General features: G+C 39.7%; 1 protein-coding gene across 1 annotated transcript; it reads left to right on the top strand.

The window, feature by feature from the left end:
- Nucleotides 1-26,472: 26,472 nt before the first annotated feature.
- Nucleotides 26,473-49,490, top strand: MTNR1B (melatonin receptor 1B). The gene is made up of 2 exons (XM_085216385.1): nucleotides 26,473-26,759; nucleotides 47,758-49,490. Exons 1-2 carry the CDS (start codon nucleotides 26,543-26,545, stop codon nucleotides 48,624-48,626), a joined length of 1,086 nt encoding a protein of 361 aa, XP_085072511.1. The 5' UTR covers nucleotides 26,473-26,542; the 3' UTR covers nucleotides 48,627-49,490.
- The last annotated feature ends 22,599 nt before the right edge of the window (nucleotides 49,491-72,089 follow it).

The following is a 72,089-nucleotide window of genomic DNA, read 5'->3' as shown; positions in this document are numbered from 1 at the left end:
CAAAAATGTCATTATGACGTCAAAGCCCTTAGAAAGCCTAATTAAATCAACATTAAAAACAATTTACTAATTCTGGTAAGCATCCAATGAATTCCATTGATTTTAACTGGCATCAGAATATTTTAGAAGTTAGGAGTTTCAAAAGTAAGGCAGTATTTTTAACTCACTTATCTTACTGACCTTTGAACAGTGCATTATTAGACAAACATTAGGCATATTAGAGAAAAAAAATAATAAAAGACTGCATTGAAAAAGTTAAAATTCTGGTTTGTTTTCCTTGTATGAACAGATTTAATGATTAGCCAAACGTCCAACACTGCTGCATTGGAGAGGCAAGACTAAGGCATGTTAGACCAGGCAAAGCTGATGAACAGTATTTCTGTGTGGAGTGGGGCTGAATTCCTAATGATGTGTGAGATAGAAGAGGGTATTCAAAACTGTTATGCAATGTTCAGAACTCACAAACCAATCCAGCAGTTTCATCACTGTCTTGAGAGATGTGAGGCATGTTTCCAGCTACCTGTCTGGCTGTCTGGTCTCTCTGTGCCCCCAACATGGGGGTACTCACACAGCCCCCCTTCTTCTCTTGATACCATTGAAGGATTTCAGGATTGACAAATGCTGTGGCTGTCTCCAGGATCTGGTTTGACACTCCTGGTATGTCCAGGAGCTGCACCCAGACCTGTCCTCCACTGTCAACTGGCAGTCAGCTTGTTAGAAGAGATCGCATTTGATTGCCTCAGCTGGGTGGAGTTCATCCTTAGGATAATGGATTGGTCCTGCTCTCTCAACCATCCCATGGTAATAGCCTGTTTGGAGGGGTCCCTCTCCTTGGGTAGGCTGCTAGGTTTCCTCTGCTTGTCATTGATCCTCCTAGGAAACTCATGTCTATTGTGATAAGACAAGGGGAAATGGTTTCCAACTAAAACAGGGGAGGTTTAGACTGGATATAAGGAAATAGTTTTTCACAATAAGCATGGTGAGGCACTGGTTATCCAGAGAGGTGATGACTGTCCTGTCCTTGAAGACACTCAAGTTCAGACTGGACAGGGCTTGAGCATCTGATAGAGCTGTAGGTGTCCCTGTTCACTGCAGGGGAGTTGGACTAGATGGCCTTTAAGGGTCCCTTCCTTGGGAACTTCATGGTCACACTCTTAGTAAGAGTCTGAGCAAGACAGTGAGAAATAAACCCAGTGAACTAGTGATCTTGCATTAAGAGTCATGTCTCACTCATTATTAACACCTGTATGAGTCATTATACCTTAGTGAAGACAGTTTGTGAGCTTTTATTCACTAGCTGAGGCAAATTGTATTGTTTAGCTCTTGTTCTGTCTAGAAAACTCATTTCTACTAAAAAATATGAAAATGGAAAGGAAAAAAAAGAAACAGCAAGAAGTGAAAAATATTTCTATTTGACAAAAATAAACTGCGAGTCAGACACCCTCTTCACTATGGTACATATCTGTCAGCTTAGTTAATTAGTAAGTCATGAAAGAAACTGTGCCACTCACGCAAAGCTTGAATTATAATTAGCATTTGACAGGATGGACTTCAGTTCATGCACGTTTCTGATAAAGCAAGTTACGTTGTGTGAGAAGTTTTTCTCATCACATTTTCAAGGTGTAAATATTACTGAAGCTCTAGTTGCCAAATCACATGGAGCATGGTGAAAAAGCCTACTGACTTGTGCCAGATGTGTATTGGCAAACTTCTGCTCTGGTGAACCATCCTGGACACGCAGTATTCATTATGGGCATTTTATCTACTGTAGGATTTTTGCACAGAGAGAGAGGAATACACAGAGAGACAGGAATGTTGTGGACTAAATGGATGTTGTGGTTTCTTTTGTGTTTGACTTCTGTTATACTGCCCTAGGTTACAGAGAATGGATTTGATGACCTTAGTTCTGTGCTCCTTTAGGATGATGGTAGAGCCTCAGCATAGGTACTGATCAATGTTTGGGCACTAGCCATAATTTCTTTTAAAGCTTCTGCTCTGTATCTATAAGGTAGAGCACAAAAAAAGAGAGTTGGAAAATATAAGCAGCACTGTGTGAGCATTCCTGAAGGCAAGAGCACACGCCATCAGGCTGACTAAAATACTTCAGGTTGAGAACTAGCTACCTCCAGAGCATGGCTGTAGCCTTTAAAGAAATATGGTTGCTCTAATTTTTAGCTTTAAATTACCTGGAAGGCAACTGGTGTTTGTCACCATGCACAACACTTCTACTTAGGATTTTAAAGATAAGCAGAAACTGGGCAGGAAGTCTTTTTTGAGATCTGCTTTGAGGAGCTGACCACTGCAAAAGGTGATAATACTTGTTCACTGACAACTGAGGCACCATTCTCTGCTGGCTTATCTGGAGGACCAGGTGTGTCATGCTAAGAGTGAAAAGAAGAAGAAAAAAGAAACTGAGAAGTGGAGGATAAAAGCCCCTACTTAACTAAGTACTTGGGAAGGAATTCCCTTAGAGAAGAATCCTGTTAGGAAAGAACTCACCTGGGGCCTGTTTGCTGCGAAGTTTCCTGGCTTTCTCCCATCTCTTGTGGAGTCCGGCCAAATTCCTCAGACCAACGGATGAACTACGATCAATGCTGGATCCTCAGTGTTGACTATCTCTCTTGCTTTCTACAAAGACTCCTTGCTTTTATTTCCTATCTCTTTTCTATCACCTGTCTCCTTTCTCCATCTCCTTAAGCAACTAAGATTTGTAATAAACTGATTAGGCAAACGTTTGTCCCGTTATGTCTTAATCTCACCGTCAGGTATACATATGTCAAAGAATCTCTTCTCCCTCCTACAATTGGAACAGGATACCACCCTTCAAGTAGTTGCAAAGAGTGATAAATTCTCCTGAGTTTCTTCTTCTTTGGGAGGAGAGTCTCAGTTCCCTCATCCTCTCCTCATAAGACATGCTCCAGATCCTTCTCAGTTTCATTGCCCTTCTCAGAACACACTCCAGGGCCTCAAAGTCTTTCTTGTAGTGAGTGGCCCAAAACTGAACACAGATCTCAAGGTGCAGCTTCACCAGCACTGAGTACAGAGAGATGATCACCTCCCTGCTCTTGCTAGTGGCACCATTTCTGATACAAGACAGGATACCATTGGCCTTCTTAACTACCTGGGCACACCGCTGGCTCATGTTCAGCCAAGTGTCAACCAACACCCCCAGGTCTGTTTCTTCCACACAGTCTTCCAGCCAGTGTGTCCCAAGTTGGTAGCACTGCCTGCGGTTGTTGTGGCCTTTTGGTCTTTTTGAACTTCCACTGGCTTTGGTCCAGCTATCCAGCCAGTCCATATCCCCCTATAACGCCCTTCTACCCACAGGCAAACTTCCTCCCAACTTGGTGTCATCTGCAGACTTTCCAAGGGTGCTCAATGTCCTCATCCAGGTCATCAACAACAATACTGAACAGGACAGGCCCTAATACTGACCCCTGGGGAACACCACTCGTGACTGGTCACCAGCTGGATTTAACTCCAGTCACCACCATTCTATGGGTCAGGGCCTCCAGACAGTTCTTTACCCAGCAAAGAGTGTATCTGTCCAAGCCATGGGCTGCTACCTTCTCCAGGAGAATATTGTGGGAGACAGTATCAAAGGCTTTGCTGAAGTTTAGGTAAACTACATCAACCACCTTTCACTCATCCACCAGGCAGGTCTCTCAGTCATAGGAGGAGATCAGATCGGTCAAGCAGGATCTGCCTTTTGTGAATCCATGTAGGCTGGGCCTTATCCCCTGGCTATTCCTCACATGCCATGTGATTTCACTCAAGCCAATCTGCTTTGCTCAAGGCCAATCCATAGCCTTTCCTGGCATTGAGGTCAGGCTGTTGGGCCTGTACTTCCCCAGATTCGTCTTACAACCCTTCTTGTAGATGGGGAAGGATTTCAGTAAGATTTCAAGAAGGAATTAATTTTACCAAAGAAATGCCTACTTCATTAATTTGCAGTTAATGGAATTATGAACAAGTAGTTGAAAATATCCACACTCAGTCAAATGAATCAGACCTATGTTTCTCTGACACTTGGTTTTCATTGTGGAAGACACTTACCTGTCATGCTGAAGAAAAATTGTAAAATAAAAATGTAAATAAATGGAATTATACAATTCTGTTCAGCTTTATCCCAGCTTCATTCTATTTCTCCTCAATGCCCTCAAGAGAAGGGTCAATAAAAACCGTAACATGCAGAATTAAAAATTGTGATAATTTTCAGAGTTTCAAAGTGAAATATTGCATATTACATATCAAGTTCCTATAGAATTTTAACTTGTAAGAGGAGAAACTTTGTTTCACGTCTTTAAAATGAAGCATTAAATATTATCAATGCTCCACAAAGACTGCGTTACACTGACAGCCTTTGGAAGATAATGAGACAGCAAAGAAAGTGGAAAGTCCTCTTCAGAGTAATAGTTGAGTGACTCACTATCACAGTGATGATACTGCAGACTAATCTTCTTTTCTCCACTGTTTAATGCCCAAATAATTACAAAGAGTAAGATACTTTTTGCAAATATTCATGAATACTCCATATCACCTTACAGATATTCTGGAAGAACTGCCACTCAGTGCATCAAAGAATTTGCTTGAGCTAAAGTGCTGAATTAACAGAAATACCTCCTGGCTTATTTTCTGTGTTTATATACAGCATGCCATGTACAACCAGTTATCTGTATTTAGGTTAAAGTGGGGAAAGAGAAGAAAAAGAAAGAAGTTTTACTCACCTTTAATGTAATAGAAGAATCATCCTACTCCTCAGCTTAACTCCAAGTTCATCATCTTAAAGTTCCTAAAGGGAAGAGATTACTTATGTTGGCCTCAGACTAACCAGTTATTCATTCTGGATGCATGGACATTCATGCAAGTTGACACTGGAAGATGAGCTTTGGGACATACAGACTTACAAACACACTGATCTATATCACACTCTGTAAACCTATATAGAGATCGCAAGACCTTATTTTCAGAGGACAATAAACCCACTTTTCTTAGCATTTCTCAACTATAAAATAATGAGAAATAATCCATGAACTATCACCCTCTGGATAACTGATACAAAAAAGAGTGGAAAAAAAAATCTTTTAAAAGCATTATTTAATTTAGCAGCATAAATTGTTTAAAGAAGTCACTGATAGGATTGTTTCATTATAGAACAGATTGTGTGCATGAAGATATACTATAGTCTACCGTCTTTAAATAAGGAACTTAGACAATTCATTATCTTGGAAAACGTAAAGAGATGTTAAATGAAACACTGTCTACTCTTCAACAATTTTTAATGCAGTCTCTAATCAAACAAAATGAACTCTGTTCTTGACTAAACATAATTCTTTTAGACCTTTCTTTTAGGTCTAGGAATTTGTATACATCTTACTTGAGAGGCCAAGTGCAGGGTATTGCACTTGGGTCAGGGCAATCCCAGGTATTTATACAAACTGGGGGAAGATCTTCTTGAGAGCACTCCTGCGGAGAAGGACTTGGGGTCCTGGTGGACAAGAAGCTGGACATGAGCCAGCAGTGCCTGCAGCCCCGAAGGCCAACTGCGTTCTGGACTGCATTAAAAAAGGGGTGGCCAGCAGGGAGAGGGAGGTGATTGTCTCCCTCTACTCGGCTCTTGTGAGGCCCCATCTGCAGTACTGCATCCAGGCCTGGGGCCCCCAGTACAGGAAGGACATGGAGCTCTCGGAGCGGGTCCAGAGGAGGGCACTAAAATGATCAGAGGGCTGGAGCACCTCTCCTATGAGGAAAGGTTGAGGGAACCAGGATTGTTTAGCTTGGAGAAGAGAAGGCTCCGGGGAGACCTCATTGTGGTCTTCCAATAGTTGAAGTGAGCGTACAAACAGGAGGGGGAATGGCTGTTTACAAGGGTGGATAGTGATAGGACAAGGGGGAATGGTCTTAAACTAAGACGGGAGGTTTAGGTTAGATATTAGGAGGAAGTTTTTCACACAGAGAGTGGTGACACACTGGAACAGGTTGCCCAAGGAGGCTGTGGATGCCCCATCCCTGGAGGCGTTCAAGGCCAGGCTGGATGTGGCTCTGGGCAGCCTGATCTGGTGGTTGGCAACCCTGCACATAGCAGGGGGGTTGAAACTAGGTGAGCATTGTGGGCCTTTTCAACCCAAGCCATTCTATGATTCTATGATTCTATTTTACTTAAAAAACACAGTGCTCAGACTGGACACAGTAGTTCAGTAAGGCTTAGCTAAGTATTTACTAGACCATAGAAATTGTGTAATACTTTCTGCTTCTGTTTATAGAATCATAGAATAGTTTGGGTTGGAAGAGACTTTAAAGCTCATTTAGTTCCAACCCCTCTGTCATTGACAAGGGAGTCCTCTCCTGTTATATTGCTTAAATCCTGTGCTGGTTTCAGCTGCAATAGAGTTATTTTTCTTCCCAGTAGCCAGTATGGTGCTATGTTTTGGATTTAAGATGAGAATAACATTGATAACGTGCTAGTGATTTAGTTGTTGCTGAGCAGTGCTTGCACAGAGCCAAGGATATTTCATTTTCTCACACACCCTGTCAGCGAGGAACTGGGGGTTCACAAAGAGATGGCAGGGGACAGAATGAGGAAAGCTAATCTAAACTGGCCAAAGGAATATTCCATACCATATGGCATCAAGCTGAATAATAAAAACTATGGGAAGTTGGCAAGCAGGATGCCACTGTTTGGGCATCAGTCAGTGGTTGCTGAGCTACTGAGTTGTGCATCACTTGTTTTGTTTTTACATTATTTTTCCATTTCTTTTCTGCCCTATTAAACTGTCTTTATCTCACGGCACAAGTTTTACCTTTTTTCTGACTCTCTCCCCTATCCCACTGGGGCAAAGTGAATGAGTGAACAGCTGTGTGTGCTAAGTTGCCTGACAGGTTAAAGTAAAACAAAGGGTCTTTCAACCTGACCTTGCTAATGCATCACAGAACTTACATTTCTGGAAACAACACTGCCCTGTGACTCAGTTTCCCTGATAACTTGCCTATTTTCTGCAGTTCTTTTTTTTATATATTTGTACCTTTGATTTTTTCTTCATAATGGTCATTCTCCACACTTGTCTCTATTGAATTTCATCTTGTTGATTTAAAATTTTGCTCTGTACAGTCTGCTCAGATCTCTTCACTTATGGAAATTCTCAGAGGTAATTTTTAATGGTTAAGTTCATAATGACTTCAGAATGAATATCAGCAGATCTCAACAAGCTGAATCCATCTAACTTATCTAAATGGTCTTTAATGTCTATGTGCTCTACTTCTTCTGTATCTCTATTTTGTCATTAAAATTCATCTAAGTGTCTAGTCACAGACGATGTTCCTTTTCTTTATTTTGCATTGAGTCAAAGCACTGCATACTTAAGTCATTTTTGCAGTGTCCATCACACATGTGCCTCTTCAATGGTTCTTTATTATTATCTTATCTGTGATTCTGTGATTCTGTGATCTTTTTATTGGTTCTTCACTATTTCTCCATTGAAAATACCAACACGGGTAAAATGGAAACACTCAGAGAATTATTCCAAGACTTTTAAATCTAGCTCTGATACCACAATGAGACACCAGCTAAAACATATTTCTCATCTCTAGTATGCTTTAAACGTAACCAAGGTCAGGTGTACAGATATATAATTATGTCTCTTTGTTTCTCAGCAGAGCTGTTCCCTATGCATTTCTGAGATGGCAGAGTACTTACTGGGCAAAACAAGTTCCTTTTCTAATTGTTACATTGGTTCTGGTGTACTAAGGAACAGGGAGCCACACTCAACTCTCAGATGCCCAGCTGATCACTGTAATCTTCTGTTCATAGAAAAATGTTATCCTCTAATACTTCCATCACTTTATTACATAAGGTGTCTTTCTTTTATTAAGGATGATTCACTCTTCCCAATCAGCCTATGTGTATTACAGTGATCAGCAGTGGGCTCTCAATTTCTGCCTTACAGTACCTGCATTTGCACTTGTCTCCAGCTATGCATTCCTTTCTGCAATTATATTGAGCTCTTGCCAAATGCTGGCATTGGAGGTAAAGACACGGCATGAAAGTTGTACTGTAGGCAAGGTATAATACTGCATGGAGGCAAAGAGATGAGGGGCAACAAATACTGTTGAAATAAGACAAACTGGAAGGTTCAAGTGGATTAACACACTGACACAAACACAAATTCAGCTGGTATTAGTAGTGTGGAAGATAATGAGCTACAGGTGAAGAAACAGGTGACTATGAATAACCAAAATAGTATAAGTATGGAATGGTACTGAATAAAACTCTAGGGACCTATCAACTAATGAGAATTTTAATTGAAAGCTGATAGGCTATCTACTGGAAGCTAATGAAGGAGATGAAGCTCTATAAACATAGAGGATAAACATAAGCCACCAAAGTGGAGGAGGTTATCCTACAGTAAATCAGTCTATGATTTTCCCATGTATACCATGAAGCCTTGCATGAGGCATGGCTCACTTTGAATGCTTTACACACTTGCTATTCATGTTCAAGTACAAATCTACATTTAAAGAGTTGTAGTGAAAACTAGGATAACTGGGGAAATATCAGGTCTCTCAAAATAAAGTACAGCATGTAATATAAGATATTGAAATGTAATTGCAGTGATATAAAAATGAGATTATTTATGTTTCTTCATCTTTTTCCTACTTTTTTTCACTATTAAGATATTCCCAGTGTTATCAGTTATTAGCATGTTTAATTTTCTGACAGCCTCTTGACAATTATTTAGGAAGGACATCTCTGGAAAGAGTTAATAGTGACTACTATGCTAAAGAGACAAAAGCACGACAGTAAGAAAAGAGGAAGGACTGTATATTCTGGGAGAAAAATTGCCTACACAATTTCTAGCTCATTCAAATATTTTTGTTATGAGAGTGACTCTTGTGTGTCCACCACTCACTGTAAGTTAGCAGGTTTTCTGTAAGAATGAGGATATCTTTCAGAGAAGTATTTGAATGAGAACAGACTATAGATCAATGGATAATTTCAGAAAAGCATTCATAAGGCAGGAGAAGTAAAACTTTCCAACTTGTTCTTCTGTGTTAACAAAAAAGATAAAGCTTTACAAATGAGAAGAGGAAATACAGACTGACATTATGATGCAAGATGCTGGTATAAATAGGAAAGGCTTTCATGCAATAAAAAAGAAGATAAAACAGGATTTTACAGATAATAATTTTAGAAGTAAGAATATTTCTCATATATCAGCAACTACATATCTGGAATCTGAAAATTATGCATGCTTTTTATTCTTCTTCTCTTATGAAGATTCAACAATAAAAATCCCACTGTTTCTTCATTGACAAAGAAGCTGACGAGAGTCCATCTCAGTCATATAAAGCACCAATGAGCCAATACAAATTAACTGGAGGGATTTGCTTTCAGTTAAGAAGAAAATTGACCAAAAAAGTATATACAATGGGTGATGAAAAGAACACCTATAAAGTCATTTGTTGTGTCTTGTTGCGGTTTTGAATTATTTTGTTTATACTTTCTTATTGGTTAATTTTCCTGCTTTAAAAACCTCTCATTATTCTTGCTTTGATTTATTGATTTATCAACTTATTGTATTCCAGTTCTCTGGCATATAAAAAAGCTCACTACACTGCATAACATCTCTGAATCTAGCTCTGTCTCAGACAGTGTCAAAGGCATATCACTCATGTTGGATCTGATAAAAATATACAGCTGTAACTGTGTGATATATCACAGCTAACAGTTGCTCAAACTCTTCACAATGAAAACAGAGCTATAACCTACCAATCTTCATTATGATTTCAGGAGCAGTTTTATAGTCCAAAATCTGTAATCCTACAGAGAATTTCCTATCAATTTGGATTCTCCCATTTCTTTTAAAACCTTGAAGCTGTAGTGTGTAGTCTAAGCAAACCTGCAAAACTGTGTTAAATAGTACATTTTATGGACCTGCTGTATGCTGGGAACTCACAAGAAAGTCTGACATGAGGTAGGAGCATCACAACCATGGCTGCAGGATACTTTAACAGGTCACTCTAATGGAATCTACACACCATCTTCACAACATAACAGTTTCTGTGATCTTTGTTTGATGCACATAAATTGATTGATTAAAAGTTTCTTTCTTTTTTTAAATGTTTTTATTGGATGAGGAAGAATTTTAAAAATCCTGAAAAAGTGCTGCTCATGGCACTTAATGACTTAACTATTGTCTGGTGAAATTACTGCAATAAGAAAATGTTTTATCAAAGTGAGCTGGCTGCATACAATAACAATGAATCTGTAGTTTGAGAACATCTCGGTGGAGCAATTTTTTCTGTATCATAACTACATGCAGATTAGAAAATTCTAATAACAGGACCACAAAAAAATAAGACTTATTCCCCTGCTCACAGAGAATTAACACAATCCTTACCAGAGTTTTGTGATCTTTCTGCTCTATTCAGGGAAAATGAAAACTGGAAAAGAATCCACACGCAGTAGAAAATTCTACCACTCCTTAGTGCCCTATCCAAGCCTTTCTTTCTTTTAATCATTGCCTTTTAGAATCCAGCCTCCTAACTCTTTTGTGGAAAGGAAGCTTCTGAAGCAGTGGTAACTGAAAAGATATTTTCCTCTGATCCAGCTGTTATTCAGCTACTATCTAATCTCTGTAGCTAGTAGATGGGGAATATGTTTCACTAAACAACCTGTACATAGTTGCTTCCTTGTGTGAAAAATAGGATTAAGTAGAGATGTTGAAAGCATTCTGCTTTTAACAATACTGATCTTTCGCCTAAAAGTAATTAGCCATCATTTTAACTTATTGAAGTATATGAAAGAGATCAATTCCAGATATGTGATTTGGAGCTCAGCATGAAACAAGCTCAGGAATTGAGAGCTCACTGGAGTTTCTGCTCCAAGGCATTCAGTAAGATTACTGCTTGCCTCAAGGTAGTCAGTCACAGACAAACTAAAGCACTTTCAAACTCAGAATGCTTTTCTGGATCAGAATTGGGGCAAAAATGAAAGTATTCTACAAATACACAAAGTGATTGGAGTTATCCATTTAGTTTTTCTCTGATTTCAGTACTTAAAGGAGTTAGTTACAAGTTTTAAAAGGTGTAATTTTTTGTTTGCTTGCTTTTAACTGCAAATCCTGTTTATCCTGGGTTCTGGGTTTCTGGGGTCTGGAAATAAAGGTGAAGCTTGTCCCTCCTCATTGTCAGGAGGCACAATCAGATCAGAATATCTTCACAGAAAAGACAGGAGGCTGTCTGAACAGATTCATAGGTGACAAAAAGAAAAAAAAAACATTCAAAACTTCAAAAAGTTTTCTTTATTAATGGTGGAGACATCAGGAAACTCAAAAATCCATTTGACCATCAGAATCAAAATTGACATTTCAAGAATAAAAAATTAGATTTTTTTTTTTTTTTTAACTCAGTACATTCACTGCTGAGTCACTGAGACATATAAGTATGGCACCTCTTTATTTTTTTTCTGATTAAGTCAGTTTTTTAACCCATCCACTGTAAACTTGATTTCATGTAATGGCACTGAAAAGGGAATAAAGAACACAATTGTATTGTGACTGATCATAATGTTACCAAAATAAGTTTTGCTGCCTTTAAAATTATAAAGAAGTAAAACATTAGAGTAATGGTAGCATGCAACAAGACAGGTGAGACTATTATTAGCACAGTCAAAAATGAAGCTAAAGCATTTTTGGTGACGTGGCTCAATAGCCCATTAGGGCTAATATGGTCTCATTTAATAATTAATAGTACAGTAACCAATTTCACTAAAATCTGTCTGCAGAAGGCTGTGAAACTGATGAAGGAATGTACCTTCAGCCATTCAGGAAAACCTATTGACAGAATAAAACTGGTCAGACAAAAAAAAAAATTCAATTTTTCCTATGTGTTGTGCTGCTGAAGCCACACCACAACTCTTCAGATTTGCATTCCACTGAAGTGAGACTTAAAGTCATCTAAAATTAACCTTCCTTTGCCATTTGCAGGCACACTGCATAAATATTAATGTGTGAAAGCATTCCATTTATAATCACTTGCCAAAACTTGGCACTTGCACCCCCACTCATATCCTCTCTTGACAGTCCACTGCTTATCTCACCGGCAGGAAAGAAGCAAATCAGAAACCTGAAGAAGACAGAAATGGTGCTTTGCTCACATCCACATCACTTTTCTTAATTCAGATGCTCTCTTTGCGCATCTTCTGCTACTCAGTGCGGCCGATTCTGTTGGGATGTGTATTCCAGAGGCTAAAGTCTAAATGTCTTTGAGGACACAAGTGTGAAAAAGCAGCATATGGTGGTTTTGAATGTGAAACAAAATGCAGACAAGACTGAATGGCTGCCGGAAGCTTATCAACATCTCAGTGTTGGACATTTGTCTTTGCTTCTAGGATCAAGAATGCTTATGTAATACTGTGTGGTGGTCTCGTACCAATGGACAGCTAAGAGTCATCACACTACTTTCTCACTCACCATTCTCAAAACAACAGGGGGATGAAAATATGATGAAAAAAACTCACTGGCTGAGATAATGACTGGGAGATAGCTTGCTAATTATCATTGCAAGCAAAACACACTCAGCATTGGGAGATTAATATATTTTATTGCCTACTGCTAAAAGACAAAAGCAGTGAGAACTAAAAGCAAACTACAAACACCTTTGCCTCCAACCATCCTCTCTTTCCTTCTCCCCACAGCTGCATTCAGTCCATAACACTTTGTTTCTGCCACTCCTCCATGGTCACACTCTGCTCCATGTGGATGTCGACCTTTCCCAGATGATCTTGCATGGCCTTCTGACAGCCTGCAGCTCTCCCAGCACTGCTCCAACATGGCTGCACCATGGGGCCCACCCTTCAGGCACTGCTCCAGCACAGCCCCACAAATGGCAGCTCCCTCAGCCCTCCTGCTCCACCGTGGGCTACTCTCCATGTACTGCAGCTCCAGCCGGGCTGCTCCTGCAGGGGTATCCATGGGCTGTGCTTCCATCAGCCCTCACCCACTGCTGAGCTGTGGGCTCCTCCATGGCTGCACATGGAGATGTGTTCTGTGTAGTGCCCATGGGCTGCAGGGGACAGCCTGCTCCTCCAAGGGCCTCTCTTGGGCTGCAAGGAACTGCTGCTCCATGCCTGGAGCACCTCCGGCCCTCCTCCTGTACTGACCTTGGGGCTGCAGGGACACTTCTCCCCCACCTCTCATCTCTCTCTCCCAGCTGCAGTTGCACAGCACTGTTTCCCTCCCTTCAATTTGCTCTCCCAGAGCCCAGTGTCACTCACAGCTCAGCTCTGCCCAGCAGCAGGTCCCTGTTGGAGCAGCTGGAGCTGCTCTACTCTGCCATGGGGCACTGCTGGGCGCTGCACACCTGGGCCCTGCAGCTCCTCTGCTAACACAGCCTTGCCACATGAACCTAATACATACTGATGGATTACTAAATGCAGTCAGGTAACTGAGTAAATTTTCTAGAATTTCAATGAGAAGGAGCAAAATGAAAGAAAAGGGAAAAAATATTTTCACAGAATCAGACTGTCATAAAACACAGTAAGCAATTACTGAGCACCAAAGGAATGCAGCCTTGTGAGTGAGGAAAAAAATGAAAATGCCTTAAGGTATGGGGAAAAAAAAAAAAAGAAAAAAAAAAAAAAAAAGAAGTTGATTTGGTAATTTGGTAACAAATAAGGGAAATAGGGAAATGTCACAGGCTGAATGGATGTATTGCACTGGGAAAGTGGGCCCTGTATCCTCTCCATCCCCGTCATAATTTTGTGAATCCTGTCCCTCTCGTTCCCATAGCTCATGGTTAAATCATGCATACAACTGAGCCACTGGAGAATGCCCACCATTCCAGTAGAGTTAACAAACGTTCAGGAAACTGCTGGAAACTAGTACATCCAAAAATGTAATATAGAAACCTTCAATAACCGGAGCAAGCTGTGCACAGTGCAATCAAGAAAGCTATGCTGATGGAGTAAATGCAATAATTAAATTAAGTTTCTTGGCTTGTTTACTTGTTTGTTTATAAGTTTTAAAAAGAAGGAGCATACAGAAGAGAGGTTGAATATTCCATCAGAATGAGCCAGGAGTTTGGAGTTAAACACAGGATGAGAGAAACACACAATGGGCTTGAAAGGATAGTTCCAAAGTCATAAAGGGATGACTACAACTCTTCAATAAAGAGACCTGGGAAAAGGGGATAGAAAGATACAGACCATCCAGGCTGGAGGCTGATAATGATGATTATGCTGGGGAATCAGGAGCAAAGCAGTTACTCATCACAATATGCAATATTGCAAAACCAGCTCTGTAATATAGACAGCCATGCAGAGAAAACCAATAGCTTGGCCAAACATTTAATTGTAAGACTGTAGTAAAAATGGAAGGGCAAGGATGTAAATGCAAATTGTCATCACAAAGAACTGAAGTCCCAGACAGATAGAAGCAATAACAAAAATGACAGTGCTCTTAAACAGCGATATCTCCATCAAGTCAAAAGTAACTAGAAAGAAAAAAGATAATAACGAACACCAATGAAGTGATACTTGTATTTAAGTAAGAGTTGGTGTTTGTACATATGTATTTGCATGTAAGAGTTGACAGAGCAGTGGTTTAGATGTGATCCTATGAAGGAAGAGAGAGAAGGGGGACGAGAGGAAGTTGAAATAATCGGATGTTTTGCTGAACTCAGAGTCACCTAACCAAGTCATCCACATTGCTACCACAATTCAAAATGGCAAAAAATCCCTTGTGGTGACCTGCCACAACTGCAAGAACCTGAAAATTCCATTTACATCCTATAGTTACCATTTTAATCATCTGAGAGACCAGTGATTGTACAAATTGTACAGGCTAGAAAAATTCAAAGCTTAGCAGGTTAATATGTAACCAATACTTAAAGATATCAACAGGCCGTCCTCCAACCTTCACAAGTTATCACATCCCAAGAACAGCTAGGAAAAAGTGAATGCCTCATAGAAAACCCATTGCTCTGTCTGGATCTCATGTACTGTAGTTCAGAGTCTTAATATTAAAAGCTATTAGTGTAAATATCTCCTCAATTAAATATTTGTTTTATATTACATGATTTTTAGAAAGGCTTTGCTGACACAAACATCTATTTTAGACATACACATATTCAGTCTAACATTTTATTTTTTCCAGATAAGAAAAGCTTGTTACAATCCAATTTTAACTGTTATGTGATGTGGGATAGAAATACCAAATGTACAAGTAGGCAGCACACATTAATATTCAAGTTAAGGTTTATAGGCACTATTACTACGTGCTGAAAACTCATTGCAACAAAGTAGTAAGGATGAACTGAACTTACAAAACACTCATATTTAAAAGAGTCAAGAAAAGGTTGTAGGGAATTGTATATCCATCAAATTCACTTATGTACCTAATAAGATCAAAGAGAAGACTCTCATGGAAACCGTGTTAAAGCATGTGAAAACTAGGAGATGACTGAGGACAGCCAACATGGCTTCACTGAGAGCAAATCATGGCTGACTGACTTGGTGGCCTGCTACAACAAAGGGACAGCATTGGTGGATGTACCAAGGTCATATATCTTGATTTGTGCAAAATCACAGTCACAGTCTCATATAACATCCTTTTTACTAAATCTGAGAAACATGGATTTGATTGATGGACTGTTCAGTGGACAAGGAATTGGCTGGATGACCAAGAGTTGTAGTCAGTGACTCATTGCCCAGGTAGAGACCAGTGATGAGTGATGTCAGGGATATGTATTTAGGTGTGACAGTTTAATATCTTCATTGGTTACACGGACAGTAGGACTGACTGTATCCTCAGGAAGTTTGAAGATTACCCTAAGCTGAGTGGTGCAGCTGATACTCTATAGAGGGAAGGGATATCATTCAGAGGGACCTTCAAGGCTTGAGAGGTGGGCCTGTGCAAACCTCATGAAATTCAACAAGCCCCACTGCAAGGTCATGTACCTGATTCAAGGCAATCTCAAACATCAGTACAGCCTGGAGAATTAATGTATTAAGAGCAGCCTTGCAGAGAAAGCCCTGGGGGTACTAGTGGGTAAAAACCTCAACATGAGCCAGCAATCTGAACTTCCAGTCCCAAAAGGCTACCATATCCTGGGCTACATCAAAAGAAGCATGGCCAGCAGGTGAAGGGAGATGATTATCCTACCTGAGACCCTGCATGGAGCACTCCACAGCCCTGGGGCCCTCAGTATAAGAATGACATAGACCTGTTGCAGTGGCTCCAGAGAAGGTCCACAAAAATTCTTAGAGAACTGAAGTATCTATCCTTTGAAAAGAGGCTATGAGAATTGGAGTTGTTCGGTCTGGAGAATAGAAGAGTCAGGGGACAATTTAATGTGGCCTTCCAATACTTAAAGGGAGCTCACAAGAAAGATGAGGAGAAAATCTTTATCAAGGATTGTAAGGATAAGGGGCATTTTAAACTAAAAGATTTAAATTAGATACCAAGAAGAAATTATTTCCTGTAAGAGTGGTTAGATGTTGTAACATGTTGCCCAGAGTAGCTGTGACGCCCCATCCCCAGAAGTGTTCAAGGCCAGATTGGATGAGACTCTGGGCAACCTCGTCTAGTGGAGGGTGGGGCTGGAATTCGATGGTCTTCAAGGTCTCTGCCAACCCATACCATTTTATGATTCAATGTTTTTTTCAAGTGCCCTGTTTTCAGTAATGTACTAGTCAAATTTTAAACTGGAAGTAGTTCTTTCATTTGTTCTCTTCCTAACATTCATCCATATCTTGTGCCACTTCTCTGTAATGTATGCAGTCCTCACCTACTGCCAGCCATGTTTCCCTTTATATGGCTAACTGTTTTGACCTTTTCCTTTTTTGCTAGCTTTAAACATAGTGCTACTACAGCACATTCCAAATTGGCTCCTTAGTGCTTCATTTGATGTTCTGCTTTCAGTCATATCCTCCGTGTCAGCAATACAAGTCTGGAAGTACTTCATTTCTTATTGAATTAATAATCATACTGAGTTAAAAAACAATTTTGAACGACTTCCACAAACATACCTCCAGGCCTTTTGTCCAGTTAATGAATTCCAGTCAATGCATGAATAGTTAGCATCTACCATAAGGATAACTTTGTCCTCTAATGTGATTTTGTCCTTTGTGCTATGAGAGTGCCAGAAGAAAAGCATGATTATTATTAAATCCTAGATGAAAAAAGTGTGAGATTTCATTCAAAACTTTCTGAAACTGACACACTAAAATACTAAACTAGATGAATAATTTCAAATTATATAGAAGAATTATGGTGCAGATGATTTAATAAACCACATTCCAATTCAAAGTTTTTCACAGATGAAACTCACCTAGAATAAAGACCATCACAAGATCATTACACCACTTCAGGAATTATAATCGTGTATTTCACTCTTGAACATTATTGTAGTAACTGAAATGGTATTTAGACCATTGGAGAGTCATTGGAGAGTGTCACATGGCTCTAAATGCATTTTCCCTAAACAGCAACTGTATTTAAAATGGCAGATAATTTAATGGGTCAGATATTGTTACTCAAGCAAGGCAATTTATCAGTGACATTGTTAGTGGGATTGAGTGCACCCTCAGCAAGTGTGCAGATCACTCCAAGCGGTGTGTTGTGGTCGACATGTTTGAGGGGCAGGATGCCATTCAGAGGGACCTAGACAGGCTTAAGCAATGGCTCAGGTGAACCTCATGACGTTCAATAAATCCAAGTGCAACATCTTGCACTTGGCTTGTGGCAAATCCTGCTATCAGGATATGTTGGGGGATATAAGGACAGAGCACAGCCCTGCTGAAAAGGACTTGGGAGTACTGGAGGATGAACATGAGACAGCAATGTGACCTTGCAGTACAGAAAGTCAACCGTATCTGGGGCTGCATCAAAAGATGTGGTCAGTAGGTCGAGGGAGATGATCCTGCTCCTCTACTCAGCACTGATGAGACCACACCTGGAGTACTGTGTCCAGATGTGGAGTCCTCAGAACAGGAGAGACGTGGATTTGTTGGAGCACATCCAGAGGATGGCCACAAAAATGACCACAGGGATGGAACACCTCCCTTGCGAGGACAGGCTGAGAGAGCTGGGGCTGTTCAGCCTGGAGAAGAGAAGGCTTCAGGGAGATCTGTGAGTGGCTTTTCAGCATTTAAAGGCAGGCTATAAAAAGGAAAGGGACAGACTCTTTAGCAGAGTCTGCTGTGGCAGGACAAGGAAAAATGGTTTTCAACTTAAAAAACAGGAGATTTAGACTGGATATAAGGAAGTAAGGAAGTTTTTTACAATAAGAGTGGTGAGGCACTGGAACATATTGCCCAGAGAGGTGGTGGATGCCATCCTCAGAGGCACTCAAGGACTTGCTGGCTCAGGCTCTGGGCACCTGACCTAGCTCTAGCTGTAGATGGCCCTGTTCACTGCAGGGAAGTTGGACTAGATGATCTTTAAGGGTCTCTTCCAACTCAAAAGATTCTATGATTCTATTAATTAATCCAAACAGTAGTTTTCAGTTTACATAATAATCTGTTGTTCTGTCTCTAAAACCTGAGAGATGTGATCCATCTTATGCTGCAACTGAACAGTACCACACCAGCATCTATTACTGACTGTGAAAGAGCAGACTGTTGCCTCTGAATCATACGGTAATTGTGAAAAAACAAATCCAGTTAAGTATATTATTTGAACAATGTGAAGCTGGTTGTCAGATAATGATCGGTTCTAGTCCATCAGTAAGTCTGGCTTGGTTTGTATTCCTACCAGTCCATCATGTTCCCATTCCAATTCCAGTCTTTCTTTCCCTGGCTGGAGGAACAAAATGGATACAGCACCTGGTAGCCTAGATGGAATAACCCTAATGTGTAACCTGAGCTCCCTAAGCAAATGGTTTTTATGATAATCAAGCCTCCTATTAACACACATGTCCTTTTGTTAGTATTTCTCAATCACTTTCAAACCTTTGCTAAATTACACTAGATTTGAGCTGTGGTTTAAAGTCTCAAGGTTACTGTACTCAAAGAGGTTTTGTGAATATCTGTAAATGGTTAGAAGAGTCAGAATTCCACTCCTTTGAGGAAGAAGCAGTTATAACTCAGTGCCTTGTACATGTTGTGTCAGCCACCTGCTCAGTCTGCACACACACTGCCAAACCAACCTGAATGTCTGAAAGCCATGGGAAGTCCTGTTTGCCATGACAAATGGAAAGAGACCAGGAAAAGGATCTGCTGACATAAGAGCTATCCTCGGAAGTTCATGGGATATGAAACAGTTAACTACAGGAAAGATAGTAGAAAAGCAGAGTTAGAAACAGCCTTGGAGTTTTGCATTAAAATTTAGGAGAGGGATTGGTAATCCCATTCTTGTATCTCACCATTTCTTTTTATCTGTAATTTTAACAACATAAAATGTGACATGGATGATTTTCTCAATGGAAACAGCAGTTAATCTCCTTCTGATGCTTCACCCTCAATAGCAGTTCCACTTAAAAATACTGGTGGATGATATTAAAGGTATTGACAAGAAAATTAACAGGATGTGAGTTCCATAGAAACTCCCCATATTCTTCAAATGGTGGAAATTTGCACCCATTGCTTTCTGACAAAGATAAAAACCCAACGTCATGGTTGTTTTTTTTCTAATGTGTGTGGCTTTTTTTTTTTTTTTAACATTTTATCCTTGAGAATGAAGATAAAACTTTCAGCTGGCATGTTAAAAAATCAATGAGGAATTATGGACAGGGTATTTCCTAGGGATAAAAAAGTCTTTGAAATCAATGGCCCTAATCTGCAACTGAGATCCTTAATCCTCAGGAAATATCCTGCACCTCAGTATGCATTTCTGACATCAGCATACAATTCAAATTCTTACTCTTTGTTCTAAACAATAAATCTTTATTGTTAAATAAAATCTTAAATACAAATACTGTTGCTTTCCCTAATTCTGTACCTGATTAAAATGTTGCAGGAAATTTATCTTATTATTTATTCTTGTAGACTGGGAGATCTGGATCAAACAACTGACTAAAATTTCATCCAGCTGGATTACAGCATAGGTTGAAGGGGTAAACTCGTTGCCCAATAGCCAAAAAGGAGTTTCTCACACACCAAGAAACACCAGTGTTATATTCCATTCTCTCAGCTGATATCTTGACATGACAGATCTTAAAGCAGCACAATTCATCCTGCATTTGGGATAACACTGGGGGAAAGAGGTTGTGAAAAATGAAACTTGTCCTTTTTCCTTACATGCACACACAAACACACACACACACCAAAAAAAAAGTTGTGTTTAAGTTGTGATCTAGTTTGATTCACCAAACACAGTTCTGCCTTCATTGGAAATTTCAGTTCTTCTCATGGCCAACCTTGTGAAGCAAATCATCTGTTACTGCTTGTATTGGCAGAGAACTACGGCCTATTTTTAAAGCAGCTCTGGTCATCCATGAGTGCTCTGCGTTAACTTATACAGAATACAATAAGCTGCATAGCAAAATTAAATACATTTTAAATCATTAACCAAGTAATTCTTAATTCCCTCCTGAGACATACATAACAGTGTTTTCTTAGCCCCTATTCAATGTGAAAAAAGCGGAGAAATAATGAAATTAGTAAGCCCCAGCACTGTGGCAAATCTGTGGAATACTCACCACTAAGACTTCAGAATCTCCTGATTGCCAAGGCAAAGCTCTCTTCCCAGCCCATGTTGGTCTTCAAGCCAACAAAACTAGCAGCTGCTTGCAAAACAAGCTGAAGGATAGAGATAACAACTTCTGAATGTTACATGAGCAAGGGATTGTGGTAGTTCCTTCAGTAATATAAACCAATTGTTCTCTTCTGGCTCTGTTTGTCACCTTAAATGGGATTAGTCAAAGGGTTATGTGGGATTGTGGAATTAGTCTTTCACCCCCAAAAGATATAAGTTCAAATACAGGAATGGGTCAGGAATGAAAATCAGTTTCTTCCATGCCAGCCTAGTACGTTCATGTTAGAAGAGCACCACACAAATTGGCAGAAGACTCCCAGAAGTGGAATAGTAAGAGTGGCTTGTATGGAAGTATACAGAAAAAGTATATACATGCTTACACTAAACAATATGGAAAGTGGAATAGGTGGCATGTTTAGAGATCAGATGGCTTTGAAATGTTGACACTGAATCAGAATCAAGAGAACAAGGTTTTGTTTCAGCTCTGCTAAAGCTAAAGCTCCTCGGAGTAGTCTTCAGCAAGAAAGACTTAAATCTTTAAACACCTTGCAGTGAAGTATCTAGTCTAAGATAGTCATAAAAGCTTGTCTACAGTTTCTGCAGAAAGTCAGGTACAAGGTAATGCATTCCAGATATTCAATGATGACAGAACATCCACCGTTCCCTTGGAAGCACATTTCTTTCTCTCCAACTCTCTCTCCTTCTCTCTCCCCACTCTGCTACAGCTCTCTCTACAACTCTCTCAACTGACATAGAGACAAGACAAGATGACAACCTTACTACTGAATAGTTAAAGAGAAATGAGATGTATCCTTCACTCTCCGCTTCTTTGTTTTGCCCAATTTATTTAGATTGAAGTTTTGAAACCAGAAAACTCTTTCTACTGACAGCTCATGACATAAGGATTCTGTAATGGGCCATGGAAGATCTATCTGAAAGAAATATCAATAAATTATTGAAAATTAGATGACATCTCATTTTATGAGCTATTTCTGGCAGGTATAAAAAAATGGGTTGGAAAGTTATGGACAACAAAATGAACCTTTCCCCACTATTAGATTTGTGTCTAAAAATATTAACATCGTGCATTGAAAAAATGAATGAAATTTGCACTGGAAATACAAGTAAATCTCTGTTTCTGCAAAGACAGACTCTCCTTTCTTAAAGAGATACAAACTTTTCTGTATGGGCTCACAGTAAATCAGCAGTGAAAGAAAACAGGGATTCATTTAACCAGTGGTATTGAGACTTGAAGTAGTTCAAACATGTATAGACAAATATTTAAATAAAAAAAAAAAAAATTTGGATAGTAATGGATTTGGAGCCCAAACTCCAATATCAGCCATGGTGTACACTGTGAAAATGGTCAATTCAAGCTGATATAATTAATAGTAGGAACTAGGCATTTTAGTTCTAAGTGCCCTTCGGTCTTGCTGAAACGTGTGATAACATAACAAGCATAGCAGAGACAATTTCTTCTGCTTCTCAAAATTCAAGAGATGTTGCCCGCAGGAACGTCTGTCTTCTGAAATTTCATTCCTGTTCATGAAGAGTTTTTATTTCTGCAACCAATTAGAGATAAGTCCCTTCAAAAAATCAAATCAACAAAACACAGAAAACAAAGAGCACAAACGTATCTCTAGGAAGCAGCCACTTGTCTTCAGAAAGGGGAAAAAAAGGCAAACAAGAGAACACAGTCTCTGGCTGCAGAATGATTCATGGAATATTTTGACTGTTCCACCATCCAGGCAATTCCCGGTCTTAGCCTGCAGCTCAAATACAGTTTGATTTAGGAAATTTTTAGGATTGCTTTCAGAAATAAACACAAAACATAATTACTTTTCCTAGACTAAGAATTAGAAGAGAAAATCCCCAAACTTACTTTGACATGGAGTGCTTTCTTCCATTAGTCTTTCCTTATTAACTGTAACAATCAATATGTTTAAAGATGTATTACATGTTAGGAGACAATTTAGTTAATTTGAAATGAGGTTACTAAAATGCTACATAGGAATATCCACTGTATATTTAAGGCAGTGTAAGCAACCATTCAAAAAAGCAAATCAGACTTGTTATAACTTATCCTTGTATAGGTAACCCTAAATAAGAATTCCAACTTATGCTGCTGATAAAAACGAAGAGAGTGAGAGTTCAGATCAGATGAAGAACCTGCTTTCTGAGACTGCTGAGGCATTTGATTCCTACCTACCTGTTTTCACACTGTAAAATGCCAGGGCAACCACAAAGGACAGACTGTTGTTACAGAGCCAGCCACACTTATTTTATTTCACATTTTGCAACTGGTTCATATTTGAAGCTGAGTTCAAACTATAGCTTTCTAATTTTTCTCTCAATCACTTGGCAAACTATGAGGAACTATAAAACAAAATGAGCAATGATATATAACAATTGTATGTGGCAGGGAAAAATACAAAGCACTACTCTTGGATGGACAAACTCAATACCTGGAGAATGCCAGGAGTAAAGTCTATCTTTAAAAGTCACATTTATGCTCAGGAACAATTTAAGCATTTAACAGTTAAAGATAAATTCTGTAGTAGTAACACAGAGATAACAAAATGGTACATTTCTCCTAAAAGCATTTATATAGAACCTGGAAAGATGCCCAGAAAGAGCCTGAGGCATGTAAACCAATGATAATATTTGTATATTCTCCAAAATAAGACAGTGCCTGTACTGCCTCATCAATAAGACTAGAATGGTGCATAGACAATGGGTGCTGACGATAACAACTTTCTGAAAAAGTAAATTGGAACAGAGGTAGATAAAGGGAAACACTATAATGCAACAATTCCTTTTACAGGAAGACTACTACTCACTGGAGAAAAAAAAATTTGCACTGATAAATACAGAAAATAGGCATTTCCTTGGATAAATTTCTTTTTACATTTCAGAAGGAAGGAAAAGAAAAATCAAGTAAACTGCTGCTTACTCAAGAAAGTCTGTTCTGTCAAGTGTGCAATTACTTTCCTCTAGCAATGATGGAACTGCAAAATAACTATTCAGAAGTGATACTTCTCAGCAGATAGTCCTTCTCTGGTTCAAGCCATGAAGCCATGATAACTCCATCTGTATTTTAAAAAGGATCATGATGTTTTACGTACTTTATACTGCCTACATTAGATAGAAAATATCTGATATATATATATTTTTAAATCACTGCAAATAAGACTGATGTAAAAATCTACATGAGCACTCTTATCTTGGTTCCAACCAAGACTACATTTAGCAATACATTTAATCAAACAACAAAAGACTATTTTATATTGGAAAGTCTCCAGAATAATTTGTAGTATTTTAAATAAAGCAGGGCACACTTGTGTAGAGGTAAGTCTCAAAGAAGCAATGTGTCATAATACATTATGTGCTGTTAGAATAGACAGAAGCTTGCCCCCTGGTTTTTGCAAATAAACAGAGGATGGCTATCTCAAGATCCAATTCCTGAAAAACGATAGGGCATACCTCTCTCTGTGTGATGAGTGAACACAAAGAGGCAGAATGCAGTTACCCAGTAGCTTCTTCTGCAGATGTAGCTTCAACATCATTCTCAAAAGTGGGGCAAAACCTGGAAGCAGAAGGATCCAATTGCCCTGAAAATGATATAAAGTAGGACACAAGATGCTTCTCAGTTATGTTTGCTGTGAGCAGCCCTAATTGTCAGCACATGCTGATAGCAACCACTGATACACTGTCAGTGGCGCCTAGTATCTGTGCCAGTCATGCTGGAAGCCAAGCACAAAGGCATGCAGGTCTGCCCTCCTTTGTACCACATCTCTGATTTCTACTGTTTATTTGATGCAAATAAGCATATGGCATCTGCCACTGAGGGACCTCAAATCAAACTATACATTTCAAACTTGATCTCCAATAGAAGTCCATCCCTGCCCACTGAATACTCCTGGATCTTGAAAGGAGACATATCTGAAATGCATGTTTTCCAAAGCTTTCATTGGTTTGGAGATGTCACATTGCATGTGCCACCTGTAACTTTTGCAGGCATTGCCACCTGCAGGCATTGTCCTTAGCTTTAATCTGCTAGACTTTTGTTCAAATGCAAAGAACAAGGCCTCTGTTTTTTGTGTTTTTTGTTTTTTTTTTTCACATCTGTAACCCAGATGCATCACCTTTATTAATTATAAGCAAAGCTAGTCCTGTAAGTTAAACAGGACTGCTTTATCTTCATGATGTGAATTTCCCAGGCTATGGTGCATGTCATTAATCATATATGCACCAATTTCTTTCATGGTGGGAGAGGCAGGAGTCTCACACAGCACCCTCAAGACAAGATGGCCTCATATTGACAAATAGAGGAATGGAGATTATAAATCAAGAGAGTTGTGAGCCCAGCACCACCAGTTCTCATGCTTTAATGCTTGAGTAAGTTTCAGTGTTTCTACTGCACATCACTGAGTACAGGAATATATAAGAAAAGTCTAGGTCAAATTTGACATTTTAGTATTAAATGTAGAGAAATCATATTCAACGATGCCTGGACAATCTGGAGAGTTGAGCACAGAGAAACCTGATGAGCTTCAACAAGAGAAAGCATGGAGTCCTGCACCTGGGGAGGAATAACCACATGTACAGGTACAGATTAGGGGCTCACCTACTGGAGAGGAGCTTTCAGAGAAGGACCTGGGTGTCCTGATGGACCACAAGTTGGCCATGAGCCAGCAGTGTGCCCTGATGGCCAAGGCCTGTGTATCTTTAGGTGCACCAAGAAGAGTGAAGCGAGCAGGTCGGGGGAGGTGATCCTTCCCCTCTGTTCTGCCCTGGTGAGGCCACATCTGCAGTACTGTGTCCAGTTCTGGGCTCTCAAGTTCAAGAAAAACAGGGAACTTCTACAGGGAGTCCAGTGGAGGGCCACAAGGATGATGAGAGGCCTGGAGCATCTCCTGTACGAAGAAAGGCTGAGTGATTTGGGGCTGTTCTGCCTGGAGGAGGCTGAAAAAGGATGTCATTGTATTTATACTGAAAGCATCAGAATCAAGTGAATGGGCCAGGCTGTTCAGTGCTGTGCAGAGACAGAGCAAGGGGCAATGGGCACAACCTGGAACAAAGGAAGTTTCATATAAAAACGAGGAAGAATTTACTGTGAGGATGACAGCACAGGAACAGGCAGCCCAAAGAGGTGTAGAGTTTCCTACTCTACAGATACTCAATACCCATCTTTCCTGTACAACCTGCTGTAGGGAACTTGCTTTAGCAGGGAGTTGGACTCGATGACCTCCAGAAGTCATTTCCGACCCCTGTGGTTCTGCGATTCAGTATCCTTACAGCTTACTGCAATAGAGCATGGAAATCACAGGAACCGGGGGAAATCCCGCCTGGGAGCGCTGAGCCCGGAGGTCCAGACGGGGTCGGCGAGGGGAACGGGGCAGCCCGGCCTTGACACACGGCACGGGGTAAAAACCCGCCACGGAGAGCGGAGATTCACCATAGCGGACGCTGAGGGAACCGGGGCTGGGCGAAGCGAGCGGGGCTCTCAGCGTTTCAGAGAGCTTAATAAGCGCGGCCACCTGCGCTCGCTGCCGCCTCACAGCCCCTAGTCCGGAGCGGTGCCCGCTCTCCCTTCTCCAGACCTCAGCCCGGGACGCCGCCCGCGCTCTCAGCGGCCGCCGGACGCTGTGGGCGTGCCCCAGGTGAAGGGCCCGCCCCCGGGCCGTGCCCAGCGCCCTCGGGGCTCCGCTTAGCCCCGCCCCGGACCCTCCCCAGCGGCTCCGGCGGGGAACGGGAGGGGCAGCGCGTGCGGCGGGGCCGTTAAAAGCCTTCCCGCCCGCCCGCGCGTTCAGTCAGCGGGGCCGCCGTGCGGCCGGCGGGCGTCAGCGATGCTGGAGAATGGATCTCTGAGGAACTGCTGCGACCCGGGCGGGAGGGGTCACTTCGGCTTGACGGAGCGGGAGGCGGCGGCTGGAGGCGCCCCGCGGCCCGCCTGGGTGGTGACGGCTCTCTCCAGCGTGCTGATCTTCACCACCGTGGTGGATATTTTAGGCAACCTGCTGGTCATCGTGTCCGTCTTCAAGAACCGCAAGCTCAGGAACTCAGGTAAGGCAGAAGCGGGAACCCGGAGCCGAGCGGGCGCCCTGCTCTGAGGGGAGGAGCCCGTCTGTGGGGCTCAGAAAGTCCCCTTCTGTCCCTGTGCAGGTAGGGATGCGTGCGGGACCTCTGGGCGCTCGGTGCTCTGCGGGTCCCTCCGGGCTGTGCTCGGCTCTAGCGAGTGCGAGTCATTGCGAGGCTCTTAATGAGGTACTGTGCGCTCCTTGTGGAGCTGCTGCTGCTGGGGGATCGATGTCACGTTTTAAACAGTGCTCAGAAGTACGGGAGGAAGAAGGAACTTGCCCGGGGCACTGAGGTGAGGTGTGTGGGAAGTGAGCTCTGGCTCTGGACTGCCCATTGGAGCTCGTGGCAGTCCTTCATGATTGTTGTTATTCTCTGCTCATATGTCCTCCGACCGAAATAAAGTATTTTCCTTCTTTTTGAATCATGTCTGTAGTTGTTTTCTTTTTTCCTTTATGTGCTGGAAAGTAGCTTTTTGTGCTTTGTGGAACTTTCATCTCTGCTGGGCAGGTTACACCTGCCTCCAACCACAACACTGCCAGTCGTACCTCTCGGGTTTCCCTTTCCCCCTCGCCTTCTTCTGTCAGATCCACACATAGGGCTGTGACCCCAAGGTGCCTGCAGCTCCCTGGGTGGGCTTTCTGAGGCATTCTGATACCAGGTCTAAGGAAAAAGACCTCGTTCTGTGTTGTCTGCCCCGTATTCTGGGCGGCAAAACCTTGCTTGAGAGCTGTGAAGCCAGATGCACAGTTGTATCATCTGGCATCTGTCCGACCTCGTGCCTAACAGCATGGTGCTGCCTTATGAAGGGGGGGAGGAACTGGGTGCTTGAATTTCCTGTTTTTTTTTTTTTTTTTTTTTTTTTTTGTGGATCACAGTTCCTCCAGAATTCCATACTGCAATGTTTTAGCATCTCCCACTACCTCGAACAATGCACTCAATTCACCCTTATTTTTAATTAAATAATGTTTAAGAACATCTTTGCAAAGGAATGAGACCTCTCCCAAAGGAAGAAATGGGGAAGGAGCTGCTATATGTACTGTTCAGCGTTTCATCTGGTACTTAAACTGCACGTTCTGGAGAACTGAATCATTATCGAGAGTAGCAGAGCAGTACCGAGGTGAGGACAGCGATGCCCGGTGCTGAGCCGGGACAGGGAGCACAGCCAGAGCTTCCCTTTCCGTGGTCCATGCTCGGGGAGGCTGGCAATGGGACGCAGAGCCAGTCCCAACCATCAACTCCTGGCCGAAAGGGGAGTAAGAGGGGGATTTGCTCCGGACTGCTTTCTTCACTCAATGACAGCAGAGGGAGGAGTTGGACTGGAAGAGTACGATGCTTGGAAGAATAAGCTTCAAGATGCTGATTAAAGTGCTCCGTGTTGTCTAAAGGCTGATGAAATAAGACAGTCTTCTTATCTAATCCGAATATATACTAATGTATTTCCTTTTAGTGTCATTCTTTATGTGATATCACTGACCCTGTTTCATTGATTCCTTAATCTTTGATAAGTATTCTGAAGAACAGCAGGGAGTTCCTTCACTGTAGTCTTCATAAAGTTAAATACCTTAGAATTGCCAGTCTCTAGCTTGCCATCAGGGAGGGATGTGTCTTGAGGATAAAGCTGAAAGGAGATAGGTTGATAAATGTACTCAGAAAATTTTGTAAGTAGTCAGCAGAGGCAGGGAGCAGTGCTGTTGGTGGAGTGATGGAGAGAATGGGGAAGTGGTGGAAGGCTGAGGCATTGCACAGGAGCCCTCAGACAAGGAAAGATGTACCAATGAGTGGACCTAGGGCTGCTCCTGTCTGAGCCAACTAGAAACGTGCAGGATGTGGGGATGTGTGGAAAAAATGGAATGGTGAGGGGAAAAAGACACGATGGATTAGTCTTGTCTCTCTATGACATTGCTTATTACAACGTGAAACCAGTAGAAAGCCTGTGGGCAGCAGAGAGAAGGTCTAGATGACCGAAAGAAAAAGGAGTGACAGCCCTGTGAATGTTTGATTCTCTCTTGAAGTAGCTAATGAGAGTGATTCTTCACGAGGGGTGAAAGTAGGGATCTTTCAAATAAGCCACTGGTTTATAAGAAATAAATTAAGCAGCTCTAACCATTTCTATAGTACAAATAGTAATCCTCTATTCAGAGAGCAAACCAAGGCTTTATCATATTTTCAGGACTTACCAATGCTGTTCTGTTCAGTGATTTTACAAAGAAATCTGATTATTGCAAACGATTTAATTACACATCACTCTCCTGAAAGCCTGGTCAAAAGCAAATCTATTTTTCATGCTGATATATAGTATGAGACACAGAATGGAGTGGAATAAGATGACCCATTAACCTTTAGGTTGGTGAGTTTTATGCTCAGCAGAAGAGAAATAGAGAATGGTTAGGACAAATGTTCTTAGAGTTTACTCATTCACTCTTAAAGAGTAGGAATGTTGCCAGCCATACAATGGGAAGTCTGTTTCATGGCACACAGAATCTTCTTTCCTACATTTAGATTTGTTTTTGGAGGAGGAGGGGGAGAATTTGTGCAGGCTCTTCCAAGTAGTGCATAGTATAATTGGTATGAATCAACATGCTTGTCTTATTACATAACTGCACCCAGCCTTTCTGTGAGAGGCTGAGCAATTTCTGATCTCTAAAAGTGACTGAATTTACAGAAATTAATGCTTTTATAATTTCTAATTTTAGAGAGGAAGTAACTTAGTCCAACACACTAGAAAATGAAAGAAAACTTTGTATGTCAGAATGAAATAAATTAGCCTGTCTTTCTATTTGATACTGTGTACTGAATTTTCAAAAGTGACTATTGATTTTGTCTTCAATTAAGTATGCCCAACTGGAGGCAGCTTTTAAAGCACTAGACTTTTCCAGTGTTAAAGTTCATGTATGCTAAATAGTCACTGCTGAGTGGAGAAGCGTCCTGAGGGTGTATCCAGTCGCTGAAAATCACTAGATGCTTTTAAGAATTTCAGTATACTTTTGTGTAGGCATAGCTCTAACCATAACATTATAGCTGGTGTAAGAGTCCAGCATGATAGAATTCAGAGGGGAGGAAAAGACAAGACATCTCTCGTGGGAGGGAGATAGAACAACCCATTTGTATTTCATTGGCCTTAAAACTGCAAAATCAGTGAGAAATGAGAATTAGACGCACTAACTCAAATATCGTTTCAAATAGTAGTGAAGATTTTGAGACCCTTTTGGTTCAGCAGAAGACCTAATATTAACCTTGGTGTGCTGCCAAAGAATGCATTAGCAGAAAGTGATATTTCTAGTTTTGTCAACCTACTTTAATCTCTTCCTTTACTACTTTCCTTTTTATATATAACAACTAGCACAGCACAGTAAGACTGATCAAAATTCATGGTATTTTCCCCATATGTGAACATAGCTGCACTTGCATGTTAATTAAATCCAATGAGTGAGTTTGTGTGCGTGGTTGTAGAGATGGACATGCTACTCATATGCATAGGCATCGGTACAAAGTAAAACATTCCTGCACATAGAACTGTAATTTTGGAACTGGTCTTTCTACTAAATAAAAATATCCAGTAATATAATCAAGTCTTGTACTCTTTTTTTTCCTTGCTATTTTCCTTTCTGTAGACTTCACATTTCTATCTGTGATATAGTTTTCCCCATTGTTATATGCTGTTTTCAGTTATTCTTCATATCTTTGGATACAGCAGTTCAAGTTCCATGGGACAGAGGACAGCCATCTCCTCTGGTGGAATTTATATCTTCTGATTTTAGAAGACTACAGTGGAGATACCCATTTCTGAGCTTCTTCCTTTGGGCTCCCTTTAGAACTTGAGAAGTAAACAATTTTGGGGCACAATTCAGACAACTTATTTTTTGGCATCTACATTAGTTCGGCATGATTCAGAGCACAGAAGTGTTTATTTCTCTCTACTTAAAAAGAGAAAGAATCTGGAGGAACAACCTCAGCATAGTTACTTTGTGGTGGGATGAAATAAACATAAGAATACAAAGTCATCATGTAATTCTTCTAGTAGCTTGTTCAGTTACATTTTTAAATGTGCACATTTTCCCTCTCCTCACTGCCAAGTCCTCGAAAAGTTCCCATTGATCCAAATAAGACTGATACAACTTAAATCTTTCCTGGGTCCTGAAACCACCTGGAAAAGTTGGCTCTGAATGTCAACACTGATGCTGAAAAGAATATATTTTGATGAGCAGAACATGGGTGCTTACTATTTTTGGTTTCAGATAGAACCCTGCCTAACAGAACTTCTGTACTCCTGACTTATTGAACTCTGGATCTTAGCCCTGAAACTGTGAGCGTGTGTGGCCAGCAAGCCTTCACATTCTCTCATGTGCAAGACCTTTAGCCTTGAAACTGCTTGGTACTGAGCAATTCATGGGGACATAATTTCAACATTCACACAAGTTCATCAAACCCAACACTCTGGGCAGCCTGGTCTGGTGGTTGGCAACTCTGCACATACCAGGGAGGTTGAAACTAGATGAACAATGTCGTCCCTTTCAACCCAGGCCATTCTATGATTCTCAGTATAATAATTCTGTAGTTCAAATTTCTTTTAAAATTGAAGTTTTTGCTTATTTTTTAATTTATAGTGTGTACGGTCATGGTATAAATGACTCTTCTTGGTACAGTAACTCACTAATACAGCTCATCTTTTTCTTCTGTATGTGCAGTCTCTGCAGTTACTGTTCCTTCAGCACCTGGCCTCATGCCTCATAGTATTATAATTCATTCACTTTCTACTCTTTTAGTTCTCAAGAAAAAACAGATCTTGACATTTCCCTATATTAATACAGGGTCTCAACTTTGCTTTGTCACAGCACGTTATTTCTCTCTGTGTTCTGTGACCTAATACTTCTGAATCAGACAGTTATTCCAATGAAGGATATCTCTGGTACAATAGTTTTCTTTCATCACTGTCCAGGCAATGGTAGTAGCAGACTGTGTGATACCATGGCAAATAGGCTTCCAAAGCTAGATCAGTTTAGAGCAGCTTCCCAAGTACAGAAACTCTAGCTTTTATTAAGTAATACTTAATTAAGTATTAAGATTTGTACAGCCTCTTTATATTAGCTCATATTGAATTTTATTCCATTTTCCTTTACTTGCGTCTTTGTTTCTTCTTTCCTACCAAATGTTGCTTCTACAGTTTTTCCTACAGTTGAGATCCAAAAGTGCAGAGATTTCTTGATCCATTCTTCCTCTCCAGCTTACTCCCTGCCTTAATTTCAGGTGCCATGTTAGCACCTAGTCTGTGATAGACAGATCTTCCAGAGGTGAATTGGTAGTATTTTATTTTTTGTCGTTACTCCTGACTAATTGTTAAAGTTATGGCAAAGTTCATGCAAAAGTTATTGCTGTCCATGCAATATGAAACAGCAGTTGTACTACCATCGCAGCAAGAAAGGGGGAAGTGGGTACTAGAGGTGGGACCAGGACAAGTGCCAGGGAATCAAGCTGCTCATCTGAGTGCAGCTCTTCCCTCCTGGGAAGAGTAGTCTTCCTGAGAGAAGAATGAGAGGCCACATTCAGCCCCTTCTTAAATATCCCATCTGTATATTGAGAGAACTACCAGCTATTCTGTGAATATTTGCTTTTATCTCCCTGAAATATCCAGTGCAAACACACCTTCAGAGACAAGAAATTAGAAGGACCTCTCTCTGCAGCTGTGTATGCAAATTTCTATGTGTCTCAGCAGCATTCCCCTTATAGTTAGCTCTCTTCTGGACTCTGGACATTCTTTTCCTTCTCAATACTTGCTGATTGCATGAGGCGTGACCTCTCTGCTCTATTCTTGGGTCAACCAGCAGAATCTCTTCAAGGATTCATGATGCTCTTTGACACAATCAGCCAATGAGCTAGAAGACCAAATCTACTCACAGGGAGCCAGCACAGCTCATTTTAAAAGGCTGTAATGTTTTCATCTACTCTTAGTAGATAGATATTTACCCAGTGGCTTAAACCATTCTATTGAGGATAAATTATAAAAGACTGTTTTCAACTCACTGAATCAGTGACAACCTATTCTCTGTTTCTAGAAGTAGATCCTACTCCTATTCCAACTCAAACTTCATCTGAGTAACAGAATATGTTCAGGTGTGTTCCAAATTTTAGCTTCTTATAAGTTATCCTTTACAAGCAAATACTACTGTTAAATACACTGCCTTGTTTTCAAGAATACATATGAGAATAATTACATTATTCTGAGCTAATAAAACTAAAACAGTTGTTTTTTTTTTTTTTTCCTTAGTGGAAAGGAAGAAAGATTACGGTAGTTCATTCTGAGCAGTTGCTCTGGTCTTTAGATTTCCACCTTGATGTGACCATGAAGTTGATTTCCAGCAAAAGCTGATGAAAGTATGTCTAAATCACTGTGGGTGCAACTTTGTTGTTGTTCTTAATTGCTCTTGTAGATCTGATATACTCTTGTTAACAATACTGATAAAGAGTGAGCTGTTTCAGAGTCAGTGTTTTCCTGACATACACCTGAGTACAGATCTTGACATAACAGGACGTAACATTAGCCTAAACACATTCATTGAACAACGTTATTGATTGCTAGAATCTATATTACTGGGATTCTCTTTTAATTGTTTATTAATTATAGATATATTTGATTATGCTGTTTAATATATGCTGCTTAAATTATGTCTAGACAAAAAACATTCTTCTCACAAAGTTACTAATTTTACTTGGCCACTGTTTATGGACTTTACTGAATTTAACTTCAATTTTCAGTATTTAAACACATTTACGAAGATATACCAATATTGCATCACTTCCACAAACATCTTTCTGCCATTTCTGTCACATCTTTCATGTCGCATCTGTCATTTGTTTTGTTAGACTGTCAAATTTGCACAATGAGGGCAACAACAGTGCCAGGAAATATCACATGCAACCACTGGATTTGACAGTCTGACTAATAAGTTAGGGAAAATATCTACTTAATGCATCAACCTTGTAAATATAATTATGTTAACAAATTATAAGTTCAGAGCTAACATTGAAGGGGAAAATGTGTCCCTGCATAAAAGACAGGAACCTATAAAGAATATCCTCATATCTCTAAGGTTTGCTTATACACTGCTTGAAATTCTCAGCATCCTCTTGTACTAAAAGCAATTAATTTTTTCCAATTATCTCAGTATATACAACATTTAATTTGAGTTCAAATAATGAAAAAGACCTTACGTCAAATGGCTATCACCTACAAATATTTTTTATCTAATCAGTCTAAGTATTTTTATTTCCTTCTGCCTCATAGCTTGGACTGTCTTAATTAGAATAAAAATAATCTACTTTACTGAGTATTAACTGCATAATGAAAAACCTGTGGGTATATAACAGCTCACACTGTGCAGATTCTGGTCATGGTGACGTTCACCAGCATTATAGTCTTTGGTACTCTTTTTTCCGATGTTCTTAGAAGTAGACAATTCTATTCAGTTTTCCTACTGACAAGGATTTAACTAATCCTAGAAACCATTTCTAAACACATGAAGGACAAGAAAGTAATTGGTAGTAACCAGATTGGATTTACAAGAAGCTAATTATGCTTATCCAATCCTGATAGTCTTCATTGATTAGCTTGATGGATCAGGAGAGAACAATAGCTGCTGTCTACCTTGACTTCATTTGGAATTTTGACACTCTCCCATAACACCCTCTTAAGACTTTCTAACAAGGTAGGGCTTAGACAAGTGAACAGTGAGCTAAATTGAAAACTGGTTGAATGACTGAGTCCAGAGGGTTGTGATCAGTTGCACAAAACTCAACTGGATACAAGTCACTAGTGGTGTCCTCCAGAGTTCTTTTGGGACTAACATTGTTTAATATCTTCATTAATGGCCTGGATGATGAGACAGACTGTACCCTCAGCAAGTTTACAGTTCAAGAAGATCATCAAAGTAGCATATGGAAAAGGTTCTGCAAACTGGGTAAGTTGAAACCTATCTTTGAATATCTAGATTAGGAGGGAAATTCTGACCCTACTCAAGCCAGTGCGAATTGGTTTTCAAAACTCTTTTTGTTAAGATCTGTTGCTTCTTCTTGCTTTCTATGCAGCTGTGTCAACACTGTTCCCTGCCTCCCAGGTAAACTTTGTTGGCCCAAATTCTCTGTTTGGCTCAGATCATTATGTCTAGTCAGAGATTGTCCAGATTCTGCTGCCATGTGGAATATGAAGACAGAATCATAGTCAAAACAAAGAAACAAAGACTCACCTGCTCTAACCTGACCAAGGAACTCTCTCTCTCTGTTAGTGACCATCTTTTTTCTACCTACTTTTGGCTGATATAATTTTAAATGCCCCCTGTTATATAGTGGGTCAAGTAGAATCCTCATCCATATGCAAAATCAACACAATCTTCCCCCCATTTCCTAGCAAAAAAAGTAAATCTGCTGTATATCTCTGCCTTATAGGAACAAGTTGCCCACAAGAGTCTGAGTATCCACAGTTGGAAACAGTCAAAATCCAACTCGACAGTACCCTGAAAAACATGCTGTCACTGACCCTTCTTTGGAGTGACTTGGACTAGATAATCTCCAGATATCTCTCCCAACTTCAATGATCCTGTTGTTATATTCCCATGTCTACCACCCTTCATTTAACTTGCTCACCAAATCACAATTCAGCCTGAAGTGAGCTTTTTCCAGTCTTTTTGCAAGACTTACTGTTTCGGAGGGAAGAGCTAAATTTAGGAAATCATCATGACACATTTTGTTTAGATTAAGTTGAAACACAGACCAGACAATGCTTTAGCAGAGCATACATGTTCACTTTCTTTGAAACACTTTATTTATCCATCTATTTAAATGTTGTTTACAAACCTATGAGTATCATTATAAAATGAATCATGCAAGTGTACTTTACTTTAAGACCTTGTTTCCAAAAGCAGCAGATGGCACAGACTGACAACAGCTTCTGAAGACATTCAACTCCATACGCATGTGCAGTGCTGAGGCCTTTTAAAAGCTAAGAACAAAAAGGGTAAGACTTTTCCTGACTGAAAGATTCATAATGGCTGTGCTCACCAAGTGTCATCTACTTACCTCTTCCACAAAATAGGAAATAGGAAGGAAAAAACAGAGATTTAAAAATAAAAAAAAAAAGGAGGAAAAGGCTGTAAGGAAGGGACTCCAGAGAATGTTACAAGCATTGGCAGCTTTTCAACCTGCACGATCCCAATATTAGATGTTCCCAGGTGCTGTATTTACTGCATTGCATCAGATACCCATTTTAAAGAATTGCAAGACTGTCTTCGGATCCCCCAACATGTCTGGGAGGGATCCCTTACTGTGTGGAGCAGCAAAACTGGTTTATATGTACATGCTTCACAGCTGCTCGTTACTGGTTGTGTGTCTTCCACACGCTGAAAATCCTTCACTGAAGTCCTGCAGAACAGTTTAATTCATGATGTCTTCATTTCCACAAGGAGAAATCCCAACATTTTTACTGGTTAAAATGCCTTGTTCTTTTTGAAGAATTTACAAGACTTAACTAAAAAATGCACCTTATTATGGCTAACTAAATCTCTTGACTAAGTAGTGCTGAATGTCTCCCTTAGTCAGCAATAATCTCAATTTTATTCATTTGAAATATCTGATGAATTGTCTAAGCAACTGTGATATTTTCAAATTATTTTAATTACATTTCAAATTTGTATTTTTATAGTTTTTTCTTTTAAATTTAATTAATTTCCTAATGAATATTAGCCAAAAACACAAGTCAATCAGCTAGACAAAAAATATTTTTTTTCACATTACTTATACATGCATAATTCAAATTTCCATCCTTTTTTCTAAAAGAAAGTAGAAAATAACTTATCCTAAGAACCTGAGCAATTTTTGTTGCTTTAAGAGAGAGAGAAAAAAATATTTGTATGTTTACATGAATTTGACACAAATTCAGGCTAAAAACAGTAGCAAAGGCAGTTATTATGTGTTTACTGAGCCTAAGAGTTTTTGGGAATTTAACAGTAGATGAAGTAGCCTTTCATAGAATTGTAGAATAACTTGAGTCGGAAGGGACCTTAAAGAGCATCCCTGCTGAGGGCAGAGACATCTCCCACTATCTCAGGATGCCCAGGGCCCCATCCAACCTGGCTTTGAATGCCTCCAAGGATAAGGCTTCCACAACTTCTCTGGCAACACTTTCCAGTGCCTCAAGAGCTCATACAACACCTGCTAGAACAGAACTGAGTTTTGTCCAGCGTTTTCAATAGTGACATTCTCTTTCGTTGTTTCCATACTCCAGCCCTTTATAGTTAATCTGAATAAAATTTTAATTTTAAGGGTTGTATTTTTTTGTTTTTAACAAAAAAAAAAAAAAAAAAAGAGTACAAAATGCTACATATTTTGCTTTTTGTATATGGAATGCAATAGGGTGTTGAGAGACTGAAAAAAAAAAGTATGTTATTAGCAAAAAGGTTATCTAGCAATTTACAGGATCCAACTAGATTGCACCCTTACTATCCAACAACTTTTCATATTGGCCCCTTTTTCAGCAGCAAATGAGTTTTTATACTTGCTGCTTTTCCTGTCAGTTTCCTATTCTCCCTCACTTGAAGCAGTCAACAGTTTTGATTACATCAAGTGAGAAAAATTAAGCTGATGATGCTGTTTACTGATAGATACAGGAAACACAGCTCCTTTAATGTATTAGTGAAAAAACAACAGTATTTTATTGTTATTCAGTGATTGTATTCAGCAATTGGAGGTTTTTAAGCTAATTAATCAGTGGGGCCCACAGTGGGAAGCACTCAGAATAAGTCTGTCCTCTGTCTGAAAACCTATGGTCACTCTTGGCTGTGACATTCTGTTGGTAACAACGGGGGCCTTTCCCCTTCTCTGACCACTCTGTAGACAATATCTTTCAGTGTAAGGGCAGTAATGTAACAGAACTTCACCACTATGATTGCTGCAAAATGCAGCTCAATTGCGAGTGGATAGAAATACAGAAGAAGATTATTCACCCTTCAGACATTCTGTCAACAAAAATGGTCTGGTTGTCTAGAGCAGTGGCTAGTAAGAATAAGAGTGAAAATGTTGCACCATACCACTTCAGATCAATACAGGAGATGTAGAGGAAGTTTTGCTTCCATCTTGTGTCACTGAAACTTAAAGATCTCATCATAAAAGCAGTTGTGTTGGTACAGTCCAAGGATGTAGATAGCCTCATATTTTTTCTTTACCTGTAGAGGTAAGCAGACACTCATGGAAAAAAACTGAGAACAGAACAAGCACATATGATATTTCCCATGTTCTCTCGTTTTCTGGTTGCTTCCAGCTCAGAGCATTTACTGAACCTTGTGCGTCGTCTTTTTAGTGAATTTCCATTTTCCTTCAACTATTTTTTCAATCTTTCCTTTAAGACAGGTAAACTTTTTTGCATATTCAAGATTCTCCTTGAATAAGAAGTTCTACAGGTTTACTACCTGTTGCAGCAACCACTTTTGTCTGATTTGAATGCCATTATCTTTGCTTAATAACTCTAGCTCATCTATTGCCACATCCCTCAATACCAGCACCCCAAATTGTATCATTTTGGAGCAGTGTGCTGGACAGGCTCTCATTTTTTGCAAGGTATGCCTCACAGAGATGGCATTATCCAGTACAGAATAGTAAGGCCCCATGAACTTTGCACTTTCTTCCAAAGTAGTTTTCTGGGGAGATCCTCTGTATCTGTCTATCTCAATTTCAGACCTGTTAAATCAAAAGATTTTGTTACTCTAAGACAGACTTATATGGAGCACTTTACAATACAAGTGATAACCTGTGCGTTCTGTTTCAGGGTGAAATTCTTGATCACAACCTAGAGACACACATGAGCTTAGACGCACAGAGAAACCCAAGAAGACCAGCAGGGCTGGTGAGTAGGGCATTCTGCTGGGACTATGAGAGACATAGGCTCAAATCCTTTTATAAATAAAAGGTCTTCTACCATGTCAGTGTCCCAACTACTAGGCAACAGCAGATTCTCTAGAAAAGACCGTCATGCATCTTCAACTTCACCTTTTCTCTTGGAAAAACTCATAGTATCAGGAAAGTTCATTCAGTCTCAGAAATTATCGGAAACCCACAAAAATATTTATAAGCCCATAAACATACTATCCGAGTAGCCACCAGACTTTTACTTTGGAAGAAGGAACCACTTGCTTTTGCCTTCTGCCGTTTTAGATGGTGCGATTTATTGTCTCTGGTTTGGCTAGTGCACTAGGTGGCAATAGAGAGTCACCATCATCTTTGTTCAGCATGAATACTTGCACCAGAGGAAGCCACGGTTTAGCAGAATTGTAGACCTAGAGGTAACAAATCTGAAGGCTTTACAAAGTTCTTAACCGCACAGCATTAAAAACGTTTTTTGAACCTGGGATTCATGACAGCAAACTTAGAGCAGATACCAACTGTTCCATGTTTAACAAAACAGAAAAACCTGAAGCTTTGCTCACTAAGGTATACACATACCAAACTGCCAAGCACACCAAAGTCACAATCTCAAAAACATATTAAAAAACGGCCCTTTTCAGCAACACTATGTTGAATGGATGTCAGGGGGAAGTTCTTTAGTTTGAGAGTGGTGAGGTGCTGGAACAGGCTGCCCAGAGAGGTTGTGGATGGGCTCTGGGCCACCTGGTCTAGTACCAGATCTGGAGGTTGGTGGCCCTGCCGGTGGTAGAAGGAATGGAACTTGACACCTGAGACCCGCAGCCTAAAATTCATCTCCTGAAAATGTAGCTTCCAGCTTCAACTCTTTGTTATAGACCAGAAGACCAGGATCTGTGCCAGTCCAGCAGTCTGCTAGTCACTAAGCTACAGTCTCAAGCTCCCCTTTACATTCTGAGCTTCTAGTCCGGTGAATACTTTGCACTGGAGTTTAAGAAAGTTTGAGAAAAGGATGTACAAAGCATTCTCCACTAAAATATCTCAAAGTGAGGTATTTGTATCATTTTTTCTTAAAATGAGATATGTTTCTCCTCTTCTGCATAATTTCGTGTTGCTGTCATCCAGAAAATGAATAAGTAGGGTTTAAGCCTTATTTAGTCTGTACTCCAGACTTTGAAAACTGACAGGAACTGAGACTTCTGATTTTCAGGGTGTCTAGGCCTGAATTTCTTCTGAACAGAAAGCTCTCTCAAAGCCAGTAGAGAGCTTCACAAGAAAAGGATAACTCATACAGTAAATATTCCTTTTATACTCTGTGTATAGTACTTCCAGTGATGGCAGATAATTTTCCTTAAACATTGCACAGAATAACTCAAATTCACCAAACTCACCAAATATTTTGTACAATTTCATAGAATATACAATCCTAAAAATAAATAATCTGAGTGTTTGATAGGCCAAAGATTCAGCATCAATTCATCGTTTACAGTAGTTTTTTGTTTTTTTTTTTCCCCAGAGTCTCCAAAATACTTCCTTTCTGTCCCTTTCCGTTACATCTGTCTGCTATATATCCCAGAAGTGTCTGAAATTATGAAACAAAACAGCAAAGGAGTTTGTCACTGCTTTTAAACAGCTATATTCAATGAAGACCAAAATCCATCTGGCACTCTCTTGGAGCATTATGTGAAGCCTTCTGTTAGTAACACATTGCTTAACACTAGATTACATTAGTATGTTTTATCAAAGAATACTCGAGGTTCTTGCTTGTAGTGTCACAGGGAATCCAATTGTAAAAGACTTAATTCTCTGCTTCACCTGCTACTAGTGTCCAATTCTGCTGGCTTCATTCCCACTGACACTGAGTGGATTTGCATCTGAATTGGGCTGCCAGGACATATTCAGTTCAGTGGATGAAGATCTGTCTGGATGGTTAGGCCCAAAGGGTAGTTGTGAATGGCTTTCAATTGGGTGCTGTTCACCCGCGGAGTTCCCCAGGCCTCAAGTTTTATTTTACATTTTTGTCAGTGGTATGGATGAGGGGGATCGAGTGCACCCTTGTTAAGTTTGTGGGTGATACCTCATTACTCGAGAGTGTTGATCTGCTTGAGGATAGAAAGATTTTGGAGAGGGATATGTATAAGATGTAGCCCTGGGCTGTGTCCAGTTGTGTAGCATTCTACAAGGCTAAATGTCACGTGCTGCACTTGCATCACAACTACACCATGCAGAACTATAGGCTCAGGGCAGAGTGGCTGGAAAGTTGCCTGGCAGAACAGGACCTCCTGCTGGTCAGATGGATGAATGCAAGCCAGCGTTGTGCTCAGGGGGCTAAGCGGCCAATAGCAGTCTGGTCTGCATCAGAAATAGTGTGGCCAGAAGGGCAGGATTGTCTCATACTCTACATTGTCAAGACTGCATCTCAAGTGCTGTGTTGAATTTTGGTCCCCTAACTATAAAAAGAATTGGAATTGCTGGAATACATTCAGAAAAGATTAATGTAGCTGGTGAAGGAACTAGAAAACAAAAGTTATAAGGAGCAGCTGAGGGAAGCAAGATTGTTTAGGCTGGAGAAGAGAAGGCTGAGGGGACGCCTCATTACTCCCTACAGCTACCTGAAGGAAGATTGCAGTGAGGAGGGTGGTGGTCTCTTTTCTCAGGTGACTATTATAGGATGCAAGGAAATGGTCTCAAATTGTGCCAGGAGAGGTTTAGACTGGATATTTAGAAAAATTTCTTAATGGAAAGGGTGATAAGGCATTGGAACAGGTTTCCCAGAAAGGTGGGCATTCCCTGGAGATTTTAAGAGATGTGTGGATATGGAACTAAGGGGCATAGTTTAGTGATGGGACTTGGTAGGGCAGGCTCATTGTTGGGCTTGAACTTGAATGTCTTTTCTAATTTGAATTATTCTATGATTCTATGATTTATTCTTCCTAATGGATTGTGAGAAAAAATGGAGTGGACACAGGTGCTTTTAATCAGATTAAAAGGTTCTCTATTTAAACCAACAGTGAAAAACTGCAGGAGCTTAAATACTTAAAATAATAATAATAATAATAATCAAAGAATCCTAAAGTAAAGGAAAAAAAAAAAAAAAAAGACAGTGAGGAATGTGAGACATTCACATGCTGTTAATATACTCCAGTTTTATTTGCTTGACACTGACCATGTGATGCTCCCACTTCTGTGGTTTCTTATGTCTCAAATCAGCACCTGGCAGTTCAAGGTTATTACATAGCTGCAGTATCCCATGAACAAAAGAGAATGAAATCATGGTGCACAGTTAACATTCAATTCCCTTCCATTTTTCTTCAGGTGGGAGAAGCATCAGCCTTTCTCCAGGGGCAGGTAATACCTCCCTGCCTGCTCTTTGAGCCGAATAAGCTGGGACACTCTGGAAATAGAAACAGAAACCTGCACAGTCCTAAATTCTAGCTACCTACCTGGTATCAGTTTTTCAGTCTCCCCACAGTTATGTTTTACTTTCCATTTTAAAAAGCAAACTTTGGGAGGACTGGTCTCTTATTTTTCTGCCCTCAAGCCAACCCTGAAATGAGCTGCAAGAAGTATAGAAATTACAATTCTCTGGGAAATTCTGATTGGTCAGAAAAAGGTAGGTATCACTGGCAGCATCGAGAATAGCAATCGAGGCTAGAACATCCATTTAAAAGCCACAATCTGGACATTCAGCAGAAGTTCTGACTATCTCATTTATACAATCCTTCCAGAAAATGTGTCAAAAATAAATGAATTTTCTGTTAGGGTTATCAGCTAAAGATATAGTAAGACCCACATGTAATCACATTTAACAAAAAAGCTCCAAGAGTGGTAACAGCTATACAGTTCCATCACAGTAGTCATCTGTTTTGGAAAAAATCCTGAACTCTGAACAGGAAAACTTATACCTCACACTTTAATTCAGTACTCTGAATGGTCTTTAGAAGAATCTGTGGCTTAAATTATTTGCCTGAGCAGTTTGGCCTTTAGTTTTAGTCTCAGAGCTATTCCCATAAATTTGTGAGTGGAGACATAGACTCGTGAAGTCATTTTTATACCAATTTGTTCTTAGTTGAGTATGTTTCTGTTTTATCTGATCCAGACCTTGAGACTCCTGCTCTGGAGCTCAGAAATGATTTAGACTTGGACCTAAGATGATGCACTACAGAAGTTCCATGCAACAAAGTTTCATAGTTTTTATTACAAATCACTAATTGTGAACCAGCAGAGATTGAGAAGGGATTATTTTCAGTATTTCACATTCTTATTAATAAGAGCTTTTTATTTATTATATCTCTAATTGTCTGGTTAATGGATCCTTTAAATCTATGGCAATTCTCCCATTTACTTCATTGTTCATTAAAAATGCCTAAATGGCAGATAAATTATACAAACATAATTTAAATAAAGGGAATAACATTAACATAAAAATTATATTTGATTTCTATTTCTGGTAGTCAGAAACAAAAATTGTAAGTCATCAGCTTTCATACTGAGCTTCATATTAGGATTTTTATCAGAAAGGGGTGACTTCACAGCTGAGGAGGGATGTTGTATGCATATCACTTGAAGAAATATCACTTGCAGAAATTTGAAGCTGTGATTGAGACAGTAAAACATATTTATCCCCTTTAATGTGTTATAGTAATGCACTAAAGGATTAGACTCCCCTTGAGTATTTTGTGACCATTTTAAAAATCAGAGGAAATAAAAGTGTTGCATATGTTTTTATGTTTAATGTTTATATGTAAGTAACTTACAGAATGAATGAAACCACACATCCCTGAAGTGATACCTTTGACTAGATGGCTGTCTAGAAACTGAGCACAGATTCTGTTTTTATATGTCTATCACAACAAAAGAGCCATCTGAAGCCTTACAGAACTTTTTTTTTTAAGGTTATTTTGAATACAGGAGCAAGTGCCTGGCAGAGGAACAAATATTTTTCTACGTAGTCATCACCATTAGCTATACATTTTTGCCAGCGATGAACAAGAGCCTGCATGCTGCTCTCATAAAAATCAGCATGGCCACCTGAAACGTAGCTTGTCTGTCATGTCACTGTTGCCACTGCTGAAATGCACCACCCGCCACCTCACTGTGCTCACATCCACTGTTTGGGTCTCCAGAAATGTTCAGCATGCATCAATGAATGTCAATGGGTGCCTTTTTTTCCACAGGGAAAATTCAATTAAACACCTTTACTTCCTATGTACTTCCATGTCAGATGCCATTTTGTCAGACTACTCTTCTGCTGCAATGTGTCGAATGGCAACAAAATGTAATGGAATATTGGTGGGAAGGGTCAGCTTCTACTATCATACCACCAACATCCACCTCTGACATCGTGAGCCAACATAATAAAATAGGAATCATTACTTTCAGAGCACTCCTTGTGTGTTCCACATGAAGACAAAACGAAGTAAGAAATCTGCAAGAGTAATTCTAAATTTTCCATAGAGGTCTGAATATGAAACTGGAAGGATAGAAGAAATATCCATAGTCATCAATTCTTGGTATTTCAAAAAATCTGCTACTAGGTTATTCGTTCGCTATTCATTCACCATCTGCCATGCCTCTCTTTTCTGCTTATATTGTTGCTAAACTGTTTCCCTAGTTTGACAGTAGCAGAGAAAGAGTCATTGTGGCATTTGTACACCTGATGAACAGAACAGTGGATTATTCGATTAGGGTATTTAGAAATTAAAGAGGATTACAAACCATCCAGACAGATTAGCTATCAAAATTTAAAACAGTACAGATATGTAACTTTTTGAGTCCTTGGCTAGATGTTTGGAGACTGGTAGGTATTTCTTGTAATTGAGTGGTCTTTCTGTTTCAGTGAGTAAATGCGTTTCATATAAATGAATATAATCTTCAATAGCATGAAATTGAAATCTACTGGCTTATCTATTGGGTAAATTATTAAGACAATCATTACAATTAGAGGAGCTTTCTGTGGTTTCTGTTTTGTCAGACAGCCCAAAGTTTCCTCTTTGATTACTCTGTGAATGTTATTAAGGTCATTCAAAATGCTGTTTCTTAGTTGTATCAAGGAACACTTACTTTCTCAAAGCACTTAAAAAGCATCTAAGAACTTTGATTTTCCAAAATGTCGATTGCTTACTTTTTTATGAATTAGAGGAATTTCTCTCTATTTTTGTAGGTTATTATTGCAGTTACATAATATTAAACTTCATTCTACAGTCAGCCACATAGAAAGACAAAAACTTTGGATCTTACTTTGTGGCGCGCAATGATAACACCCAAACCTTTAAAAAGCCTTAACAGTAAAAAACTGCTTGAGGCCTTTAGAGATAATGTACTGTCTTTCTTCTACATTGTAAAATGGTATGTTATCTTTTTGACAGATTCGTTGCTAACTGTCCTTATTCAATACAGATAGAATTTTCAAGAATTCCTAAACTACATATACAGTTTTGATATTCACTTGCCAAATATATCTTCCAGTAAATTTCCAAAAATGGTTGAAGGAGCTGAGTGTTCAGTTGATTTTAACCAAATAATTACATTTTAAGAATAAGCTGATGCTAGGAGGCCCAAGAGACTAGATTTTAGCACACATCCTCATGAAAACATAAATGTTTTCTAAAGTTCTCCTGAATATGAGGAAAAATGATTAGAGAAATTCTTGTTGCTGTGGTGTAAACACGTTCTGATAAAGATGCCCTTGTTCTTTTTTCAGTCTTCTCTTTTATCATAGTTATACCTAGAAGAGACCTTCAAAGTTCCTTCATCCTTCCTGTGCTCCAACCAGGACCAGTAGACCAGTACTGACAAATGTTTATTTACTTTTTTCTTACTATCTCCAACGTCAGGCACAAAGCAAGATGTTGAGCACCTCCTTCCTCATGCCATTAACACCTTTTTCTCTATATCTAGTCTGAAGCTTTCCTGTTGTAACTAAGGTTTTTTGTGTTCAACACAAAACTCGGGAAGGATTATATCTTCCTGACCAATTTACCTGGAGATTGTTACCAACTACCAATCTTCTCCCTAATTTATTTATTCTTTCTTCACAGATCGTAAAGCTAATAAATATTCTTTAGAATAGCTCTAATCAGGGTTTACAAAGTCAGTTATTCATAGCTGTGAAAATACTTGTGTACTTCACAAGTACATAAGGAGTGAAAGAAAGGATGCTAAACTTATTACAAGAAAACATCCAAAATAAGTTGTCCGCCTGTCTTGAAATGAGCCAAGTTTCTGTGGCTATGCATTGGTAATTCTGATCAATGTTAAGTTCCCTATCTGGTGTGCAAATTCTGATGCTCATGGCCTTTTCTTAAAATGGATGAAAGAGTTCCCATTCTTTTGTTCTAATTAAGAAAGGTAGACTTGCAGGAGCAGGTGGAGAAAACAGTGTACAAGTGAAATTCTGCCATTTTTTAAAAAGTAGTCTTACAAGGTTCTGCGTTTTCTATCCTCCAACTAATGGCATCACTATCCATAGCAGTATTTCTATGTTTAAAATTAAATGTTTTGAGAACTATTTTGCTAGATGAGGACAAGAAATCTCAGAATTTTTAAGATGAAGCAGCTAATTGCTCTTTCCAAAAAATAGTTATACCCACATGATTTTAAAAAGTGTTGTGTCTTTTGCACTTCAGTTCAAGAATGAAACCAAGAATCTAAAGTTCATAGCTCTCCTGGGAAGTCTCTAGAGAATTATTTCCTAAAAATCAAGGGAGCCACTACTTGTCATGGCAAGGCTCTCATTTTTCATGAATATAGTTTAATACGTCACAGTTTTATCATAGTTTCCTTGTGTACAACATTTTGAAATTTCATTGTTTAAAGACAGCACGTCTTGAGCATATCACTAAAATTTCTTTGAACATAATCAGAAGAAAAGGCCTAGAGGCTTCTTCCATACATTTAAATGTTTTCTTTCTCTTGCAATTGCACCTTTTTACTATGTGCACATAATTAAATATACCTTTTGACAGAAAGTAGTGAAGGCAGTTCACTCTTTCTTAGTCAGTGCAATGACAAAATAACTCCAGTACAGCTATTCATGCAGAAAATTTCTGTTAGTCTATTGTGTATCCATTCAGATTACATATAAAACAGCACATCCTTCTAATTCCAGTAAACATTGTTTTTATATATCCTTCCCCTTGATAAATTTCAAGCCTGTTAGTATTCTAGTCTGTCAACGGTTTACGGGCTGGTTCGGCCCGGTTCCGTGACTAGAAGGGCAGAGGGATCCGCGGATCTGCGCCCCCGGAAAAAAGAAAATAGGGGACCCCAAAATAATTGAAAACAGTGGCAACAATCTGAGGTAAAACAAAGTAATTTACTAAATATGGTATCAACAGAATTTTATAAGGAGAGAGAATGTGAAATTGATGGTGGATCGGCCTTACCACAATGCTGAGATGAGAAGCGCAGGCAGAGAAGCGCAGGCGAGAAGCGCAGGCAGAGAAGCGCAGGCAGAGAAGCGCAAGCAAAGCAGTGCAGGCAAAGAAGAGAGCATCAGGTGACCTTGCCGGGAGTTATATCTCCTCGCTGACCGCAAAGCCCCCTGGGGAAACGTAGCTCTTCTTCTCCTCTGGACAGGCACCCGGAACTTGAGCATCAGCAGTCAAACCCCCAGTGCATTGCATGATGTTATGATGTGGAATACTGATAATGAAAAATCATGAAACCATGACATAGTCATAGATTAGAGTGACGTAGTAGCCTGCCTACCTCATGCAATTTAGACTTTTTTCTTTCCTTTTATTCTCGTTCTCCAGCTGTGGAGTTAGCTATACTGAGACAATTCAATACAAGCTTATGTAATTTCTTGCTATGTTTATTAAAGTACAAAATGGAAAGGAGGGTATAATCCATTCACGAAGCAATTTGAAACATCATGTTGCTGCAGCTATTTCTATGGTGGCCTAGGCTGAATGATAGAATTATTTACCCTACAGACCCTATTGATCTTATATACCTGCTGCTTGCCAACATCACCAATATTTAATGTTGCAGATATCCAAAATGATATGGTTCATTTTCTTCATGTTCACAACTATGCTTGCTTTCAGACTTACGTCTATATATCTCTCTTTTTCCTCAGGTAATGCATTTGTGGTGAGCCTGGCTTTGGCTGATCTGGTGGTCGCCTTGTATCCATACCCACTGGTGCTCCTAGCTATTTTCCACAATGGATGGACTTTGGGTGAAATGCACTGTAAAGTGAGTGGCTTTGTGATGGGACTAAGTGTAATAGGCTCTATTTTCAACATCACTGCAATTGCAATTAACCGATATTGCTATATATGTCATAGCTTTGCCTATGACAAAGTGTATAGCTGTTGGAACACAATGCTCTATGTCTCCTTAATCTGGGTATTAACAGTAATTGCAACTGTGCCAAATTTTTTTGTCGGCTCCTTGAAGTATGATCCACGTGTCTATTCATGCACGTTTGTTCAGACTGCAAGCTCCTACTATACAATTGCAGTTGTGGTAATTCATTTCATTGTCCCTATCACTGTCGTGAGCTTCTGCTACCTTCGAATTTGGGTCTTAGTGCTTCAAGTTAGAAGACGAGTCAAATCAGAAACAAAGCCAAGACTGAAACCAAGTGACTTCAGAAACTTTCTTACCATGTTTGTGGTTTTTGTGATTTTTGCCTTTTGCTGGGCACCTCTAAACTTCATAGGACTGGCTGTAGCCATCAATCCTTCAGAAATGGCACCAAAAGTTCCTGAATGGTTATTCATTATAAGCTACTTCATGGCCTATTTCAACAGCTGCCTTAATGCAATAATATATGGACTTCTTAACCAGAATTTTCGGAATGAATACAAACGTATTTTAATGTCACTGTGGATGCCAAGGCTTTTCTTCCAGGACACATCCAAAGGAGGAACTGATGGACAGAAGAGCAAGCCCTCTCCTGTTTTAAACAACAATGACCAAATGAAAACTGATACCTTGTAAAGGGGTGATGGTTAATACAAAAGTTTGTCACAGAAAACTCCAATGATAGAGTTGCAATGTTCTAGTCATTCTTGCTGACTCTGTGGGACCTTCCACTTGAATGGTACTTTGTGACTGGAATACTGTCTTCTTGGTAAAGCACATTGCTCATAATTCATAATTTATACAAGATATCAATTAAAAATACATTTCAAAATTAAAGCAGCAGATGAGTGCAAACTATTTTGGTTTTGAGAGTTGAATTCAACTTCAAGGCACATGAGGCACGTTTTTACTCCTGTAGGAACCTGGCATGCTTTATTCAAGGTTAGGATTCGGTTCTCAAAAGATGCAGCAAGGGTTCTTGTCTATGGGCACAGCAGCTCATCAAGACTACAAAGTGATATTTTATGTTCAGTGATACAGAGCCAAAATCTCATCAGTGGTGCCCAGAGCCAGGACAAGAGGCAATGGACACACACTGGAACACAGGAGGTTTGCTGTAAACACCAGGATGCACTTCTGTGTTGTGCAGACAATGGAGCACTGGCACAGATTTCCCACAGAGGCTGTGCGGTTTCCTCCTTGGAGATTTTCCAGAGCTGCTTGGAGATGGTCCTGGGCATCCTGCTCTGTGTGTCCCTGCTGGAGATGTGGTTGCATCAGATGGACCCAGAGGTCCCTTTCCACTTCCACCATTCTGTGATTCTAAGAGAAGATGCATCAGATACTCTGTTTTCCATACATAAGACAAATATCAGATTTCTGCGCAAGTACTGGTGGTAGTAATAGTGTCTATGAATCATACTTATGAATTGGAAAGAAGACCATTGGTGTGAAAGTAAATATTAACATCAAAGCCTTTCCTGACCAGTTTCTTCTTACATGCATACACTGTATTTCCCTATTTCATGATAACGTAATATATTTTTTTTATCTTACATATGTACTTCAGGTAAAATTCTTTCTTGAGAAAATTGAATTTTCATTGTGCTCTGTTTATTTACCTCAAAATATACAACTAAAGTAACTTGATGCACTTTAACATAATTGCCACATTTTCAACAGACTGGAAATTGTGGCATATGTCCTGTAGTAATCTGGAATAGCAATTGGACACCAGGCATGATAGCTCAGATTGCCTCAAGTGACAGTAGACACTAGTGAGTGACTGAATGAAAAAGCCCTTTTAACTGTAATGGCAGCTGAGATACTTGCCTCATATGTAGACATCTAGTCTTGAATAAAATCCACCTTTGTTGTCTAATCTAATGTAAGTTTCAACTTTCCCTATGTAGAGAATATCTATCAGCATAGATAGGATCCCTTTCATCTATGATAATCATGCATCCAAAGATGTGATGAATTGTTCCATGGTGGTGCTGGTCTCATTGATTGTGGAATATTTATTTACTAGTTAAAGCTAGTAAAGTTTGGGTAGTTATATCAGAATTTGTCTTGCCTAATTTGGGATTTCTCCCGTGTAGGTTTTGGTACACATTCAAGTCTCTAAATTCCTACTGCAGTCCATGGAGGCCTAGGAAATAGTTCATTTATCTTGGAATAGCTTTCCTTATTGGTCAGAGGAACTGACTGACAGACCTCACAATGTCTTCATTGATTGTAACTGGGATCAGGTAGCTCATATGTAAGCACATTTCAGACAAAGGTAATCTCAATCCCATCATTAGTATACCTACAGTTCATATTTACACAGTTCATATAATGAAATTATGATTCTGAACTTTCTTTCCACTCAGCTCAAATTTATATTGGGTTTCACCTTTTTTAGGTAACAGTGACCGTACAGGTCAGATTATAGAGTGCATTATACCTTGCATCACTGCAGTCACTTACACAGTGTGATTTGCATTATCTCAAAATCAGATTTTGGGTCTGTGTGCATGCACACAGTGAATAAAGTTATCTTATCATTAGTTCTGAAATGCACATTACTTTTAGTAGCACTCATAGAGGAGAAGCAAGAAGCCAATCAGCTTTTATTTCAATTTCAGGTATTGAAATAGGAAAGAAGGCTGCTGTCACACCAGTTTGTATGAAAAATATTTCTGTTGTAGTTAATTTGTGCAACAAATACACTGCTAACAAAGATCTTAAACAAAGTCCTTTTTTTACACATACAGAAAAACTTCAGTGAAGCACCATATTTTAACTGTTTTACTTGCTTGCCGTGTAAGTTGCGGCAACATAGCAAATGAGATGATTCTTCTAGTTTCATTCATGTTAATCAGCTAATTCCTGATGATTTCTGAAGTTCAGTACCCTAGGCCTCGTAAACTAGTAGCCTGATGAACACTGAAAAGTCTGAACAGGTATATGAGAGATCTAAATATTTTCTCTACATTACAGATCTAGGGGTTTACTTAATCCACTACCAGTAACAGTTAAACAATTAGGACCTATGATTATTTTACAGGTAAATTCAGAATCTTCAGTGGAACAACTTCAGCCTGGTCATAAAAATGGCTAAAAGTATCAGTCACTAAAATGTAGGTTCTTTGAACACAGTTTTGTAAGTCTGGCAGTTATGATTTTTGTATGTACTGTTTTTGCTTATAACCTCCAAATTAATGTCCTGAAGAAATAACTAATATACCTGATATACTTATATAATATAAAATAATATACATGAAACTTGTCCCAGAGGACATAAGAAGTTTCAAGAGTCTTGAAAACTTGTAGGAATGGACATCAAGTTTTCTTCATTGACAATTTGGCTTTTTCTGACTTCTCTGAGTACTCAAAATTTGTTGTCTGAACTTGCACATGAATTAGTCTTAGAAGTGAATTGATCAATCTTGGTTTATCACGTGATAACTCAAATAAAAATAGTCCAAAATTTTTATCAAATTCCTAATGTTGTTTTAGCTCAATAAAACACCATAACCAATTGCTTAACCACAGAAGTGAGCAGCTATCATTCTGCATATTCATAAGAAGCAAATCTGAAGTCTTTATGAAGTTATTTTACAAATTATCATTGTATATTAAAAATGAAAGATCATTTACAAGAGTCCCTGTGCAGATACTTCCTCAACTATCCTAATGGAAGTTTATGCTAATAATCATTGAATCGTAGAATGACTCGAGTTGGAAGGGACATTAAAGCCAATCCAGTTCCAATCTCTGCCATGAGATGTTTGCCCCCCACCTTTTCAGGATGCCTTGGACCCCATGAAGCTTGGTCCTGGACACTTCCAGGAATGGTGTACCACAGCTTCTCTGGGCAGCCTGTGCCAGTGCCTCACCACACTCAGTAAAAAACTTCTTCCTAATACGTAACGTAAGTCTCCCCTCTTCCAGATTAAAACCTTTCCCCCTTGTCCTATCACATCTGCTTGTGTAAAAAGATTTCTCTTCTGTTTATAATCTCTGTTTAAATACTCAAAGGCTACAATGAAGTCTCCCTGACACTTCCTCTTTGCTGGGCTTAACAAGCCCATCTCCATTAGCCTATCTTCATAAGAGAGGTGCTCCAGCCCCCTGAGCAGTTTCTTGGCCTCCTCTGGGCTCTCTCCAAAAGCTCCACATCTTTCCTATGTTGGGGGCCCCAGACCTGGATGCACAAGGGCAGAGCAGAAGGGGACAATCACCTCCTGCAACCTACTGGCCATCTCTCTTTTGATGTAGCCCAGGTTACTGTGGCCTTCCAGGCTGCTAGAGCACGCTAGTGGCTCGTGTCCAGCTTGTCATCCACCAAAACTCCCAAATCCATCTCCACAGGGCTGCTCTCAGTGAGTTCTTCTTTAGACTGCACTCACATCTGGGATTGCCTTGACCCAAATGCAACATCTTGCAGTTGGCCTTGTTGAACCTCACTTGGTTCATGTGAGACCACTTTTCAAGTGTGTTTAGATCCCTTTCTATGGCATCCCTTCTTCTGTCATATCAACTGCATCATACAACTTGGTGTCATCTGCAAACTTGCTGAGGGTGCACTTGATCCGATCATCTATGTCCGTTGATAAAGATGCTGAAGAGCACTGGTTCCAAAACAGATCCCTGGAGGACACTATTCATCACTGCTGTCCACCTGAACATAGAGCCGTTGACAACAATCTTCTGGTTGCTATCACCCAACCAATTCCTTATCCACTGAATAGTCCACCCATCAAATTAATTTCTCTCTAACTTAGGGAAGAGGACAGTGCATTGTTCAGAGAAGGACGTATTTCCATATTTAATATTTTGTCACAAGTGATAGGAATTCATTGAAATAATACTTATTATTAGTGGATTCTACTACCATGACTTTTCCTGAATGAGATCCTGCTCTGCATGGTGTCCACAAAATAAATTGAGATATTTAATGTGCCAGACACTGCTACTGAATGAGTCCTGGACATGTGAACAATAATTCATGTCTGTTAAAGTAAGCTTTTGTACCAGGCATTACTGCACAGAACTGAATTTGATTTAATCTGAAAATCAATCCAGTGCATAAAATTTAAATTAAAGTACATGGATGCCGAAACCTCTATAGGTGGCAATGTTTTACTTTTCTCTATAGCAATGTATCCACTTCTTACATAAAATACTTGCAAATTATTTTTTTCTCTTTACTTATTGCAACTCAAAATCCATTTTCCCTCGATTTATATTTGAAAGAAAAATATAAATGTAGTTTAAAATAACCCATCATTCATAGAGGTTATATACTTATAACACAATATGAAAGTATATTGAGGAAGAACATACTTGCCAACATGACTCCCATCTACAAGAGTTGTAAGGAAGATCTGGGTTACTGTGGGCCCATCAGCCTAACCTCAGTGCCAGGAAAAGTTACGGAGCAGATTATCTTGAGTGAGTTCACACAGCACGTGCGGGAAAACTGGCGGATCAGGCCCAGCCAGCGTGAGTCCAAGAAAGGCAGGTTCTGCTTGACTAACCTGATCTCCTATAATTGAGTGACCTGCCTGGTGGATGACAGAAAGGCTGCTGATATATTCTATCTAGAATTCATCAAACATCTGACATTGTCTCCCAGCTGGCAGCCCGTGGCTTGGACAGATACACTCTTTGCCGGGTGGAGGACTGGGTGGTGAATGGAGTTAAATCCAGCTGCTGTCCAGTCACAAGAGGTGTTCCCCAGGGGTGGGTACTGGGGCCTGTGTCATTCAGTATCTTTATTGATGACCTGGATGAAGGCATTGAGTGCACCCTTGGTAAGTTTGCAGATGGCATCAAGATGGGAGTAAGTGTCAATCTTCCTGAGAGTAGGAGGGCCCTGCAGAGGGATCTGGACAGGCTAGATAGCTGGTCTGAGGTCAGTGGGATGAGGTTTAACAAGATCACGGACCAGGTCTTGAACTTTGGCCACAACAACCCCAGGCAAACCTACAGACTTGGGGCAAAGTGGCTGGAAGACTGTGTAGAGGAAACAGATCTGGGGATACTGGTTCACACTTGGCTGAACATGAGCCAGCAGTGTGCTCAGGTGGCCAAGAAGGCCAATGGCAAGCAGGAGGAGGTAGGCAATCATCCTTCTGTACTCAGCCCTGGTGAGGCTGCTCTTTCAGTACTGTGTTCAGTTTTGGGCTCCTCACTACAGGAAGGACATTGAGGCCCTGGAATGTGTCCAGAAAAGGGCAATGAAGCTGGTGAGGGGTGTGGAGCACAAGACTTATGCGTCTCTGTGGGAACCAACCTTGGTGATTCTACAATTAAAAAAAAAGAAGTTTGCTTTCTTTTGTAAATAATTTATTCTAGGTTAAGTACCACATTAACTGCATCAAAAAAAAAGATACTTGGAAAACAACAACTAGAGCTGAAGGTTGAAACTGCAATGAATGTGACCTTCTGTGTTTTCTTCTGGACCTGGTCACAGAGTTGGGCTGTCACACTCTCTAGCTCTAGAGAACAGCGTTCATCCCAGTTCAGGATTTCAATCTTTGATGACTGTTGAGAATATCCCATGGAATATTTTTGGTGTCTGCTCACAGAAAAGTTAATTTCAAGGTCCTGTGCAGACAAAACTCCAAACCCTAACTTTAACAACCCTCCACTAAATCATGTCCCTGACAACCACATCCAAATGGTTTTAAACACATCCATGGATGGTGACTCAACCATCTCCCTGGTCATCATTCCAGTGATTAATCACTCTTTCTGTAAAGACATTTTTCCTAATAGCCAAACTAAACCTCCCTTGGTTCAACTTCAGGCCATTCCCCCTCGTCCTGTCACCAGTGAGGAGAGACCAATCCACCAATCCAGCTCTCACTGCAATCACCTTTCAGGTATTTGAAGAGAGCAGTAAGGTCTACCCTCAACCTCCACCAGACTAAACAGCCCCAGTTCCTTCAGTCTCCCCTTGTACGGCATATTCTCCAAGCCCTTTACAAGTCTTGTTCCCCTTCTTTGGGCCTGCTCCAGCATCTCTCCATTTCTGTACTGAGGTGCCCAAAACTGAACACAATACTTGAGATGGGGCCGATGTACTCACCAGTGCCAAGTACAGGGGTAGGGTGACTTCCTTAGTCCTGTTCACCACTCCTGATACAAGCCAGGATGCCATTGGCCTTCTTGGCCACCTGGGCACACTGCTGGCTCATATTCAGCCTACTGTCCATCAGTACACCAAGGTCCCTTTCCATTAGACTGGTTTCCAGCCACTCCTCCCCAAGCCTGTAAGATTGCCTGGAGTTGTTATGTCCAAAATGCAGGACCTGACATTTGGCCCTATTGAAAATAACACAGTTAACCTTGGCCCACCAATCCAGTCTATCCAGGTCCTTCTGTAGTGCCTTTCTCTCCTCAGGCAGATCAACACTTCCTCCCAGCTTGGTGTCATTTCCAACCTAATGAGAGTACACTCAATCCCCTTGTCAAGATCATTAATAAAGATGTTAAAAAGAACTGGCCCCAGTGCTGAGCTCTAGAGCTCTCATGACCAGAATTCCATAAGCCTGTCCTTGTAGGGAAGGTGCTCCAGCCCTCTGATCATCTTCGTGACCCTCCTCTGGACCCACTCCAACAGCTCCATGTCCTTCTTGTGTTGAGGACTCCAGAAGTAGATGCAGTACTGCAGGTGGGGGCTAATGAGAGCAGAATAGAGGGTCAGAATCTCCTCCCTGATCACACTTCTCTGACACAACCCAGGATACAGTTGGCTTTCTGGGCTGGGTGGTTCATCAGCAAGTTTTTCCTGATATCCAGCCTAAGCTTACCCTGGCAAAACTTGAGGCCATTTCCCCTTATCCTGTCGCCTGTCACCAGTGAGCCCCACACAACAGACTCCAGACACAGATTTTCACTGCTTTTTATTTTCTCCACAAAACAGAGCTTGCTTGATTACTGTGAACACAAAAGAAGTTCACGGATTTTCCAGGCCAGGAAGCACTCGGAAGTCCAGGTGATTGCTGCTGCTCAGGATGGTTTCCAGGAGGATAAGACAACTGCAATTGCTAAGATTGCAATTGCAAAAGACTGTGGCTCCTCTAGCAGATATTGTCACTTTCTCCTCCTTCTCATCTTCTGCTGATAGCAAATTTCCAAGTCTGTCTGCAACTCTTCACTGCATCTATACTTCTTTCTAATACTGCTCCATTTTTCATGTCAAAAGTAGTTTGGTCAAGCCTTGTTTCTCCAGCCTTGAGGAGGATGATTTGCTTACATGGCTGAGCAGCCTTAATAAAAGCTTCCTCTACATGCGATACAAATAGCTTTCTAGGAAGGACAACCTCTGTCACAGCCTCTTGTTTTCAGTGTTAGCACTTTTTCTATGTTTTTGGACAACTGTTACCAAAGGAAAAAAAAAAAAATAAGAGACTTAAAATAAAGATTACATCTGGTTTGAAATATTCACACCTGTGTGGTAATCTATATGTTAGTAGTTGTAATTTTCCCCTCACTATCTCAATAATATTAGAATCCCCAAATGATGGGAGAAAACTTCGGAGATCATCATGTCCAGTCCTGTGCTCAAAACACATTAAACAGATCAGGTTGCTCAGGACTATGTTCAGTCAGTTTCAGCGCCTCTAAGGATGGAGCTTACACAGTCTTTCTAGACAACCTACCTACATCAGTGTTTGACTGCCTTTATGATATATTATCTTCCCCATTGTCTATTTGGAACCTCCTATTTTGAAATTCGTTCCCATTGACTCTCGTCCTGTCTCTGTGCACATTCAGAAGACTCATGTTCATTCACCCTCTGGTCAGGTAATTGTAGATGGTAGTAAGGCCTTTCAGCCTCTTTTCCAAACTTAGCAACCCCAAATTTCTCAGCCTTTCTCAGCCTTATGGTATGTGCTCTAGGTCCTTGACCTACTTGTTGGGCACAGCTGGACTCACAGCAGTATATCAATATCTATTTTCCTTTCAAAAGCCTGTAACAAAACATACTACTCCAGATGTAGTCTTACCAGTGGCAAATAAAGTGGCAGGATCACTTCTCTTAACCTTCTGGACACCATTTTCCTAATGCAGTGCTCTTTGCTACAATTGCATGTTGCTGGCTCATGGTCAGCTTCTTATCCATCCGGACCTACAGGCCCTTTTCAGCACAGCTGCTTCATAGATGTTTGAACTCCACCCTGTGATGTTACATGGTATTATTCCCTCCTCAGTGTAAGATCTTGCACTTGTTAAATTCCATGATGTTCCTTAAAACCCATTTCTTCAACCTGTATGGATCTGCTTGAGTAGCAATCCTGCCATTCAGAATATTAACTTCTTTCTCTAATTTAGTATTATCCACAAACTTTCTAAGGGTGCACTCCATCCCATCATACAGGTTGGTGGCGAGGACACGAAGCAGTATTAGTCACTGATCAGTATTGATCCCTGAGGGACTTCCTTAGTTTCTGATCAACACAGAACTGAACTCAACACCGAACACCACAACTCTTTGAGCTCACCCATAATGCTGATCCTCCACATGCATTTTTGTCCACTTATCCAGCCCATATCTTAAAAATTCAGTGTTAGGGAAACTGGTTCTAATATATTAAGTGACTGCAGATACTTTAGCTTACTTATGATGATACATAATGCCAATAGCTAGTGAACCCAGTTCTTTTCAAACAGTAAGCTCTAATATAGTCTTCAATCAACTGCAGCCTTTTTGTCATGTTTTAACCACTGTGTTATCAGAAATCAATGCAGATTTTGTGTTCAGAGGGTGAGACTCCTGCAAAGGTTCATTATGCTTATTCTACAACTTTACACAATAGCACATTGGTAGATATGAATTTCAAGAAAGTTTACATCATTAATCACAGGACATCAAAATATTTTTCCCTTTGTTATGAAGTGACACTAATCTAAAACTGTGTCACAGCTACATCTAGACAGTCTACTCTGCTGCTAAATTTCAAGCAGATATTTACTATTTTGGAGTATTTTGCATAATTACAGATGGGAAGTATCAAAAAGCTATTGCAGCTACTAAGCCAGATATACTTGGGCCATTGGTTACAGTACCCAGCTTTCAGCTAGAAATACAAAAAGGGAACACAGTGGTTCTAATAGTTTTGTTTTGTGTGTATCGTAAACTGAAATGGCATTCAAGTCATCCACATTAAAACATATTATGCATGCTTTTTTTCAGATTTGTTTCAGTGGAGAACAACTTTTTTTTTTTTTTTTTTTTTTTTTTTAAAGACAATGTTGCATACATAGACACAATCTTCCATTGTGTCTTCCATTGCATTACATGCAAGAGACCATACTGTATCAAGCTATCAAGCACCATTTCTTTGATGAACAATTATACAGATTCTGGACTTTGATGTTCTATTTAATTCTTCAGCTATTTTACAAAAAGATACATTTACTCAAAGAACATTTTTTTTTTTCCACTGCAGAACAATTTGTTATTATTTTTATTCCACTGCAGAACATGTATTGTTTGAATTGAACTGAAATATATGAATCAAAAATGGTATTATTTGAAAGAATGTTGTGTGCTACCAGTGCATGTAGTTCTGTGTCCCCTCAGTCCACCAAAGAAGGGCCAGGGCTTTGCTGCAACAAACTTTCATCCAGTGCCCTTCTTAGCATGATATATTCTCCCTTATGTACTCATTTGCTTGGAACAAGGAAGCAATTTTACAGCAAACTTGAATGTGGCTCTCTCAGTTAAATTTAACTAAAAATCAAACCAGAAACAGTGATATTTTTCATTATTTCTTAATGTAAATCATTTGTAGTTGCAGAAATCACCAACAAAATGCATACAAATTATAACTCTTCTACAGATTCCCAGGATTTTGTATTGGTACATCCCAGGATACTGTTGGCTTTCTAGCAGTGAAAGCACACTGCTGGCTCATGTCCAGCTTCTCATCCATCAGGACTCCCAAGTCTTTCATGGGAGAACAATCTGCTGTGGTTCTTCAGAGATATTAGCAGCTGGAAAGATAACGGTTATTTATCACTTAATGCCGAGACAAATGCTGGAGATCTGATTGAGGATCCTCTGGTCACCCATGTATTATTTTGAATGAATGAATGAACTAAGCCTGCGGCCTTTTTCAGATGTCCTCTTTCTTAGTAACTGTAGCATAGCTTGTTATGGAGTCCTTGGAATTCTGCATCATGGCCCTTTTCAATTATATTTACTGGACCAGCGTATAATGCAAGACCATGAGTTTCATAAGCCCATGATTCTTTCTTTGAAGATGCAAATGCCCTTTGTAAAAAATTCTCATCCTTAACTTTGAAGTTCAGCAGCAGACTATTATTTTTATGCTTCATGGAAATGTTAATGTGTTATTTTCTACACTTCAAACTTCCAAGCTATTGCTTGATTTCCTGACTTCATGATGAAAGTTTTAATGCCGAAATGACATTTCCTATGTATTACATACAAAGAGAAGTCTTCATAGTTACACAGCGGAGAAGAGAAAGACAAGATTTTCAGCAGAAGAAAATATACCTGTGGTCACAGCTGAGTAGTTAACTGATTAATCACACTTACATGGAGACCAGTAGTACTCAGGCTGCATTTACCATTTATGAAAGACACTTGAAAAAGACTACTGCAATCCCCTATGCAGCCACTAAACAACTACAACCTATGCTGCATAAGTAACGTTAGTCTATTGGTACAACATATATTTATGCATGACGTACCTTTACAGTGTACAGTCCCAAGATGCCGAGTAAAGGTACAGTGGCTTTGGCTTGTTTTTGGTTTATGCTCCTCCTTCTTAAAAATCTTAGTATTCTATATATAAAATGTCATGTCCGCTCTTCCCACATAGATGAGCAGAAACTCCAGGGAAGTAAATAATAAAGAATCAGTGTCAGGATCAAACTTATTTCCTCCTTACTTTCATCTCAGTTCCGAGTTTTTGAACTCAAGGATGCATATACTCTAATCTTAAAATAAAGAAACTTCACGTATATCATTTTAATGAAGATAACTGGGTTTCTTTTCAGACTGAAGCACTAATTAGCCATTATTACCTATTAGGACACTTAGAGGTTTCTATACCTCTGCTTGACATAGTCTGAGGGTGACAGAGCACTGGAACAGGTTGCCCAGAGAGGCTGTTGGGTCTCCTTCTTGGAGATCTTCCAAAGTTGCCTGGATATGATCCTAGGCACCCTGCTCTCGGTGTCTCTGCTGGAGCAGGAGTTGGAGCAGATGGACCCAGAGGGCCCAAACATTCTGTGATGCTGTGAAGACATCATAGAATCATAGAATCACAGAATCATAGAATCGTAGAATCAAAGAATGATAGAACAGTTTGGGTTGGAAGGAACCTTTAAGATCATCTTATTCCAACCCCCCCCCTCCTGCTATAGGCAGGGACACCTCCCACTAGACCAGGTTGCTCAAAGCTCCATCCAGCCTGGCCTTCATAGAATCATAGAATCATAGAATCATAGAATCATAGAATCATAGAATCATAGAATCATAGAATCATAGAATCATAGAATCATAGAATGGCCTGGGTTGAAAAGAACCATAATGATCATCTATTTTCAACCCCCTTATGTGTGCAGGGTTGCAAATCATTAGATCAGGATGCCCAGAGCAACATCCGTTTCAGTTCTCAACAGATTTTACGAGCAGTTCTCCATTGACTGTAGATGTGAGCTTAGGCACGTGGATCGCATATGAAAATTTCTAAATTTAATTGCTGTCAGCTCAGATCCCAGTGAAGTGTCATCACCATGCCTAGTTTAGAAAACAAAAGTTATGCCTAAGCAACAGAAAAATTTCTGGTGAGCAAGGGGGAGCTGGCGGATAGGCAGCAAGATCCCTCTAAGAGCTATTTGTTTTCTTTAATCAAAACCAGTACCACAACCAAAAGAAAAACTCACTAGAAGGGCAATTACTGCACAGAACTAATAGGGAGGTATAGTCATTATTGGAAGAATTATAGAGCCATTGGGAAGTTAACAAAATGTTTTTCAACAAACTGTGTGGTTGTAATTGGGGTCTACTGGGGCAAATAGGGTTTAAGCAATTGTTATTTACTGACTAATTACTTACTAAGGAAAGGCCCTTTTTAATGACAGCCATTCCTGCTTATTAAGAAACTATACAGAATATTTATAGTATCTGTAATCTGTTTGTTATTCATTTGGAAACAAGTACAGCACATCCAAGGTAGGTAAGTTAATACCCTGTATTATGTCATCAGGATAAAGGCAAGAGCCTTCCACACAGCATTTAGAGACAGTCCCACACATATCTGAATCACAGTGTGTGCAGATAAATAGGCAGCTTTCCCTGGCTGACTCACAGGGGCTTCTCACCCCCAGAAGAAGGAGGATTTTCAGCTGGGAACCTAGCAAGGTATCAAGCTACATTAGGAAGTCAGCTGACATATGGAGAAAGATGGGCATTTCTGAGATTTTAAAGCTTTGCAACATTAATAATGAATGGTTGATACTAAAGAGCACATTGAATTTGCACTTCTGTCTTGTAGAGCTGTGACGATTAGGAATGTGATGGTTAACCATGGATCACAGATGCATTCTGAGCATGGTCTCTCCATCCACAAAAACTGAGTGTGCCTCGGGTAACACACGGTGTTTTCAAATTTCTCCATGTTCCCAAATCACCACTTTTCTTGGAGAAAGCAGCTCAAATAATGAACAGTTTATCACCTTCATTTCACACAAACATCTTTAATGCAAGCTCCTAGAATCAGAGATACTACTTTTTACAAGAGAATGACTTAATCTGATTGAATGAATTAATAAAATGTATTAAATTCAATTACAACTAATTGGCAGTAATAATTATATAAGAAAAGGAATATAAATGCTGGGTCTGTAAGTCAGTGGGCTTTCAAACTTTTTCTTCTGAAGAACCTCAAACTTCTAAAAAGTTTTCCATGGGCCCCTACAAAACTAATGAAGTTAACTGAGACCTGTCTTGTTTCTGCACCACAGTTGTATCCGGTAGGGCAGAGACCTCAGGCTGAAAAATCACATCCAAAACCAAAGCAATTTGCAGGGTTAAAAAAACACAACATAGGCTGAAAGCTCGATAAACTTAACTTAGGTGTCCATTGGGGATAGCAATGATCTGTGGTGCAGCTGACACGTAATTTAACAAACTGTCATTTCTCTGAGGAGGAAGAAAGAATGGATTTCAAAATAACTATGTGAAATACTTCCATTCCTTATTAGGAAGGGAACTAACTTAAAATTGAGCCTGAAGTTTAAGTTACTTGTGCTCACTCTTTAAACTACCTCTTAGGCTAGATTAAATTCCAACAACCACTCAGTTCTGATTTTTCAGTAATTTGTAGCTCAAAGTCAATTCGAAGCCTTGCAGGGTATTCAATAATAGGAACTGTTCTCCAATGGTGCACATATATAATCTGTATGATAAAAATTATGAGATTGATGTCAAAATCCTGTCCTTGGCTGTGGCTGACCTTGGTTTTCTGTCTCTGGCCTACACCCAACAGCTGGTCAGTGCTCCTTACATCCATTGACATAACTGTTTGTGTAATTGCTTCCTATCAGAATTCAGTCACTACAATTAGGGATACAAGAGATCCACTTCAAGCAGTTCAAGAGAAGATAGATCATGTCTAATGAATTGGATTAGACAGTAATTTCACCAACATGGTGGCAGATCTGAGACATGATCATCTTAGTAGAGAGAAGGGCAGATGAGTGCAGGCTAAAGAGGGATAACATTTCTATTTAGCTCAGCAGTGGCCACACCTGGATGAGTGAATTTAAGCAACAGCAAGAAGTGGAGAAAATATTTTACTCTGATGATCTCATGTAGAAGATTTTCAGAAATGTGCTAGAAGTCAGCAAGGATGAAGAGTGGATGAGCTAAATTTTGTTTTCAGCATGAACAGGGAACACCTTGCTCAAAAACTGAAACTAGAGCATCAAGGAAGTTTTGTTGAAGTCAACATCAGTAGCTCACTGATAAATGATGCAAGTAAATCTCTTCTAAGATCTAGAGGTATCTGACCTCAGATGGCAGGCAACATGGGAGAATTTTTCTTTGTATTCAGGTAACTGATGTAGTATAATGTCACAAAGGACAGTTTCCTTTACTGCCCTTCTTCCAGAGTAAGAATCTGAAGAGAGAGATTTGGCATTTGAAACTACAGCAGGAAGAACTGATGTCCTTCCTAATACCTAGCAGAAAGGGAGAGTGCTTGGCTTGATGGCACCCTTGTCCTCCATCTAGGTACTTTTGCTTGAGGAAGGGAAGGCAAAAGCAGAAATATAATTAATTGCTGTTGATTAAAATGGTTTTAAAAAGTTTTTCAAAATTCTGCTTAGGGTGCAGCCCACTGTTCTGGTATCATTTATTCCTCTCAGATATTCTTCTACCATCTCCTTAGATTTAGAATGTGATTCTGGAGGAACCATAACGTGTATTGAGAGCCTTGCTCTCCTTCACCTCTGAGAGGGCTAAGTAATAACTAGCTATGCTCTTGGTAAGCAGTAAATAACATGTATTTTATGTTCAATTAAACCAAAATCTTTGACTTAATTTCATTTCAAAAAAAAAAAAAGTTATTATTTCAAATGCTCTATACCAGGACACATACAATGTTTCTCAGGGAGTTTTGCACCTTTTTATAGTAAACCCTTTGCTTTTCCTCAAAACTAAATGCCACGCTGATGGACAAAACCACGGTCTTTACACAGCATTTTGCCCTTTGACCATCTGGCAGGTTCTTCAAGATGTTTTGTTTTTTTTTTCATGAATTTATGACATAAGCTATATCTCCTGTTTTGTCAGACAGAAAACATCTGCTACTGCAATAAAATGCATTCAATTTCAGTACACTACAAAAAGTTGTTGACATACTATCTAATGCTGCAGTTGCTGAACTTTATTAAAGACAAATTTACACAGGTCCTACTATGTAAGACGAGTCTTTTCCCACGACTTTTCTCACAACTTTTAACTCAAAAACACTGATTACAAAGGAGATTTAGGGACAACCCCAATTTAGGAGATTTAGGAGGCAACCATCAAATAATGTTCTATTGGACTGAACTGCTAGTGATAAAATAGAGAGCCATACATCTTTTTTGTCTCTGTGGTAACAAGCTAAAGACAGAGTTCAGGTCTTGATCCAAACTCCAAGAATTAACGTGTATTTTTTTTTAAAGATAAGCTCTGGCTGAGAGATGGAAATCTGGAATGCAAAGATGCCAAAATGCCATGGCTTTGACCCTCTAAAGGACAGCACAAGTGAAGGGGATGCACTGCCAGAAACAGGAAGAGCAGAGAAGCTGCAGTCATAGAAGCAATAAGTGGCTTGGAGTTTTTACAGCAAAACACAGAAGTAAATGGCATTTCTAGTCCAACAATTACACCCTTCTGTTATGACCATCCTGAAAACCTTTGAAACTTGTCTTATTTTTGTGACTGCTTGGCTTTTACAAGGATTTTTTCTTCAGTTTTTGCAGCATTCAGGGGGTCTAGTCATATCCAGAAAAGAGTAAGGTGCTGCAGTACAAACACAGAGCAAAATAGAGCTTTGTCCTACAGAGTTTCCTGCCAGATTAACCTTTGAGAAAGGGAAGAAACTTACTATGCCTACATTTTTTCTTCTTTGGGCTTTGTTTACGTTATTAAAATAGGATAGTGGCTTTACTCATATTAGCTATTTCTCAGAAAAATTCATTAACCTGAAATTAACCTTAAAGCCCATGACTAGATGGTAGAAAGCCCTCCTGCAAAGCAACAGAACCAGTACTGGATGAGATGGTAATGATTAAACCAGAACACCACGTTATGTGCAGGGAGGAGATTGCACCAGACATCTGCAGATGTCTACAGCTGGAAAAACAAGAAATAGTTACATTGTCTTGACAAACATCTCACTGCTTAATATACAGCTGGTTTGATTTTAGAAACCTAAATTTCTCTCCTGCTCTCACTATGCAACAAAAATAATGTACTGGTGGTACACAGGATTATAAACTGCTCAGTGTTTTCATACTGCAATCCCAGTGCTCATTTACATCTCTGATTTCAGAGCAGTTCCTTTATCTTCCTTTTTGTCTGACCACTTTCTTAGATTGCCAACAACGAATGTTCTTACTAGTGACTATAACAATATTTGTGATCATCCAAAGAATGCTCTTCTCACTACTAACTATTCAAAAAAATGAGACAAAATGGAAATTTGGAGCATATTTCTTTTTATGAAATTTCCAGTAGCTTTGAGCAGGGTGAGTTAGCATAAAAACAGTTCCTTCTCTGAACGTACTTCACGTGCATCTGCACAGATAAAAACCACATTATCCTATCCCAATCTGAATGACTCTGTCCAAACACTGAGAAAAAAAAAGGATAATTTTTCTGACTCCACAATTCAGGCATCTCAGTACTTAAGCAGAAAAGGAGTAATTGTTATTCACTGTGGCTCATAATCAGGACATTTATTTAGGGACTTAGGTATGACAGTAAAATATAAATTAAGTGTATACAACAGATTCTTATGTGCTTGGTTCTCAGTAATCTTCCAAAGGACTAAGGGAACACATGCCTGAAAAACATATGCTTGGGCTACTGAATCTTGTCCTTCATTATCCCACATGCTTCATCATATGCCTTTCAAGGAGACATATGTGGTATTAAAAAGACTTGACTCATACATATCTGAAGGCTTTTATGGGTACGGTTCTGCTGGTGGTGAGAGGTCCTCTTATCTGACCCTATGATGCACACTAGTTTCTAACCTCTCGTTGTGTTTGGGGTTGTTGCTCAGTCAGCAGCCACTCTGGGAAAAGACTTTTCAGATCAGCTCTGTTATTGAGAATGCTCAGATGTTTTAGTCTACTTCTGAACTGAGTAATATGAGTGTAAAACTCCTTGTAGTCCAGTTGAAGCAAGTTGGGAAGTCCTTCTGAAAATTGGTGTCTGCAACTTTAAAAATCTGATTGTAAATGTATGATAGTCTGACTCCACTGAAATTGTCAAATAATGTGCTAAACCATTAGGAAAACTTATTTAATGACCTTATACAACAACAAGATCCTTAACGCGTGTACTGAAGGGGGTAACCCTTCAGTACACGCGTTAAGGATCTTGTATAAGTTCAACTTCATTCTCTAATAGCTCTTTACCTAATAACTATGGAATGGGAGCTGTTATGCTCTATGTTGCACATTTTTTCCCTACTAATGGCATTGTACTGAAAATTAATATCCATATAGACTTTGTTACTTCTTTTGTGTTTTGTTTGTGTGTGTGTCTGTTTTCAGGGTTTTTTTTTAATTTATTTTATTGTAATTTTTTTTTTTTTTCAACAGAAAGACACAATGCAGCGGAATAAAACAGTAATATCTTTTAAACAGATTTCTTTTTTTGTCTACGAATTTAGCACCTTCATAGAGTCATAGAATCAGAACCATAGAATCATCATCTAGTTGACCACAGCTCTCAGCTGGCTGCTGTCTGCAAAGTCAATGAGTTGCACTCAATCCCACTGCCTATGTCTATGTCTATGCCACTGATGAAGATATTAAATAGCAATGGTCCTAGCACAGACCCTTTGAGGGACAGTCCACAGGGACTGAGGATGACACTGACAGCTCAGCCAGAAGCACCACCTGCCTGAGACAACATGCAGAGCCAACGCCTACTCACTGTGAGTAAGTACCAGAAGTTTTACAAATAAAGAAAGATTTTTGTTTGTTTGTTTGTTTTTAAAGGCTTTGCATTCTGCTCAGTTCTCCCTGGGGACAAGTGTTAAATCAATATCTTAATTAGCTGTAATATGTCACTTGCTCTTTCTTCCATTCAAAACAATTGCTTAATTTCCTTATCACTGACAGTGAGGGAGGAGGGCTGGCTCCTTTTATAAGGACAGGTAACTTATACTGTGAGTAAAGATAATACTTGATTGCTTCGACCTTTTGTCATTATAACACTGAATTAGAATGTGTGCTTCATTTAACCAAAAATGTGATAAAAAGTAATTCCTTCATAGCATTTTTGTACGTTAGAGATAATTGAGAATGCAATGAATGAGTGATTAGCCATTTTATTTCCTGCTTCTACTTTTGTCATTATATTTTAATTTCAGCTTGTAGGAAATATGAATTTAGGCCAAATTCTTGCATCCTTTTTCTTGACAGATTGAAAGATATCTCGAGGATCATTTAGCCTATTTCCCTAGAATCATTACTTGGACAGATAAGACACCAATACTTATAAACGATGTGGAGGAAGGGAGCAAATCAGAGCATGAAAAAGGTGCTCTACACACTGGTTGAGTAAGAGAGGAATATTCAGTACTGTCACAGAGAATTGTGGAGGTTGGAAGAGACCTCACAAGATCATCTAGCCCAACCTCCAATAGCAGAAGGAGCCTCAGATATACAAGAATAAATTTGGCCACTTGTCTAAAAACTAAAAACTCACCTTCTAGAATGATCTTGTAAATTTGGAAATTTGCTTTTCAATATGTTCATGAGTGCAACAATTTGGCAGGATGTCTGTCCCAAGCCTTGTTTTCCAGAAGTATACCTGCACAAAATTGTCTAGAAATGTGGAAACGCAAATTGGACACTTTCCCGTGTTCCTTTCTTGTATCTCTTTTCTCTACAAATAGCATTTTTTGTTTTTTTTGGCTTCGCAGGCAGCAAGTTCCACACAATAATAACCTTATCTGTCTTTGAGTCAGATGAGTAGGAGTAATAATTACTATATGGATATAATGTGGGCTAAGCATCCTTATTCTTCATGTAAACACAACTGTACTTTTCTTTTTGCTTTACTTTCAAGTATTGTGTAAGTACAACCCCATAAAGAAAACCCTTGTGAAAGCAAGAGATTTGTTCTATCTCCAATGACCAGCCACAAACAGAAATAATACGCAGTTTGAGACATGAACTAGCAAATTACTGTGCTTGTAGCACTCCATTTAAACTGCGTCTGTTTGTATATGTCAATTCTAAAACTGTGCCTTGAAGCAGAGGTACAGTGGAGCCTGTAGAGTTTATCAGCAAAGCATAAAGTGTTGCATAATCTCCAAGGCGTATATGCATATTTTTTCATAATTACCTTGCTTTAAATGCACATAAGTCATGTGTGCAATTTGCCCTGCAAGAGGCATCATCCTTAGTAGCAGACAGTGGTATCGTAGCCTTTGCACTCAAAAGAGAGCATTGAACCAGCAGCAATCTTCAGCAAGATGTTTGCCAAATGTGAATCTTCCCAGCAAAATACTGAGTTTGCTTCCCTACTGAGTGTAGAAATAAAGTTATTTCAATGACAATAAAATACTTTTAACAGAAGAAACTGTTAAATTATCTGCTCTTCAGACTACTGCACTATGGCACAAAGATACCAGTCACGTAAGAGATTGTCTCAGCCTCTTGCCAAGAGAGGAAAGGAGTGAATTTCTGCTACTGTCACTGCAGTTTGTGTTAGTCTCAATCACCCAGTTTCTAAAACAGGGAAAAGCATCTGGTGCCACAGTCTGAATTATACACATTTTCCAAAACACAGGCTTCAAAAATTGAACAGATGTAAGACTGTCATATACTAAAAGACAAACTCTTTTCTGCAAAGCCTCAAACTGAGAGTGATGTTCTCTGCTGTGGATGGTACAGATTTTCTTGAAGAAGACCAAACAATTTATTAAGGAATTAGATATCTGTCATGCGATGTATATGAGATAATTTTAAAAATACTGGAGATAAATCTGGAGATTTCTCACCTGGAAAACTGTTAGCTGAAATAGAGTTGCCCTTTCATCCAAGGAATACACTGATCCTCTCAAAACATAAGTAGGTTATTAAAGAGTGACAAAGATGTCACATCCACATTTCTGATGGCAGATGAGCACACTGATGTCTTTTAAACTACTTTCCAGGGCTGCCTGAGAAGTAAGAAGGAAGTAAGAAGACAACCTTAGGTACTCTGGGGAAGGCAGACTCCAGACAGTACAGCAGTGATAGCTTCGAAGTCTCAGGGTGCCCATGGACACTGTGGGGTGGGCAAAACAAAAAGGCCATCAGAGGAGCACCCCAACTGATTCAGTGGTTCCAGTTCTCTTCTAGCACACAACAGTCCCATGCAGGCCAAGGTATGTCTCTGTAGCAGAAAGGGAGTCCACGGAGGTGAGCTGGTGGCAGTTATGCTCTTATAGAAATGGGCATTTGCTATGCTAACAGAGAAGGGAGTTTCATCCTCTGAAAGAAGGATTAGTGCTGAATGGGAGCTAAGCCAATTTCCATTTATTTGAAATGAAGGTGATTGATAGTTTGCTTTGGAGCTAGGAGAAAAATCCATAGGTCTGTAGCAGTTCTGCGCACTATGATTACATGAGGAAATATACCCAAGCCTCAAGGGATTTGATCATACTTTAGTGCTCCACAGTAGCTAAATACAAAATCACCTCTGGTTTTCTTGGTTCCTCTATTTAGTTAGTTTATTTATTTGCTCAGAATTATGGAAAAATAGTAAAGCTCCCCTGCGGGCCCTATAGACACTTTGGCTGCACATTAAAATAGAATAAATGAATGTAGCAAACTGCAAATTCACCAAACACAGACCGAACTCCCAGACCCTGGTAATCATTCTTTATTCCCAAACCAGGAAAAGATGTAGGTTTTCTTATGTCCTATTTTGAGTTGTTAAGTTGGGTTAGTTTTCTGACATCCTGCAGGAAATGCAAGTATACAAAACTTAGAAGCAATTAAATCTAGAAAATGTTCAGAAGTGAAGTGGGAAAGTAAATACTCTTCACATTTTAGAGACATTCATATCTGCATATTGTTGGAGGCTTTCCAACCAACATAATTTCCCACAGAAATTTGTTTATCAAAGTGGTTTTGTAGAAAATCACCTTTTTTTTTGTTCTTTCCTGTCTTGTCCCCCTCCACCCCTTCTTTTCTTGCCAGTAAATCACAGAATTTCAGGAAAACATTGCTTAAGAATCCACCTGGATTTTGCTGTTCTTCCAACTGAGGAAAAGCCTAACCTAAACCCCATCTGACAAATGACACTGTGCTCTGTTTTTGACAGCCTCCACATTCCTATGTCACCCGCAGGGTAAGCAGCACGTGCTCTCATTTTCACACTATAAAAGCACCAGCTTGGTGAGCTATAGCTCAGCCCTTGCATTATTTCAGACACATTGGACTGCAAAGAAAGATGCCACATGGAATCCCAATTATGCCTTGAACCACGAAGGGTTAAAGTGGACCCAGGGCCAAGTGCAGTCAGGGCCCATCTGTCCTAAACAAGGCCTGTTCTCAACAGTAAGGATGCATCCAGTGTGCATTCCTGTCGTCAGATCCAAAGATCAGTCCTTGTCTACAACTGTTTAACAGAACAAATGTCGCATCTGTGTTTTCCTATATTCCTTTCACAGCTTGTGGAGATTCCCCAGTCTCAAAAGATTTGTGCTTGGATGATTTATCCTTGTTTCTCACTAAGTCTTATCCACATTGCCCACTGTGTAACCCACTCTTGTGTCATCTATAGTTTCCTCTTCACCACTGCACAGAGATTTTCAGCATTCTCTCCTCCTGCAGTATTCAAGGTCTCAGGTCTAGCATGTCTCTAATATGCAAGAAATAATTCCTTCCTTTTCTCCGTGGACTATAGCCTTTTATATTTATAAACCAGTTATGAGAGTTTTCTCACCAAGTCTATTCTATAAATTAACTCACTTTCTGATCGACTACATTACAAATTTCAGGCTCACTGATTTATTCCCCATGCATTTTTTGATGTAAACAGAAACCTAAAACACTGGACAGTGTATCCTTGATCCCCTTTGATCTGTAGTGAGTAAATATCTCCTCTAGTTTATAAGCCCCTATCCAAGTCAGCACTGTTTTTACTCATATCTACGCCATTGTTTTTCTTGGTCCTCCTGGATTAAAATTCTCTTTAATAGTTTTACAAGGAGATCTTCAGAGGTTCTCTACCTCTTTCATGTATTTTGAACTGTCATCAGTTAATGAATGAGTCATTACATGTTTTTGGATGGAGCAGTGGAAGCCGTCCTGACAGCACCAGATGCTCAGCCATCCATTTATTTACTGGATGCATCTTTGTGTGGATGTGCTTTGTCCCTACACCGGGGGAACAGATGGATGGCCCCAGTCCTCTCCCTTTCTTTCCATCATCTCACAGTCTCTTTGGATCAACAAAGGATCATTAGCAGAGTTCACATGACTGAGCAGAACCATGTCTTGGCCAGCAATCTGGATTTGCCTCAGAAGCCTTCAGTAATATTTTACCTCCTGGGTACTCTGTGGAACATCTCAAGGAGTCTCCAAGCCTCTGGGCACAGGCTGTCCCAGCACCCTTACATAGCATTTTCCTTTCATCACAGCTTGTTGCTTTTCCCTGGAATTTGAGACAACTGTGAATCTCCCACCCTTAGTGCTGGTGTGCAGTTTCTGCTTCATCACTGGTGGGGATAGAATTATTAAGGCTGGAAAAGGCCACAAAGATCATCTAGACCAACTATCGGATTTACCATGCCCAATAACCATGTTCCTAAGTGTCACATCTACGCTTCTCTTTATCACCTCCAGGGACAGTGATTCCACCACCTGCCTGGGCAGCCTGTCCAGTGCATCACCACTCCTTTGGAGAAGAATGCTTTCCTAATATCCATCTGAACCTCCCTTGGTGCAACTTAAGGCCATTACCGCTCATCCTAGATACACACTTCAGAGCTATGCATGTGCATGCTCTCAGTGGGTATTTGGAACAAGTGCCCTCTCCCTGCAGCAGTTAACTTCTCTGCCGCTTTACTTGCTGCTGACCCTGCAGCTACACACTTCTTTGTCTTTGCAGACCCAGAGTTCATGTTGTGTGGTACGTTGCCACAGCCACAAGAGATGTCGAATCCTCTGTTCTTAATGCAGTCTATTCAGACACATACTGATTCCCCTTGTATTACCATCTTTAAATGGCAGACTGACCTCTTGCTGAGCTTCCTGGTCTGCTGGGGTTCAGTCCTTGTTTTCAGTTTGTTTTTACTGCAGAATCCCAATCCCTTGCTCAGTGACATAAATGAA

The sequence above is a fragment of the Meleagris gallopavo genome, chromosome 1, assembly GCF_905368555.1.
Source record: "Meleagris gallopavo chromosome 1, MGAL_WU_HG_1.1, whole genome shotgun sequence".
Classification (NCBI taxonomy): domain Eukaryota; kingdom Metazoa; phylum Chordata; class Aves; order Galliformes; family Phasianidae; genus Meleagris; species Meleagris gallopavo.
This window is presented reverse-complemented; position numbering and strand designations above follow the sequence as displayed.

Bases quoted from the DNA above. Each gene is read 5' to 3' on its own strand.
- MTNR1B (XM_085216385.1), top strand. From the start codon at position 26,543: ATGCTGGAGAATGGATCTCTGAGGAACTGCTGCGACCCGGGCGGGAGG. The intron at 26,760-47,757 runs GTAAGGCAGAAG...CTTTTTCCTCAG, and splicing joins CCGCAAGCTCAGGAACTCAG to GTAATGCATTTGTGGTGAGC.